Source organism: Larus michahellis, chromosome 7 (assembly GCF_964199755.1).
Source record: "Larus michahellis chromosome 7, bLarMic1.1, whole genome shotgun sequence".
NCBI lineage: Eukaryota > Metazoa > Chordata > Aves > Charadriiformes > Laridae > Larus > Larus michahellis.
Genome location: NC_133902.1, coordinates 57,363,920 through 57,436,008, shown reverse-complemented (window position 1 = coordinate 57,436,008; position 72,089 = coordinate 57,363,920). Strand labels below are relative to the sequence as shown.

The window sequence follows — 72,089 nt, the reverse complement described above, 5'->3', positions numbered from 1 at the left end:
ACCTCACTGCGAGATGAGCCCAGGGCACAAAGTTAAGAATCATCGAATCATAGAATGGTTTAGGTTGGAAGAGACCTTCAAGAGCACCCAGTGCCACCGCCTGCCCTGGGCAGGGACACCTCCCACCAGCCCAGGTTGCTCCAAGCCCCGGCCAACCTGGCCTTGAACCCCTCCAGGGATGGGGCAGCCACAGCTTCTCTGGGCAACCTGGGCCAGGGGCTCACCGCCCTCACAGCAAACAATTTCTGCCTCACATCTCATCTCAATCACCCTCTTGCAGTGTAAAACCCTTCCCCCTCGTCCCGTGGCTCCCCTCCCTGCTCCAGAGTCCCTCCCCAGCTTTCCTGGAGCCCCTTGAGGGCCTGGAAGGGGCTGGAAGGTCTCCGCGGAGCCTTCTCTTCTCCAGGCTGAAAGATTTGGGTGTTTGTAAAGGTCTTTGGCTTTAGAAGAAAACCCCACGGGCAAGGAGGGAGGAGGACAGGAAGGCAGGCATGGGAACACTGGCAGAAAGTCTGCTTTAACTTTTGGGAGGTAAAATTAGACAGGTTTTAGTGTCTTGGGAGAGAAATGTCTGCTGTCTAGCTGCTTTGCTAGTTGCCCGTGTCTCTGGACCACACTGACCCCAGGGTGCTCCCCGGGATGGTTGGGAAGTGAGTCCTGAGAGAAGCTTTGGAGCTGAGGTTCCCTTTTATCCCTTCTGCAAAGCCCGAGACAAGGGCTCCAGCAGTAACATGCATGTGCGGCCGAACAACGGAAATTAGTTTAAGGACAAGGATTTGGGAATAATTCACCTAGGCCGAATAAAAACTTTATTATGCGATTCTGGTGTTAAATGTGTGGGTGATGAAGGATGCTGACGTCGGTGTCACAAGTCTCCACTTGTGGGGTAAGTGATTCAGAGTAAGCTATAGGTATTTGCTGTGACCAAAGCACTTATACAAATGGAAAAGCTTCTATTTATCTTTGCTTTTGATGTTGCCTGTATTTGTTTTGAAACTGTTGTTTAGCAGCTTCAAATACATTTGGCTATATCTGTATGGGTAATTAAAATGGGCCAGATCCCTGGTCCTGCTTAGCTCCTGATAAAGACAGTGGTTTTGGCCCAGAGAGAGGATGTGTAGTCGGCTCTCTTATTTCTAAATCCACTGCAAAGACACACTTTGGCTTAGCCGAAGTGCCGGGGGCATGCACATGCAACCTGGCTTAATCTTTTTTATAGGAGGGATAATTTATGGAGCGGAGAAAATGCTTCCTGCAGGTTATCTATGGGCAGGACCTCATGACATGGAGCAGCGCTACAGAGATGCCACCTGGCAAGCGGGACCGCAGGGTGTTAAAGCCTGTTTGGCCGTCTGCTTTTTGGCTCCCCATTTGCTTCCGTGGCACCTTAGCACATGAGCTTAATTAGTTGTCAAGTTAAGGATAAGTTTAATGGTTTATATACATGCTCTAATCAAGTAAAGTCCTGATAAAGTAGGAGGAAACTTTTTTTTTTTGCTCGTCATTTATGATAGAGCCATAAAAGCAGATTTTTATTTCTTTTTCTTTCGAAGTTAAAAGCCCGTGGATAGTGAAGTAATGGTGGTTTTTGAAATTATCTGACTTCTGTAGCATCAGCACACTGGGCATTTGTGTCAGTCCCAGGTACTGGGGAATATGAGAGCACGCTTTTTTTTTTTGGACGACTTATCAGCTTTTCCCCTGTAAAACATACTTTGTTGTTGTTTAGCTCAGATAGATTGGCCTTTTACCGGGCAGCGCTCGCCTCCCGAAACCCCAACCCAGCTCTCAGCCCTTCTTCTGTCTCTCGGCTCGCGTGGGATGGAGACGCTGGTGCAGGATTTTATCATAGATAAAGTACTTTTCCCTTGTACCATTTCAGTCACCCTTATGGCCCTCAAATAACAGTCACAAATAAGTCCAGGTTTTAAATGTCTTGTTGGTTTTATACCCTTTGGTGCTCGACTGGAGCAATGTGAGATGGCCCTTGCTTAATACTGTGGTTTGTCACAGCATCCTGAATTAAGCACATGAGGTGATTTAGGCTTGAAGCTTCTAGGAAAGAGATAATTGTTCTTTTATTATTACAATAGATCAAAATAAAATCAGCTTGCGCTTCTGAAATGGAGAGTTTTTTAGCTGGAGAAGCGTACAGTAATTCTTTTACAGTGTTATCAAATGGCATAATAAAAAAGCAAAAAGCATCTCATTTTCTAGGCTGTTTATTTTACACATCCTCTTTGAATTGATAAATATTTATATTCAAATCCGGGATTCTGTTTGGAGCATCAGCCACAGAAATGATCCAGTAAGTATAGCTTGATCTTAAAAGAGCTAATTTTTGTGGGTGCAAAAGTGTACGAGTTATTTCATGCCTGTATTTACACAAACAGTTAACTTACAACTGTGGCTGCAAAACAAATATTAATGCACCCTAATGGCAGTTAAGCATCTGAAGTGCCATTTCTGTATGCAAATACCAGAATAATGACGTTAAGAGAGTTACTTGCATTTACTTAGTACCTGTGGTATCTGGCACACAGCTGAAATAATTGCATATAAGCCTAAGTAATTCCCTGCAGATTTTAATAAAAAGTGTTTCTTTGCCCTTCTGTATTGTTCTAAGAAAAACTTATACAACTTGATATTATCAGAAATCTTTCAGATTATGCTAAAATCCTGCGTTGCTGTTCTGTTTTCATCAGTTTAGCGTTCTGATTGAAAGCAGAGGTAAAATGTTTTCTTGGGATTCTCCAGCCTACGCAGGGCAGCGTTACAGACGCACAGAGTTTGTAGAGCGGATCCGGGAGAGCTGAGCATCACCCGGGGCCTGCCAGGCCCTGAGAAATTCCCCCTCGAGCAGCTGCCCGGCTCTGCCCGTGTGCGGTGAAATGCAGAATTTCGAACCCGGGCACCACGTGAAGCAGTTGAAGAAAACACCCCCAAACTTCTGCCTTCCTCTAGATACCTTTTAATAGTACTTTTTCCGCTCTCTGTTCAGGCGTTGGAAGAGCAGGGCAGATCAGTCCCCCTCCTGTGTCAGTGCCTGGGTGGTGGTTGACTTTGGGGGGGGGGAAAAAAAAAAAATTAACGCAGATTTTGTGCCCCAATTAGCAGTGCTAATTGGGGCACACAAGTAAATTGCACTCTACCCTGTGGAGATTGTCAGCCAGTCAACCAGATCACTGAGTCACCAAGAGCATGGCTCTAACCCTGAGTTACTATTTAATCAGGTGCAAAATCAGAGGTGCCTCCAGGAAGGACACAGTCCTGCTACTGGGTATCAATGAGAGAAGCTGCTTGGGGCTTTTTTCCCTTCCTTTTAAATATTTTTTCCTTTTATTTGATTTTTTTTTTTTTTAAAGGCCAGAGGTTAGAGTAAAACCCTCAGTAGCTGGGAAGGAGACTGCTGGTGATCCAGCATCGTGTGCTCGGGAAGGGTAGGGTTTGCCGGTACAGGTAGCTCCTTTACGGAGATATTTTGGTTAAAGAAACCTGGGCATCATGTCTGTGATGTTGCCTTCAAATATTATAAAGCAGTGAGATAAACGTAAGTTTGGGAAGAAATCTCCAGTATCTTGGCAAGTTGCATTAAATTTTATTTGTGCATCGGAGTGCTTCGTAAACCAGGTGGTCAGAGTTTCCCAGCCTGGGGGAAGGTAGGGAAAGCCACAGGTGGCTGCAGGACAGGGTGACACCTCTGCGCGCTGCTTAAAAACGTGCCGTTTGCAAGGAAGGAGGAGACAAGCAAACTTTAGTGACATGGAGCAATGCTAAAAATCCCATGGGGACACTGAAGAAGCTATGTATCCATCCAGTGACACCCGTGCGGTCATGTATATGGCAATATGCAGCAGTTGTGGTTTTCGATCGTTGACCACATCGCATGCACAGCGATTAATATATTATTTCTTACCAGGTGGGTGAGCAGAGGCTCGGTGAGCCTGTAACCCGGCCAGGGCTGAGGAAGGAATATGGCTGAGAGAGCTGGGGGGGTTCAGCCTGGAGAAGAGGAGGCTCCGCAGAGACCTTCCAGCCCCTTCCAGGCCCTCAAGGGGCTCCAGGAAAGCTGGGGAGGGACTCTGGAGCAGGGAGGGGAGCCATGGGACGAGGGGGAAGGGTTTTACACTGCAAGAGGGGAGATTGAGATGAGATGTGAGGCAGAAATTGTTTGCTGTGAGGGCGGTGAGCCCCTGGCCCAGGTTGCCCAGAGAAGCTGTGGCTGCCCCATCCCTGGAGGGGTTCAAGGCCAGGTTGGCCGGGGCTTGGAGCAACCTGGGCTGGTGGGAGGTGTCCCTGCCCAGGGCAGGGGGATGGAACGAGATGATCCTTAAGGTCCCTTCCAACCCAAACCATTCTATGATTCTATGGCGATGCAGAATTCAAAATAAGGGATTAGTTAAATGGATGATACGTTTATGTACTTGAGAGAAAACCACCACATCGGTAACTGACGGTAACGCCGCTCGATGTTATTTTGGAACCTTTTTTATAAAATCACATGCCCCTAAGAAGGGAAGCATCTGAGTAAGGTTTCAGGGAAACAAACAGTAGGAGTGGTGGGCAGCCTGTGGAGAAGCATGGCAGTGGTGAGAGTACAGATCCACCTCCTGACACCAAGAGAATAAATTTTGTTTGGAGCACTGATAAATCTTGCTCAGAAGAAAGCGTTTTGGAACAAGAAGCGTTTTTAGAAAAGTATCACTAGTCTCAGCCTTACCCGAGAGGCTTAGGGGAGAACAAACGTCCCCGGTAAAGCCCAGGTTGAAGAAGGCTGGAAGAAAATCTTAAATTAATTTGTTTTTGCAGGCTTTGATGCAGTTTTTGACCTGTCAGGTGTGTCGCAGAAGGCAATGGCTGGTGTTGTGAGAGGGGCGTGCAGGTGACTCGGGGGGAAGATGTCTGAGAAGTGCCTGGGCAAAATATCCCTCTATATCTTGTGGCGTCGCGGGGGCCACGGGAGTCGCTTCAGCTCCGTTCTGCTGGTTGGGGAGACAGAAAACTAGCCTTCCGTACCTGCCAAACAATTCTTGATTTTTTAAAATTTAATGAAGTTGGTCAAGCTTGTTCTACTTTTGTTATTTACACTTTCACTGTCCTCCTATAGCGCACGTGACCCCCGCGACGGTGAATGCCTTATAGCCTGATGCTTGTGAACGGTGGAGGTGTGTTCTGCAGTGTGCGGGTAAGGGGGCAGAACGTAAAAGCGCTGGCTCAAAGTCACATCAGGATCCTGCAGCAAAAGCAGAGGGCAGATCCTCCTCGCTTAACCCAGCATGGCAAAACCACTCCTCTTTCCCATTTTTAACGTATTGTTCTATTACAGGCTGCGATATATGGAAATAAACACAACGTGATAACTAATGCCGTATTTTCCGTAAGATGGGTAAATTCCATATATATGACAGGCTAAATATTTTTTTGTCTCTATTCTTTGATATTATTGTGGCTTGCTGTAAGTAATTAGATCCACTAGATGGTGGTAAAGACCATTAACTATATTCTCCTGTATCCAAAAAAAAAAAAAAAAAGAGAAAAAAGTTAGAGTACATTTTAAAAATACCAAACCAAACCCCTAACTAAATAAATATACCTACCTCTCTATTGTGTATACCGAAACCGATTGTAAGCATGAGGAAGCGGTGACGCTTTTGGGCAGCGTTACTACACTATGAAGATCTCTCCAAATTAAATAGTTTTGTCAGGATAAATATTGAGTAAAATGATTATGAATCATTGTGGCAAGTTTTAATACAGATCAGAAACGAAATTAATCTTGCTCTAACTCATGGATTGTGGCTCTCTTTTTCTTCAGATACAAATGAACAGTAAACAATATTTTGGCAATTTTTAGGTTAATCATGTAGAACTGATTACTCAAGAAGAATGCTATTAACATTTAGTCAATTTATACCCTACTATGTGACAAATGAAAATTAATGTTGCTGTTTTTAAGATATCAAACGGGTCATGATTTTAAGAAAAATGATTACCCCTAAAGATAACTGATAATGATGGCTAAAGGCACGGAGCACCAAGCAACTTAGCAACATCCATAATTCCCTAAACAAATTCTGGGGAAAAGCAAATACAGCTTAGTCTGTCTGGTGGCTAAATAGGCAGCACTTTGGTGATTATTTGTTGGGTCTTTTTATTGTTGTTTTAAGCGTAACATTCCGTGTTAATTATTTGTTAGTCATTGCTCAAGAAAAAGGCCTGATTAATGGTGTCCCGACACGGAAAAGCAGGTTTCTGGAGTTGAATATTGTGCGCTTTTGGTGAAAATGTAATAGTTTATCTTCCAGAATCAGTTATTCTTGTTGGTAAAGAGTTACCGAGCCTGTCTCTCTGCTGCATCAATGCTGTATTGATGAAGGAATGTTTTGCTATGACCAGTAGAGGTGATGGAATGAAAACCGCCGCAGGCATTAGCAACAAGTGGGGAGTGAGAAGTGCAAGAAAAAAGCAGACGACAAAGGTTCTAGAGGAAAAGACGATGTTCTGCACTCTAGAAAGATGTGTTTTCTATCACGGGACTGTTGAAATTAGACTAGACAAAGGATTTGTGAACAGCTATTAAACAGGTATGAATTTATCTGGTATCGTATCCTGTTACGTTACGGGGAGTGCTGGTACCCGCGCGCCTCCGCGCAGTACTGAGGTCACGCAAGGGCTCTGGCTTACTGCTCGCATCTCTCCGTGCGTGCATGGGAAGCCTTGCGGTACTTTCCCGTAAAATAATTTTAAAAGGTCTTGACCTTTCGCAGAACCAGAAAAAAGCCCTGCCCTGCCCTGCCCAGCCCAGCTTGGCTGTCTTCGGGAGCGATTAACGGGCGCTTCCGAGTGGGTGTGCACGAGCTTTCTAAGGGAGGCCGTGCATTGAGGGGAACGTTTCCATGTTTGTTCTAAATCACTTTTCACATGTTTAAAAATTACATTGCGTATTGTAGTGTTGTCATATACAATGATCAGAACAAAATCATATTGTTTATAACAACTTTTTAAACCGTAAAGATTTAAAGGAGAGGATCTTTTGGGGAATTTTATGGTGCTTATGGCTCTTTTAGGACGGAAGACAAACACTCAGCTCCTGACTTTCCTGTGTAACGAGATACCTGGTATTTGTGCGTCTGTAGAGTGATTGCTTTGCTTCTCCGGTGCTCCATCGGCAGCAGTCCAAACCCAATCCGTATGACATATAGAGCCCATTTCAGCCTTACAAGAGCGCAGCCATCACCAAGTGGGATATATCGGTAACCGTGCCGGAGCCGACCTTTGCAACCTAAGACATCGGTGATTTGTGGAGGCTTGTTAACATTGGTAATCTACATTTCTCATTGCTTACCGTGGCATTTTCACTTTTTTTTTTTTTCCCCTTGGAGTAGGCTGCGTGTTGACCAGCTCTGGTGTCTGAGTTGGCTGTTTAGAAAGATAAAGAGTTTTAGAAGGCTGTAAAGGAGCACTTGTGTTTGAGAGCAGTTTCTTTGGAGGATTTTTCCTGGCAGCGTTTCCTTTATGATTTACTCAGGGAATGGAGGGGCTGTAGGTACTTCTTGCCTCTCTCGCAGGGGGATGTTAACAATGACTCAAACTTCCCTGAAAATTCCTCACGTGAAATTTTGCTGTCAACCCAATTAAACAGAAAAACCCAAACCCTATAAACCTTTCTTTTTTGCCTTTTTTCCCCCCCGCAAACGTTTCCTGAACACATGGCCTACGTTGCACCAGGGCTGCCTGTCTTGGAAGAGAGTTTTTCTGTATTTGAGAAAAACTGCCCGGGTGTCGGTGGGCTGCATGAGTCTGAACCGAGAGGTGGATTCCCACCCAGCTCAGAGCAGAGAGTGAAGCTCACCATCGCTTTCTCTGCTTGTTTTGGCCAACGTTGCTTATGTCTGCCAGCAACGAGGGTTCATTTTATGTGAAAGCGTTCTCCTGAGGTGTTCAAGATCAATTGAATCACTTGAGGGGAGGGTCCATGAACCCAGATCGCTTAAAATCTGGTCCTTTACTTGTAAATGGGAGGAGGCTGGCAGACACCTTGATACAGAGGAGGCCATAAATAGTTTGTTGTTATAGGGTCAACAAAAAGTTAAATTAATCTCTAGATACATGGGCTGCAGGGAATGCATTCATCATGGCTGCTGAGATTTGCAGCTTTGGAGTTGGGTTGGAGATGAGAGTCTCCAGCGTGTGCCAGCAGCGAGTGGTTTTCACAGATTCGATATCACTTTTGAACCAGGTTGGGTCCCTGGTGCAGAAAAGTAAGTTTTCTTAAGTAAGTTTTCTCAGTTTTCTTAGGAATTTTTGCAAATCATCTTCTTGAAAGTGTATTATGCTACTTCTTGAATAACACAGTGTCCTTTTTCAGCATTTATCCCCATATGTTTTTACAGTTTCATTTACTGAAGGTGTGTTAATGGCAATGAAAAAAAACACCTTAGTGAATGAGGAAATAGTTGTAATGATGGTTACCAGGAAAATTTGGATGTTGTTTTGTTTGTTCCTACGTGGCCACAGGGAAAAAACCATAAGAGTAAAGGGATTTTTTTAAAAAAAAAGTCAAATTTCATTGTCAAATTCTTGCTTTGGAGAATTAAACTCGTGTGGATTCCCTACCGAGACTTGAGATCAGGGAGGAATGGCTTAGTAGCTTGAAAGAAAATCTAGATGTGTTATTTGTATTAAACTGTCACAAAAGTCCAGTGAAATCTCGGATTCAGTTATGGTAACCACACTTTGAAAAATTTTTTCCCAGCTTAATATTGGACTTTGGTCTGCAACATTGTTCAAAAATGAAAATTACTTCCCAGAAACCAAAGCCATCAGAGTGATGGGAAGACAGAGAGATGAAAGACAGGAGAGCAAGTGACCGAGTGTATTATTTACAAACAAGAGAGAAATAAGATGATAGGGTCGCAATTAAGAATTCTCAGAGGCAAAATAAAACCAGCAGACGTGTTGCTGTATGGGGAGGGCAGAGGGTGTCACTGCGAGCCGGAGGAGGGACAGGGGACTCCCAGCCCAGCGGCCACCCGCGCCTGACCAGGGTGAGATGAGACTCGGAGCTGCAGCAGAAGCAAGGCAGGAGGTCAGGTTTTGCCCAGCAAAAGGGTACGACACTGTGAAACAGTTGAGAAATGAGCAGAAAAATAGATAGAAATATATGAAGATGAAGGTGAGGTGACAGAGGTGGGAGAAAGCTGCCTTGCGCAGGCTGCTGGGCAATAAAATACTTCAAAGACCTCTCGTTCGTCCTGCATACGCTGTAAGACAAAAAGTTATCTATGGTCTTTTTAGCATAGGCATTTTAAAATATAGAGAATGTGCACTAAAAGCCACATCACATTTAATGGGGCAAATCCTGTGATTTTTTTCATAGAAAAACTATCAGATCAGAGTCAGCATTTGAAAAAACGGTGGTTTTGTGAGTGTGTTTTTGGTAGTGTTGCAATGCCACGTTTTTCTAGACATACGATCAAAATATAGTTTCTTGAAATATTTCCTCTGCTTAATACTGCATACAGGTTTCTGAAGCATGTTAGCTCCTAGAAAGCAGCGTCCGGTCTTCCGATCCCTATCATGCTTTGAGAAATGACTTACATTTTCTTTTTCCTCTTCCAAGAGATTTTTACAAGTTCCAGTTAATCTACCAAACTTAAGTTGATCACGGTTTCTAGGACATACCTTACTTCTGGGTTGCTGCTGAAAGTGGAAAGTGGCTCTCAAGTCCACAGATTGTCAAAAGGAGTTTTTGAAAACACACCCTGAGATTCCTTTACCAAGCCAGTCTGTCTGTACAGACTTACTCTGCTCTTAATTATGGCAATAGGAGCGTTGCTTGTATAACTTAACCAGCAAGTACAGATTTGAGTTAGCACTGAACCAGTTAAAAGAAAAACAAAGTATTTTTTTTAACCAACTCGAGCTCCACTCAGGCCTAAATTATTATTTTTTCTTCAGAAACGGGCATTTTAATGTGTCACTTTTCAGTTCCAGCTCAATAAACAACCATTTATTTACAATTTTAAAGCAATCTTCAGCCTAGTCAGGTAAGAATTATTTCAAAAGAATAAAAACATTTTCATTTCCCATCACTGCCAAAAATGAAAAGAACATGAGTTATGAGTCTTGCTATGTTGTCTTAAGTTGATTACTATGGAATGATTAAAAAACTAGCTGTGCTGTCATAGCAGAAGAGTACATTATAAGTGTAATAACAGCTTAGGGATACAATCCATCAATGCCGTACTTGGAAGAAGAAAAAAAGTTGATCTATTTCTTTGGTCATCATTTTCAGCATATTAGATGACAAATAATTGTACATTCATCAATAACAATAGATTAAAGTTGAAATGATTTATTGCTATTACACTGCTGGTATGATGGAGCACTAGGTCACTCGAGCATTGATGGGGTCTGTATTTAATTTTCACGGGTCTCTTAGCAGAAATAATAGACAGAGAGGAAACCACCTGAAACAAGGTAGATCAAAGTTGGTGACAAGTGATTTGTAGGTTTGTTCTTCGGGAGCGGTGGGCTGGAGGTGGCAACTCTCCTGCTTGGCGCTCTGAACCGCTAAATCAGGCGGCCCCTCACATCCTTGCTCAGCCAAGCAGCCTCAGAAGGAAACCTTGAATGCCATTCCCGAGGGTCAGGCCAGTTAATAAGGAGAAAATTATCATGAAACTTTTTTGATGTGAGAATTCTTCTATGAAGCATTTTTATTTACTTTTTAAAATGACACAGAAGGGAAAACAGCGCCGTTTTTCAAAGGCGTGAGCAGGACTTCTGTTAAAAACCAGAGAACATTAATTTGGAGCGTTCTCTCAGCTTTTAAACTCAACCTTAATTGTTTTTCTGAAGACTTTGTCCAAAGAAACTTTGTGTACAAATCTGGCAATAACTGTGTTGTGTCCCCTCCTGCACAGACTATCTACCAAAGTAGACCCAGTTAAAGGTTTCTGCTAAAACATTTTATTGAACTGAAGTTCACCATTTTATCAGCATCCGCGTAGGAATGGTTGGGGTTTGATGACTACGTGACTGTCCCTGATTTCCTCCTAGATACTGATGCAATTTTCACAAAACTGAAACTCTGCCTAGAAGAAGATGGTTTTAAAGTCAGCTTAAGTTTAAAATGATTTATGCTACTGGTTTTATGAGGAGGCAACTTTCATGGTTATGTTAAAGAGGTTTAGGAACTTTCTCTGCATTTATGGTATGGAAGCCACTGTTGAGCATAATGTTGAGAGAATGGACTGCTAAGAGTCAAGATCTCTCTTCCTCATTAGCCAATAATGGAAAAAAAACCTGTATTGATAACATTAATCATTGAGGAATTCCAAAATAATCATTGATATGCCATTTTAACATCTCAATGAGATGAGAGAGAAGACAGAGACAATCAGAGCTCAGGAGTCCTCTCTGTATACTGTGTTGCCCAAGGCTTTAGGATACGTATGAAAAATGCTGACCAAATTAAACTGCATATTAATTTCCTTAATTAGGGTGTATCTAAAAAGCTCTAGGATATTCTTTATTTATTTTTGACAACATTTATAAGCTCATCTTAGTACTATCGATATTTTTGTACATAACAGAGCTGAATTCAGCATTGGATGGCTCAGAAATAATTTACTATTACTACTTATCATCATCGTTACCCGATGCACTAAGATAGTTTCCTTAACTTTGGAAAAATCCGTTGACTGTCTAAATAATCTATTTTGTGCTGTTCGTAATTTGTAAAGCACCTTCAATACCTGGCCAGGTGCTAATGAGCTGGGGTAGTAAAAGTAACCGCTTAATTTTAAAGTAGCAATTGAATTCACATGATTTTTCCAGCTAAAACTGTATGGAGATGAATTTCTACTCTGTCCCTCTGGGAGGCATGGGCAGGATCTGCATAGGCTAATGCCATTAAAAGTTAAAGTTGTATGGGGTCTTTAAACTACAGAAATACCTGGCTTCATACTACTTTGAAAAGCCATACCTGCCAATAAGTTGCCCAAAGTAAGTGACACGAATAGCAAAACAGTTTTAATTTTCTGACCGGTCAAATCTTAGTATTTCTCACTCAATTTTCCTTCCTCAGTAATCTAAATAATTTCCCACCTTGCTCATGATGAATGTCTTGCCAGTTCCTACTCAGTCCTTCCACTTTACACAACCTAATTAAAGAAAACATTCCATGATTGCCTATTTTTCCTCATGCATGACAACCTATTATTTTTTCTACCACCTGATTAGGACTTTATTATCCTTGGATTTAGATTGATTTGCTGGGCACTTTAATAAAACACTACTTAGTTTGATTTAAAGGGCTACAGGTTTCAGTCATTCATAGAATTACTCTTACAAGTAACTCACATTTGGAGTACTGTACAGTCTCCATGAAAAGGGATTCGAGGGTGCCATGGTATTAGCTTCAAGAAATGAGAATCACAGGTGGTCTTCCAGTTGTGTGTGTTGTTAATATTTCTGTTGTAAGCAGTCAGGAGAGGACATTTTGCAATATAATTTGTCAAGGGTGATAAATCTGTTTCATCATTTCTGTCAAGAATGGACCCCGTGTATTAAAACTACTATAAATATTTTCTCAAGATAAACCAAAACTTTCATATGATTAAATAATAATACGTTTATGATGACAAATTACATTTACTATGTGTTATCTGAAATGCGAGACAAAATTAGGTAGTTAAAGTTCAAATGGATGGAGATCAGTTTTGATTTAAAATCAAAGGAATTTTATTAAGTAAATGAGATTTTCATCATTATTTTGTTATATCTAACATTCTCTTCTTTCAGAAATATTACTTAGGAACTTAGATGATGATTTCAAAAAAAACCAAGCAAACTTATATGATAGCAAAACGTAGTCCAGTGGAAAAGTTCAGGAGAAGTTAAATGCCATGGTTATTCCTGTCACCCTTGTCCATGGCGTTGAGCGTTGGCAAGATGAGGAGGGGTCTGGAGGCTGCTGTCCCTCCCCAGGGAAGCGATGCTTTGGGATCACTCTTGTCACACCTTATTCCAATATTCCTGACCGCTGGTGCTTTCTTCCAGAGCACTTTCTGATGATTGAAGATGCAGCTCTGTTTCCTACAGCTCTTCCTCTAGATATGGGTGTTGAGAAGCTCGGAGAGCACAGCAGGGCTTTGCTCCATCCCATCCACAGGCTTAGTTCCATAAACCAGAAGGTAGTAGATGAATATTGGCATATCAAAGTTTGCTTTCAGGAAACATAGTTGTTTCAGCTTTTGCTACTGTACGCTTTTGTCAGGAAAGTTTTCTTTATCCTTGAACGGAATGAAACTTTCTTACCCAAAAATGTCTGCAAGGTAGCTGGCACCAAATACTCACATCTTATGGCTTGCTTCAGCTTGCAGGAGATGTACGTTGTAGGACACTTCGGCTTATGACCCTGGTCTACTTGATGTATTTGAACTTAGGTCTTAGTTCTTTGCTCCATAGGAACTTAGTTCCTTGTTCCATAGGAACTTAAATGCTTGATGCGTTTGGTTTATTTATTATGAAATTAATCTTTTGCTGGCAAATTGGGTACCAAATGGCTGTATCTGTGTACCTGGGGCACGAGGCAGATCAGTATGGGTTGTAAAGCAAGCATGCACCTAGCTTGGATGTGTTACACCAACAGATGGACAACAACTCCTTAAGATACGGAAAATCTTGGACCCAGTGCAGCATTTAGAAACTTGCTTAAAGGGAATCATGTGAAAAAACTCATTTTGTACCCACATGCTGTGAAATCGTTTCATCCTTCTGGCGCGGGATTGCTCCAGCAGTGGAACAGCATCCATTTCTTACTGGCAAATGGGACAAAAGAAACTGTGGTCTTCTCTCTTTCCATGATACGTAAAATATGTCATCTGCTGTTTCTCATAATTTCTTCCCGAATGAAAGTGCTTTCTGTGCTGGAGGAGCCAGGGTATGTGTGGATGCACCTTATACTCTTGGTCGTCCCAGTAAATCTGTTAATATAATTACTCACGTGCTTAAATGTAATCACTTTTGCAACTGGAGAAGAGAAAGAGCTTCCATGAAGGGGACATAATTTTATTTTGTGGTTGGTTTACTAATTTCCCTGTTTTTTGGGCACTTTAAGAAGTGGAGAAGAAGGGGTTGCACGAAAGCAGGCTGCAGAGACAATTATAGTGAAAATAAACAAAAGGATCATATAAAAGCCAAGTTGTAGCGCTAAAGAGACTTAATAGCTATAAACTGGTAGCTATTAGCTTCTAATTACTCTCAAATAATTACTGAATAGAACAGTAAATGTTATTAGCTTACTTTAATATTCAGCATAAAACATTGCTTCCAACAATAATTTACTGTTTGTTCGGCTTTAATATATACACATGTAAAACCGGGCCACTTCGTAAACATCCTTAATAAACTGAATTATTTTCAGGGTTGTGTGGAGGAGACCTGTACACTGTATGGTTGTACTCACCTTGCATTGAAGTCTATTTACTCTGAAAACAGAGTTAAAGACTGAAAAAGAAGCAAACAAGGAGAATAGGAGTTATATGGGTAAGTTTGGTTCTGATTTCCAGAACTTGGGAGCACCATTAGAGCTCAAGTGTTGCACCTGCTGTCCGCAGAGCTGTGACTTCACTTGCTGGCCAGCATCTCTGTCAGTTTTGACTTAGTGTCAAGTATATCATAGAATCATGGAATGGTTTAGGTTGGAAGGGACCTTAAGGATCATCTCGTTCCAACCCCCTGCCCTGGGCAGGGACACCTCCCACCAGCCCAGGTTGCTCCAAGCCCCGTCCAACCTGGCCTTGAACCCCTCCAGGGATGGGGCAGCCACAGCTTCTCTGGGCAACCGGGGCCAGGGGCTCACCACCCTCACAGCAAACAATTTCTGCCTCACATCTCATCTCAATCTCCCCTCTTGCAGTGTAAAACCCTTCCCCCTCGTCCCATGGCTCCCCACCTGGCTCCAGAGTCCCTCCCCAGCTTTCCTGGAGCCCCTTGAGGGCCTGGAATGGGCTGGAAGGTCTCCCCAGAGCCTCCTCTTCTCCAGGCTGAACCCCCCCAGCTTTCTCAGCTTGTCTTCATAGGAGAAGTATATATAGAAAATAATATATATATTATCAGAAGGAGCTGATTACTTTGTCCTGACTTAGTGACCAAATTTATATTGCATCATCTTCTTTGGAGAGTTTGTACAAATCTCTGCCCCCTACAACTAACCTGAGACCTCATTTTTTCCTGAAGAAGAAGGGTTTGGGTTTTGATGTATCAAGAATAAAAGCCTACTATAGCTTTATGGCATTATCTAATATCCAGAAAAATTTGTAAACCTTCAAAGTCCCCGAAGGAGGACTTTATTTGTAACAAATATATGGTGTCCATCAAGTATCCAGTTGTATTATTCTTTTTCTTTATTTTTGCTTCAGAACCATGGAGCATTATGCCGTAGCATCAGATAAAAATATATATAGTTTTTTAAATGATACATCTCTTCTTAAGCAGCTCAGCTTTTTAGAGACCTTTAATTCACTCTATTTTGTGGATTAAGTTTTTAAATTTCTATTCGTTTACATTTCATTCAGTCTGTTTCTGGGCTTCTTGAAATTTCTCTTTAAACATTGAGTTTTTCACTAGAACAGTGTTTTCAACCATTTCTCGGTTTGCCAGCTGCCTCTAAAAGGTAAATTTCTAATATATTGCTGAATTCTCCGTGTGTATAACTTGATTACATCCCTCAGTCTTTGCAGTAACAGCCTCTTTTCTCTGAGTTTTCTATTTTCACTTTCAACTGAAAGCATTGAGTCTATTTTGATGTATCTGTTGTGCCAGCGTGGAGTGGTGGGGATGAAGGAGGATGGAGCACTGGAGCTTTATTGTATTAGTGGAACAGACAGGGGCAATTCAGAAATGATTTCTCTCTCCTCCTCCGCTGTCATCCAAGCCCTGGTCCTTCACCTCGTTGTCGTGTAGTGGAAGAATATGCCTTCAGCTTATGGCCTTCCTGGACGTTTTATTCCTTTGCCAAGGAGGATATTTTGCTGTAGATGAAAAGATACTTTTATAAATCCTGATTGACCAACCTTTGAGAGGTTGACCCAATTGACCAACCTTTGAGAGGTTGACACCTAATTTGTGCAGGGGAAAAGGGACCCATCAGGGCTTGCCTTCACAGGGCAATCTCAGGTGCATGTATATCTACTGCATGCTCAGTTACCCACCTCCAATCCCCAAATTCTGCTTTTTATTCACATAGGAGGATGCCCACGCCAGGGCTGAGGGAGAGAGAGAAAAAGGGGCACCGGAGCTCACTGCCAGCTCTTCTAAATGTAGCCCTTTATGCGTTTAGCATGCATTAATCTTGTTTTCTTTGATTTTGCCTGAGAGTGAGAATGGCTAACTTTTTGCTTTTCTGTCTGTAATAATGAAGCTTTCCTGATGTGGACAATTAACGACTTTTTGTTCTTTGGAAATTATCTAGGTGCGTCACTCATCAGTCCGCACAGCTGCGGCACCAGCCAGCTCTGTGCCAAAGGAGCCTCGGCTAATTCGTGAAAAGAATCCGCGAGGTCTGTACTTAGCGGGGCTTTATTTAATTTCACATTTCTTTCTATCTTTTTTTCTTTTTTCTTTTTTTCTTTTTTCCCCTCCCTGTAATTTCAGCTTGCTCACAAAAGTGTGCGCCGAGCAAGAGACAGATAGGCAGCGCGAGGGGGCAATCACGGCGCGAGACGACGAGATGGGGATCTTTGGTTCAGGCAGAGCCCAGGCTGCTCCGATTCCTTTTAACATCCTGAGATTTATCGCGGGATTCAGGGTTTTTACAAGTATTGTCATTGAAAGAACTCCAAAGAACGCTTTTTTGAAAGGTTCTTGGGGCAGACGGATTTTGGCCTCTAAAGCTATTTTAAAAGTGGGCAGAGAGACCAAAATCTACATTTAAAGTTCATATAGTTTTGTATATTCATAACCCAATCTTTCCTTCCCTCAGCACTGGATAAATACACCGTTTCAGCGCCCTACCATTTTTATACTTCATCGTCGGAGGATAATCACCCAAATACATAATAACAACATCATACAAGTACAAGAAAATATGTTTGAAATTTCCTTTTTATTGTAACATAAGATAGTGCTTCCAAAATCCCAAACTGAATTGCTTTTCAGTAGATAAGCATCAAAAAATACATTTCCTGCTTTCAGTGAAGGTGCAATAAGGTGCTATATCAGTGTAATAGTTCAGAATGATATGCTCTAGTAGTATTTTGATGAATTACATGATTATAGCTAAAATGAACACTTTCATCATGCCTGAATTAATAATGGTGGTATGATTTGGCAAGTACTCCTGCAGTGTTCTTTAACTCATCACTTCAGAAGACAGAGTTTTAGAGCCCATCCTTTGTCTCGGGGAAACACAGGGATCCTTTATGGTTTAAAAACACAAGAAGCAGGAGAAATGTGACAGCTTTAAAAGGAAAAAAGAGACTAATGCATGCATACCTTCTCAACCTCATCATGACTTAATTGGTTTATTTTTCACTGCCTTATTCCAATGTGTGAGGCACCTACGACTGTGTCGAAAAGAAAAAGATCAGTATTTTTTTCGTGTTTGCTGTGTTTTATTGCAAATGCTGTGTTTCCAAATAATTCTAAAGACCTTATAAGGACATAATTGTCTCTTAAACCATTGGTTTTACTTTAGAACTTGCGTAATCGGTATATTCATTTCTGTGTCTTTCAAGTTAGTTAATATATGACCAAACCCACACCAATACTTTAGCTATTTTGGCTGGAGCTGTGTATTGATGTCCCCGTTTCAGGGCTCCTCGGGGTGGTCTGACCATCTGCATTAAAATTTCCCACGCTGGGGTCTTCCAGAATATCGTGGGTAGGTGTGTTGGTACAGCATTGAGAAAAACCCGCGCTGCTGATGCAATTATAATATTATTTGGCTGGTAATAAATGAAGGCTCTCAGTCTTTACAGCTGTCATCTAGTACCTTTAATGAGAAATAATTTTACTTGAAATAATAATCAATTTACTGTAGATAAGAAATGTAAACTTTTGCAGGCTGTTGTGAAAAATGGTGATGCACAACGCATCAAAAACATCTGGAACAGCTGTTTCTGTAATTATGATGCACCTGATGATTATGCTGTGTTCACTGGCCTTTGCTGGTACCCTCGAAGCTGTTACGAGGTTGTGCTGGTGCACTGAACTGGAAGAGAGGACATACTGTCTGGGGCAAGACCCGTCCTCTCTGTTTTCCTAAGTGCTTTCTGTCCGTTGAATTTTGCCTCTTGGTTAATTATTATCTTTTATGTTTGTATCAAACAGTAATTTTCTGCCACGAAATATCTCAAGTGCGCTGATGCGGAAAGTCAAGTGAACGTAAGCACGTTATTTTCTGAACCCGAGCTATAGGAAAAGTAATATTTGGGGCAAGTGATATTATAAGGAACATCTTGTGGGGTTTAGTATTGGTGTATATATATTATGATCCATGATATGATCTGTACTGGAGTACATGACTTTGTATCTTTCTGCTTAAAGAATCTTACGATTGAAGGCAAAAACGTACGAAAGACTGAAGGCGTCTGAGTAAGTCACCTCAATGAGAGCAGAGGAAGATTAGCTCAAGAGCGCTTTATCTATCTTTTGTCTAGAGCTGTTAGAAATCTCAACATAACCCCTCTGCTGGGCTGTGGTTGGCAGTGACAAGCGCCAGGTTTCTAGTCGCTGCTAAATATCTGTCCAAACCTCAAGCAGAAACTTGGCAGAAGAAAATGAAGCCATGTGGATGCTTAGCGAGCTATAGTACCTTGCGCACAATTACGCGTTCAGAAGGTTTACCAAAACAGGACTAGTGTCTTAAAACGAGTGTCATAGCCAATAATCAAGTACCTCTTTCCCTCGCTACAGTAAAAGGCATTTAGCAACCTTTTTTTGATTTCTTGGTAGGACAACAGCTAAGCCAGGTCGATGTGTTTGCTCCCCACAATAACACCCTTTTGGAAGTTTGTGCTTGTCAAAAGTCTGGGCTTTTGCCCCTTGTCCTGGTGTGGGTAGAGAAACGTCATACAAACTGCATGATCACTTTCATGATCTGTAGAAGCTAAATGACTTAACTGTTTTAACCTTTTTTTTTTTTTTTTTAGGTTTTGGTGCAGGATATATTAATTTTTGGCACTCTAATAGTGTATAATCTGTTAATAGCTTGTGCGTAGAAGCATCGCCCCAGTATAGCTCCTGTTATAATGAGACAAATTGTAATTGTTAACTGACTTCTCCTATGGAAATACCAGCAATATAAATTACAGTGTCACTAGAATAAGAGAAAGGGGGGAAAGCCCTTTTTACAAGCCTCAGGATGATAATTTATAAATAAACTAAGCCTTAACAAAAAATCCCTATGGAATCTGACATTAATAGCCTTTACTTTTAATCTGATACAATAAATCTTGCAGCTATGTATCCACAACAGAAATAACAGAAACCAGGCCAAGCTGGAATAGGTATGGGGGAGTTGGAGAGAAACATGTCTTTTCTTTAATTAAAAGTATATGGTGATTTTCTGGTATTCCAAAGTCAACAAGTCATTCCTGCCAACTTGCTGCCAATCACTTTGCTCCAAAGAAGGGTTTTTTTGGTTGGACACATTGCCTAAAAGCAATATAGCATGGCCAGAGCTTCAAAATCCACACGTTCTTTGGAATTTTCAATATTCATTTTGAGAGCTGGTCTTCAGACCCCAGCGCTGTAGTTACACGAGGATCTCAGATTTCTGGCTGCCTTGTGGACTGCAGTGGTTTAAAAGGAAATCCGAAAGTCCGACATTTATTATTTTTATAATATTATGAATTTTTGAGAGGTTTTTTTTTTAATTGGGAGCAAGGATGTTGCCAAAAATTTGTCCAGAGGTTCTGCAGTGTCGCTGGTGACTGAGAGGAGCTGTGGCACTTGGTGGCTGTAGGGCAGGACAGGATGCAAACAGGTCCTTAATTGTGTGCATAGGTGCTAGCAGAATGAAGAAACTTAAATCTGCTAATATGTTGCACACCAATAATGGGAACTAGGGATTTCCGTAGCTTCACAGTATTGCCAACACCCTACATTCAAAGATCTTTAGCTAGAGATGAGAAAAATCATGGAATGGTCTTAAAATTGTGGTAAAACCCAGCACACATTGGCCTCTCTGTTTGTCTACTTGAAGGATACTCATAAGGGTATTGAGATTGAGACTGATTTTTCTCAATAGTGATCAGGGCCTGGATTTCAGATTTATTTTTTCAGACCTACTAGCATTTTGTATAACCTTGTCTTTTTTCAGTCTCAGTAATGTGAAAAAGAATGAATTTTATGGTTTTCCCTCCGTCATGATGAGGAGCACTGGTAAATCTACTGAAAGGTTTGTGTTTCTGTACTGGTCTTTCTCAACCTGGAAGAATTTGGATGGGAACATAGTTTTTTGATGAGGATCTAATTTTTATTTTTTTTTTACCCCTGCAGAGAAAAGCCTTGTGTATCTGCAAAATGGATGAGTTGAAAATGTCTGCTGCTCCTTCCAGAACCTGCAAACATGAAGGCCCAAATTTAAGCCAAACTCTTCACTTATTTAATGAGTGGTGACTTAGATTAAGCAAGCTGCCTTTCCCTTTTAAACACTTTTATGAGGTAAGAAACAATATCCTGCATATGCACTGGGTTTCCAGCAGTTAATGGATTAAATAGAAGATAATTTCCAATATTAAAGGCCAACACCAAAATGACGTCGGAGCATTAAGTTTATAGGACAAATGAACGTAGTTACTCCTCAAAGCAGAGGGAGGCATCATGACGTAGAATTGATAAATATTTTTATATTATTTTTTATATATATATATAAATTTGAATTTATTTGGCAAACTCTATGACTGGGCAGATTAACACACGTGTCTGATTCAGTCCCCTGACAGTAATTTAAGGATCATGACTTTGAACAAAGCTGTAGAGCAAAGACCACGAACTTCAGAGGGCGCGGAACATAGATATCTGAGGTAGGATTACTTGCATGTGAATTTTCTGTTCAGACAAACCACAGTACTATGTGTGTTTTTCTCAGTCCAGAGTGCTCTTTTCCCACCGATTGCTTGGGGTCGTGCGGCTGGTTTGTATTGCATCCGGTGACACATACTCCAAATTAACCCTGAAAAAGGAAAACTTCATAAAAGAGAAATTGTACCTTCCTTTGGGGTATTTTCTTCACTGTAAATTGTACGAACATGAATGGAGTATGTACAGATCCCCAGTGTTGGACATGGTGCTTCTCGGTTTTAAAGGAGGAGTTATGCCAAGGCATTTTTTGCGTATAATTTTTAGTAACAGAAAAGGGGCATAGTCTCAACTCCATTCCTAAACCAGAGCAAACCGAGAAACCCACAAAGTCAGCAGCTGGGTTGACTTGTGCTTTCTGGAATGTGAAAACATCTGACCAAAATTGTGTTAAGTGAAGATTAAGTGCAAAAAAATGAAATTTCACCCTTTTCCAGAGCGCGGCCCTGCCAGGAGCAAGCATTACTCCATTGTCATGCACTCAGCTGTAATTGCCCATCTGACGGCGAGCTGGAGATCAACATCACAGTTCTTAAACCATGGGCTACGTATGCCAGACTGCGGCGCGTTGTGTCAAGCCACTTAGGCATGAACCATCAGGGCAGAGAGTGTTACTAAATGCTCTTATTTTTAGGTCGCGCAGATGCAGATCATCCTGCGTATTTCTCTGGACAAATTGCTAATCGCTACCTTGTTCAAAAATCTGTTGGACATTTCCTATATGCTGCATCTGATTGTGATTTTTTTTTAAAAGCGATACAAGCAATAATATGAAGCTCACTTAGGAGGCCTGCATAAAATGGTGTGTAACAACCACGTACAGTAAATTAAACATGATACTCATTACATAAATACAATTATATTTATCAGCCTTTTATAACCACACAAAGCATTTACCAGTAAGTTATTTTGGAGTAGATAATTCCCAATTAACTTTTACTACTTTATTTTTGCTAATTTAGTTAGATTTAATTTTTCAAATAAAAAAAAAAAGCTGTATCAAATGGCATCTCTAACTATTACACTGGAGATGAGATATAATTAAAATGTTATGTATATGGAATTGCAACTGATGGGAACCTCAGCTTAAACTCTTATTTTTGTCTTTATTTGATTGTTGCCTGCACTGCACAGATAACATGATTGAATTGCAAGATGGCTGTGTGCCCACAGTGCCAGCACTCGGAGCTCAGAGAAGAGAGGGGAGGGAAGAGCTTGAAAGACAAATTACCTGGAAAATCAAACTGGTCAAGGTCTGGATTTAAACGTGCTGAGGAATCCTATGAGAAGTCCTTCTCTGCCCATACCGTTTTCTTCTGCAAAGCTGGTTATGTCTATGGAGTTGGGCATGAGGAACGCTGGGCTTCCGTGGGTCCAAGGTGAGAGCGGCAGTGATGTGTAGGTGCCTTTGTGCGCTATGGTTGCGAAGCAACTCATGCACAAATTGCTCACCAGCCTGTTGATAAAACTTGTGATTCCACTCTCTGGTTTGCTACCAAACCTGAGCACCGTGCAAAGCTTGGGACTGTTTCCTCTGCACCAGGAAACGTCCCCGTGTCTCAACCTGGATGGTGGTGCAGCGCCCTGGTCAAAGAAGACTCCGTCTAAAATTGCCACCAAAACTCAAAGTTCAAACCAAGCCGGTCGCTTGGCTGAAGTGTCCTTCCCAGTGATTTGAGTTTTTGAGGCTCATTTCAGCTCTTTGTTTTCTCAGCGGTGGTGGTGAGAGACAGAGTCTCTCTTGGGCTGAGGAATACACAGGGAATCCATTGGCAAAGTCTCATCATAGTTCTGTTGTACTTTTGAAAGAAATCCTTCAAAGTAAAAAGAAGGACAGTTCTGAAAAGGCTTCCTACCTAGTTTTGGCTTTTCTGTTTTTCATTTTGTCTTGAGATATAGGGCTTAAATTCTGTAGTCGAAATGTAGGGTATTGGATTTAGCCATCGAAATCCTACTATGGACATGCTGTGTCTAACCGGTCAGGAATAGTCCAACCAGTCTCCCAGAGAATCCCTCTCTCGGCAGGATTAAATATGCTGATGGCTGTTTAAGGCCACTGGTGTGGCTTTGCAGATTTTGGTTCAGGACTTGGCTCGGGGGCCGGGGGGTCTCCGCACCCCGGGACGTCGGGTAGATGTGCTCAGTGATCTGTCACAGGGCGAGGTGTGGTGGAAACGCGCGATATTATTAAACTGAACCTCTCTTAATTTCATCTGTCACTAATAATTAAAATGTAAATGCAGTGTTGCTAATTGTGTTTCAGACAGTATGATTTTAAAATAAAATAAATGTGAACTCCAAGAGTTCGACACTGCTCTAAGACAAGAATTAATGTGTTTCAGCAGGGAAGGGGGGCTTTGCTGATGGTAAATATCGGAGCTATCTTTCTAAAGGCGAGGACAGTTACAGATCCACTGTTCATTACTTTGGATGTGTCACATTTGCTAGTATGACAAGATGTATTATGGACGAGGAATTTTACAGATGGAGAGAAATATCCATGTAAGTTGTTTATTTGATTTTTTCAATATTTTTTCTTTTCTGTACTACCCTGTCCAACCTTGGGATAATGGAATTATTTTCTGCCTTCTGCACTATCATCAGGCTTTGGATGGCTGCACAAAGGCCACTGGCAACAGAATAAGATGGCTGTAAAAAAATGCAAAAAATTGGGATAGAAAAAAAAAGGTACAACCAATAACTTGCCCTTAAATTTAAAAGGAACTAAATGAGGAACTTCTGGACAATTTATCTTGCTGTTTACAGATAACAAGTCACTTTGTTTTTATGTGCTCAGTCTAGTATTCCATAATTTATTTGAAAGAAGATGAGAAATAATGTAGATAAATGATGAAGTGTCAGGGTCTGACGCTCTTAAATGAAGCTATTATGGTCAAAGAGAAAACGTAAAACCTGCGGCTCATTATGAGAGCGTTCTACTTGTCAGTTAAGTGAAAAGGCCTGGAATGATTTCCAGTTTATTTGTCATTGCAGTTATTAAAGCTGTCTTTTTGGTGCCATGAAAATGAATTGAAGACTTTATTCGAAGTAAATTTGTACTAAAGCTTTCAGATGTATCTTATGTGAGTTCAGTGAGGCAAGAAAACAGCTTAAAAGCTGAAATATTACAAGAAGGCAACTACTGAAGTCCTGAAACGCACAAGAATATAAAGTCTGAGGAAGTTACACAAATAAATGAAGTATTTCATCTCTTGGGAAATAAAGCTTAGTTTTACTATATTGTACACTTAGACAAAGAAATCGGCCCTTGTTAGTGGCAGCAAAATATTGTCTTTCACGGACTTGTGCCTGGTGCTTACTTTTATATCAAGCTATTAATTTTGGGACAAGTTTATCAGAGAAGTGGGGCTTCTCTGTTCCAGTCTGCACGGAGCATCTTTAGAAATACCATCTGCGAGTCGAAGAGTAGACGTTATATCAATGGCAAGATTAGGCTTTTTATGGTCGTCATGACTAATGCGGTTCAACAGCAGGACACAGCGATGCGTGGGAGATACGGGGCCGGGGAGACCGGCCCAGAAGGATCCATTTCCCTAATTGAATGACTGGGCTCCAAAGCAGCGCATCTGACTACAGGGAATGGGAGACATTATTGACGTTTTTATCCCTCTTGAAACAGTCTTAAAATACTTCATGAACCTCGCGTAGCTTGGAGGTTAGAGTAAAATTTCAGTTCGCCGCCAACTGAAATCAAGTTAGCCCTGCTACTGAGGTGGTCGTTGACACTCGCGTTATTGCAATCCCTTCTTAAGATTATTTCTACTGAACTGTAAATCTTGAATTTATGTAGAGGCGATTGATAGGTTTATTTTATTCTGTTTTGTCTATTGCTCTAGATTTCTTTTCCAGTAGTTGTGTTCCCCACTACCGCTTCGTATTTGCCAAGACAAATTAGTGCAGTTATACTAGGTTTGGACTGTCCAAAAGGAAATTAAGAGTCTTTTTTTATTTTAAATTGAAAGCTGTAGGAGCACTAAACTGAATGCTTAACTCCAAGCTCCAGCAGTCTTACAGCAGTATAGTTGACACTTTATTGCAGATATTACAAATGTTATGACATGTCTTCAGGGTCAAGTTAAAAACAAAAAGGGTTCCACATTCTCATCAGAAGTAATCTGTCAGTTTTGTCATCAGATATTATAGCAGCCCTCAGTAGCAGTGTCACAGTCAAGGGTTTATCAGGCTCTGTAGTATATGTATACATACTCTGATTTCCAGGGGTTTATATCTGCAATAAAAATTCCCTCTGGGCTAAAACTTGGCATTCATAGCCCAAAGGGATTTTTTTAATTAAAAAAAAAAGTATCAGCGAAGGTTTTCTTGAATGATAAGAGCACTAAAAAAAAAAATAAATCTATTCTGCATTTTAAAAATACTTTAAATCTTTTAAACTGGCAGACTTCAAATATTTAAGCGGCCAACTCTCTTTACATAAGAGACCATTAAAAAGGACAACCCAGGAAGGGGATAGGTGGCGGAGTAGACAAGTGCTTTGTGCTCGTCGTGAGTAGAAGTGTTGAGCGTTTGATGAGATGTATAATTAGCCACACATTTCTAAAGCTCTTGGTGTCTCTTTCTATTGAAACTGTGCATGAGGGAATTAGGATGTCTGATGCACAAATATAAATCATTTCTTCCTCGCCACCCTCTGGCATGGTCCTGCAGAACAGGGCTGATACGGTGTAAGCTGCTCGGATCAAGGCAGCCCTTCTGATATACACGTTACATCTGTTCTGCGTAGAAACAGAGGACTTCGTTTCCTACAGCTGCTGGCCTGGTACTTTTTTGCTCCTGTTTTCATGACAGTAGCAACCAAAATAGGCAAAGCGCAGCAGGGACGTTCAGGGGGAAATGCGGAAAAGAAAATAAAACAAAAAGAAATGCCCATGCAAATGGTGGTTATGGAAGGGATGCAAGTACTGATGGGCGTAGCGCTGGTTAACTGTGTTAACCCTGAACTCTCGTTTATTGCTAGGTGATGTTGTAGGGTTGGTTTTTGAATAATTGGTGAGGAAATCAGGAATAATGTATTAGATACAGAAATGTTTGCACTAAAAAGTGGTGAAAGACATACTATCCCTTATCACTCTGAAAATTCCATCCTTAAGCCTTCGCTTGGATGCCAAAACCAGACTTTATATGAATATTTGCAAATGCTTTATGTAACAGTGTGCTATAAGCTGCAGGTACCACCAGCTCCTATTTCTAGTCTGTGGCTCAGGAACAGTGATAACAAACAGGGCATGTTATAGAGTCACCGAGATTCCCCATAAAACCTTGGTAAACCAGCAGAAAACAGGCATTACTGCATGACAGGAATGGGGGGAAACATGGCTATGGTGTGTGTTTGCAGGTTAGTATATTTTAGTTCATTGGACTTCCAAAGGGGAAAATAAAAGAATGTGAGTAAAGAAAACAAGCCTTGGGAGGGTTCCCTGCCATGTCGGTGGGGAACTTGTCCTCAAACCAACCTGTATGCGCTCCATTAGTGCTCTCATGGAGGCCAACCTGTTCATTTGAGGGTAAAGCACAACTAAGGCCTTCCATCGGAAGAGTATCAATGGGCTCTTCCAAGGTGCTTCCTATTGTCCTTATCTGAATTCTCAGTATCTGAATTCAATCTTGAGTTAGCACCATCCCTTTGCCACCAGGAGCTGAAAGTTGTCAAGAGACTGCTATGAAATGAGATTGATGCCAAGGATATTCTAATTTTGACGTGCCTTATTCCTCTCCCTCTCCTCTCCCTCTCCTCTCCCTCTCCTCTCCCTCTCCTCTCCCTCTCCTCTCCCTCTCCTCTCCCTCTCCTCTCCCTCTCCTCTCCCTCTCCTCTCCCTCTCCTCTCCCTCTCCTCTCCCTCTCCTCTCCCTCTCCTCTCCCTCTCCTCTCCCTCTCCTCTCCCTCTCCTCTCCCTCTCCTCTCCCTCTCCTCTCCTTTTATAAAAAAACAGCCTATTCTTAGTGCTTGTGTTCTGGAAGTCAAGACAAGAAGAGACCAATCAGCCATCAACCTCTTCCACAAAATTGGTTCATCCACCTGCACAGAATCCCAGTAGCATTTGCGGGCCCTGGATGTGAACGAGCATAGTTTGGGATACTGTTTTCAGTGACCACCGTAACCTATTTCCTACCTGCCCTGTGGCACAAATTCCCCTAGTTTTGGGTGACAGCTGCCTACCGTCTGCCGTTAGATCTCTGGAAATGTCTAGTATTCCTTAAGTCTTCCTGAGAAGTTCAGAGTAAAGGATGCTATTGGAAGAAAATGGGGACTATCTGAGTCACGGAGAGTCTCATATGTAAGATCACAGAATCACAAGATCCACATTGCCTTTCTGTTTTGCTGTAGCAAATGTACAGATTGGTACCATTCTCTGACATTTCAACAAACTTCCAGTTTCTGCATCAAGCAGACTAAGACTGATAGTGACAATTTTGATGCCCTGTACTGGGACGTAAGACTGATGAGACGGAAAAGGAAAGGACTGTCTCAAGGGAAGAGAATGCTTTCAGTAAAGGCCCATAAATGCAAATCTAAGTACTCTTTTTAGTAATGCTGGTCTATTACTACAGCCTAAAGGAAGTTCATTTAATTAATAATTAAGCTCCTGATCTTCAAGTTGCTCTCGGTATGAACTTTAGCGTCAGAAATTGCCAGGAATTTATTTTATGACGCAGATGCAAGTCAGACGAAACAGCATCATGAAAAAAGCCAAAACTTTGGCCAAAGACAAATGCCTATTTTGTGAAGTTTCATCAGGTCCAGTATGTTGATTAAAGCCAGAGAGAAAGGGAGCAAAACCCACGTTAGAAGAACGGGTATCAAATGGTCACCACAATTACTCTTGGCTGTACCGAGGCAGCATAGAGGTGATAATTATATTTCAGACAAATCCCCTGGGCACCAAACTACTTATTGCCCAGGGTGATCTTGGGCGGTCTCTCCGATTGCACATGCTGTAATGTGAAGAAAAAACCCCTGTGCCCAGATCGTTCCTCACCCGGTGGGTGAGGGTTCTGGACCGGTGCTGAGACCAGCATCCCGGGCAGCATGGGAGCCCCCCCGGGACACTGCCTCCCTTTGTAGCCGGGTTTTCCTCTGCTCTGGGCAAGTTGTTTATCCCCTTTGTGCTTTTTTTTTCCAGTCTGGGATTTTAGAGATCGTAACCCACAGAAGCATCAATAAAGTGCTTTGGACTTTCTGGGTGGAAGCTGCTACAGAAATGCAAAATATTGTCGATTTTTTTTTTTTTTTTTTCCACGCGTTTTCTTTTATATTTAACAATTTATCTGGTTAGGAAGTGATTTTGTGTTGTGCTCTGTTTTAGCCACACTCCTGTTTTCTTCTGTTATCTGTTGTGTTGCGGTTCACGAGCTTATTCAGTTTTCTCTTTAATCACTGATATTACTTGACTCGAAACCCCTTTGAATAGTTGACTCCATGTGGCAGCTGTGTGCCGACAGAGACCTTTTGTCTCACATCTCTGTGTAGGGGTAAACACTTCCCTCTTCAGAGTGCAGAAAAATATTAATTTCTGAGGTTCGGTGGTTGCTACCCACACGGGTGAATACTTTGGACTGTAAATCAAACAGCATCGGTGAGGAAAAAAGTATTTACATACTCTATAATTCACAATAATTAATAAATTATAATATATTTTTATTATTATTACACAGCTAAGCTCTAAAACATGCATATACCCTGTGATTTTCAGGCTTTTCTGCGGGATGGGGCACTAAAAACTTGTGTTTGGGGAGCAAGAAAGGAGCGCTCAGCACCAGCCCTTGCTGCCGTGCTCTCCGTTTGATCCCGTGCCCGGAGATGGAAAGATTTGCGTCGACTTTGTGGGCTGTGAGATGGTGAGCAGTCTGACTGCACAATATTAACAACCCAGATGCTGAGGATCAGGGTCAAGAATAATTTTTTATTTTGCTCAATGATGTCATCAGAGATAGGACATAACATTTATTTATTTTATTTATTTTTTAAGCTCATGCAGATGAATAAAAACTGAGTAGAAGCAGACTTATCGTAGAAGAGGAAAATGATCCAATAGTTCAGAGTAAAGGAATAATAACATGGGTAGCCTGTGAAAATGGTATGCTAGAAAATGGGGAGAAAATTACGTTGCTGATCATCTACCTCTGCGGGCATTTTTTTTACAAACTTCACTAGAAAAAAAAAAAAAAGTTATTCTGCAAAATCTCTAGCGGAATGGCTTGAATTCAGCTGTGATTGTCCTGTAAAGGACAGAGGGTTTCATGGTCAGCCTCAGGAGGTAAATTCTGGGAGTCTGAGAAATTGTGAAAGCATAAATTTTGGGGTTTTTTTTCTACCAAACAACTCAGGGGGAATACGGTCTGGGTGGAGCCTGGCAGCCTACTCTCTAGCACATATATTTCTTAGTGCAGGCTTGTTTTTTTGGGGGGGTTTGCCTGCTTTGGCCAGCTTTGAACACCCTGGTGGGGCTTTTTGCATGAACAGGGTGAGGAAGCTGCCCCTTCCCGAGACAGCCTCCACTGCCTCCGCCACCTGGTCCTTCTTAGACCTGCCTTTTGCTTCAGCCTTTCACACCAATTACATTACACGTGTACACAGGTATCATGAAAAATAGAAATAACAGTGCTATTTAAGAATTTCTTACCTTTGACATCTTGGAAGTTCCTTTTCTAAGACTTTTCTCAGCAATGAAAAATCAATTTGTAAAATAGGTAGCATAGACTCGCCGCATCTGTGTCCCCGTCCAGTATTTGTATCATGTAAAAATGCAATGATTTTTCAAAAGTCTGGAAAGCTGTGAGACAAAATTTAAAGTTAATTTGACAGGCAAAGTTTCAAGATAGAACGCATCTAAAATTTCATTTTTCTCACGCCAGCATTTCCGTGTAGAAGGGGATCTGCGTCATGATAACGTGCAGATAAACTTGTGAAGTAGGTAAATGGCCTCATTAGTGACTTCATGTAGAAATTCATTGTTATTTCAACGCACTGAGTAGTGCTCCAGTGGTGCTCGCTGCCCTAAAATATGCAAAATTAATGGGGTGAACATCAGTAAAAGCAGTTCCAGAGACATCCAACCTACAAAGACAGAAATGAGTTAAAGATAAAAATCTGTGACATTTGACTGTTCTTTTTCCCTGCCTGATTTATCTATAATTCAGACTGCTTAACTTAACTTAAATACAGATACCACAGTCGGAGTATTTGTTAAAGCACTAAGCTGACAAGTACAGAGCACCGGCCATTATTTCTGTGTGAGAGTCAGAGGTTTGAGCTATTCATTTTGTAGCCCGACACTCAGCACCACAATTCCTTGAATTCCCAAAGCTTTTCATACGGCTTCCTCAAGGACAGCTATCATGTCTTAGCTGCTGCAGTGACAGATGGGATACAACGTGTCATGTGATGGATAACGCTGGAGCCACAGTACTTAATCCTTCTAATACTAATAGCGGCATTATCATAGAGATTTATGAGAATGTCAGTTCCAAGTTCCCAGTTCCATTCATGGGTTTTTAAAACTTCAGCTGCAAAAAACATGCATCCATCCCATTAATTCTAATTATCATGGTTCATCTTCTCAGCAGTTTTGTACTCCGGAACCTTTCAGTGCAAATTAACGTACCAAAAAAGTGTATTAATTAATATTTGTAGCTTTTAATTTCTGCAAGAGTGTTGTCTGGAAGCAGCTGGCAGTACAGGGCCGCTGCTATTGAATCTTTGCCAAACAAGTGCAGATGTAATTTTGTTATCTCTTGCTTAGTCATTTACGCAAATTAATTTGAACAATTAGCCTTTTACTGGTCCTTCATGAATCATGCAAAAGGGATCTGCCAAAAAATTGCTAGTTGACAGAAAAGAATTGGTTAACATTGTAAATCTTACAAAAAGGTATGACTATGTTTGGGATAAAGCACAACTTGAGGAAAAATCATAGTGAATTTTTTTTGTGTGTGTGTGCCTTATCTGTTCCACTTTACACTGTTGGTTATTGTTGGAGGTAAAAAAAAATCTAAAAGAAGAGTAAGCAGTAGAAATTTGGGAACTTTGTTTTGGTTGAATACCAGAGAAGTTAAGATTCTTGCCCAAATGTTGTCTTGTCTTCACTGCTTGCAAAGCCATGATGGGTTTCTGTTGAGAGGAGGTCCGTGGTGAGGTCAGGCACTCCAAAGGCGCGGATTTGCTCATCCTCTGAAAAAACACCAAAATCTTTAGTTTCTTTGGACATCGTTCTAAAGGAGGGCTGTTGTCTCACCCACACGTCTCTCCTCTTAGTAAAAAAGGCTTCCACGTGTACACTGCAGCCTTGGCCTACAGAGATACTGGGGTTTGTCTTCAGGTGCAACTTGCATATGAACTAAAACTTTTATTTAACTAAGGTTGAGAATGCCAACTGATACGTGAAGGCTAGGTTTGAATGACACTAAACTCAGATGTTTCAAAGCATTGTATCGTTGCCCTTTTCTTAAATATCAAACTAGTTTTTTTCAGTCAGATAAGCCACGTAATCAAGGAAACAGCACCATCCGGAGACTTTCAATAATGCTGTGAATGAAAATCGATCTCTGTTGTTGTTGTATGTACTCGTTTTTTTTCTCTGAAATTTTATGTATCCTTTTGGTTTAAATTGTATTGCATAAATCTGAGCTTTGTGATGGAAATTACGAAATGTTGCTCTCAGGTGGCTTTTATGATATGACCATGGCGTCGCAGACAAGTTAATTTTTACCAGTCCCTTTGATTTCACTGTTGAGATGGTTCTTGCAATTTTGCAATGTAACTGGAAGTGCTGTAACGTTCCCTGGTTAAAGAAAACAATTAAAATCGTTACCTAATGCCCTGTTGCATTCAGAACCAAATGCATTGGAATGATCTGAGTGATATATTTAAGTAAAACCCCACAATTCTGTGTAGCCACTTCTCCTCCTCACCGTCTCGACACGATGAGGGTGCGCTGTCGCTGCTGCCACGCAGCAGGTTGGTCCTGCAGAACAGGTGAAGCTCTGGGGGCTCGCTGGGGCACAAACGGGACCTCCAATCCTGGTTTGCCAGAGGCTTTCCTGAAGTTTTGGCTGGAGCTGGAGGAGTAACTTCAGAATTAAATCCTTGTTTTGTGGAAATCGCACTCAAGCTCAAACAAATGCTGACTTTGTTAGTTGAGCCAGACAGTCCTGTGCAAATTCCATCACTCTGGCAGGGTAAGGTATGGGTCCCTTTCCCTCTAATTGTTTTTTACAAGCTGCGATTTCACAGTCTGTATTGTTATTTCCATTTGTCCATTTGATTGCGGAGAGAAGAGACCAGATGTTGTGTGACAAATCATAGCTATTTGCAATCTGTTGGAATTCTTATAAATTGTACCGGGGATCATTTTCTGATAACTGATCCTGCAATCACTTATGCACGTGCATCACTTAGAGCCTGCGATGTCCTATTGAAGATTGTGGATCTATTCATATGCTTAAATTAAGCACGCATCATGCGCATTTGTGTAAATGTTTGTGTTGTGAAATATGCTGATATTTAGAACTTGCCCGTCAGATTCACCATTGCATTAATTTGCATTTAATCAAATCGCATATTATTATTACACTGTAAAACTGGAAATCAGTTAATGTTTTTTTATTATAATAGGGTACGTACGGCTAAAAATTTGGCTGGAGTATATCCCGCAGCAGAGAGATCCAATTCTGTTTACTGATTTGCAATTCGCAACAAATAGTTCCTTCAGCAAAGTGCATCGAACCCGGCCCTGTTATCCATCTGTTTTTAGGGTCTATGGCTAATCAAGGAAGTGGTCGCTCACTGACACACTGAGAAGAATGAAGTTAGTTCCTCTGTAATTGAAAGTATCAGTAGTAAACTTGGCTGGAGCTTGATTAATGGTATATTAAAATCAGAGTCTTCATGGTGAGTGCTAGATAAGGAGTTTTGGGCAAATTACTTGGTTACTGGGAAACCTTTAAATTTTAATCATGGAGACACTTCAGCATCATTAGGAACTGAAACAGACAATGGGCACGGGGAGGAAGTTATGTGAATTGATGCGCTTTTCAATCTCTTCTTCTGTGGTGATATTGAGTGATGCATGGGCTGCAATCGAGAATCCTCTCGCTCCCCATGCCTTTGATTGCTGTTGTTATAATTTAATATTATACAGTTCTTTATGATCACAGAAATCAGATGAGTTAGCTGCAAAAGATGGAAGGTTTTAGTATAAGAAATATTAGTTCAGCATCCTGGTTTCTCTGGCTGAGTAGCAAAATGGAGGGACGCTGCAACTTGTGTTTAGAACTAGTGGAAATAGAGAAACATCTTCTTTTGCACACATGTTTATGGTTTAATGTGTTAACTTTCTGAATCTCAAACATACATCATTTCAAAGTCCGTTCTTGTATAGTGAGCACGTGCATACCTATGTTGTATATAGGTGCACGTATGTAATAGATGTGATGTATCTATATTGATAGAGATGTGAAGTGCTATAGTGGCACTTTATGAGGGTACATATGGAATGTAGATGTCTCTCCTGGGTGACAGATCCAATTCAAACAAGTGCTAATAAAACCGATACACTTAACTCCTGCAGTCACCTCGTTTGTTTCTGCCTAGGATTTTCAGGTGACTCTAAGGATGTCAGGCTTTCGGCCCAGAGTTGTCGAATAAACTGGAAATACTCAACATCTTTGAAGTGACAGCATGGGCTATCAAATTCAGTCCTCAGCTTTTCCAAGCAAGCATATGATGAAACTGGGTTCATAAAGTGACCAAACTCTAATTTAAAGTCAGGTCATTTGTTTGCCTGCTATGGGAGAACCTCTCCCCTGTCTGAAGAGGACATTTAGACATATTCATCTAATAGTCAGAATTTATCTGTAGCCAGTGAATGCCTGTTCATATTAGCGCCAACATTGTCTTCTAGCGATTTAAAATAATTTTAACCCCAGCCTTTGTTCACTTTACAGGGCTAAATAAATGAATTTTTATCATGCTCATCACTTAAGAAAAGTTGGACTTTTGCCTGAATATCCCTTTTCCGTATTTTGCTGAATTTTCCTCCTGTCTGTGAACAATCTGAAGCCCTAGGTCATCCCAAGATGGTGTAGGATGGGCTCGTACAACAGCATGAATATTTTCCTGTTTCTACTGACATTACTCTTTCCCTGTCCTAAGATGTACATACCATTGGCTGCTGATGGGTGCATCGTATTGGTGGCTTTATAGTCAGCATATTGTGAAATCTTTGCCTTCCTCTTCCATTTCCAAGCGATAAGTTCAAGCTGTAAGCAAAAATACTGACTATTCACCCCGAAATTCCTGAACTTGCAGTTTTGTGTTACTAAATGTTATCTTACTTCTGTCGTTGCAGTTCCCAGATCATTTAATTTACCTATAGTCTGATATTCCTTTGGGTTGGCAATGCCTTCCAAATTCATGTCATGAAAAAAAAAGTAATTGGTATAGTAGTATTCTCTGTCAAATTAATTATCAAAACTGTTAAATAAGATCAGTTCTGACACCTAGGCAACGTGGGATTAAAAGCGATTTGTCCAAAGTCACATTGGAGTGCTGTGGAGAAGATGGTCTAAATCCCAGTGTGTTCTCTATATTAAAGAAACATTAATTTTCTTTCTGAAGGAAAATTTACTGGGAAACATGTACAAGAAAACTGTAAGCTAGGAAAAGGTTTCTTTCTAGTAAAGGTAGAGCTTGCTGCAACAAAACCGTTGGCAGAAAAAGAAACTTCTTTCTGCGATGTATGTGTCAGTTATTATAGGAGAAGCTTGTTGGGCTTATGCTGGGGTTTCTGCTCCTGCCAAAGGAAACTCTCAACCTGTTTCGCTGGACAAAAATTCAGTGCATAAGGCATTCATATAGGTTACAGGAGTCCAAGCTGTTGGCCTCAGGAAGGCATCATACCAGTCTACAAGGAGATCTTTCCTTGTGACTATCCCATTCATCCGTTCGCTTGGTTTCTTGCTGGTGCAGATTAGAAACATTTTTACAAAGAAGAAAGTTTTCCTGGAGCAGGGAACCATTTTCCATCCACAATAGCCACGGGTTGGAGGCTGAATTCTGGCCACAGAAGAGAAAATGCCAGACCAAAAAGTGAAAAGAAGAAACATATCCTGGCAGGGTGAGTTGTGCTTTTTTTTTTTTTTTCTTTTCTTTTAATGGATGATGTGTACTTAGGAATTGAGAATATTAGAACAAGTCCTAGGGGGATATGGATTTAATGGAAGGGGATGAAGTTGTTGTGGAAACATATCGTTTATTAAATTTTCTCATTCACATGTTTATTATATGATTTATGATGACTTAAGCTTATTATGTGCCCCTTTTTAATTTGTCATGTAATGATTGTGCATATGTATACAGCCAAGCTGTGAGTAAATTCATATATTCAGAACAGATAAAATGCTAGAAGAAGCCACTCTGATCGACTGATCTGCCTCTGTTTAGTGTGCAACCCTTTAATTTCAACCAGTATCGGGTCATTCTGTATAGGTATATTGGTATAGAATATAGGTATATTCTAGATGCTGCACATATTTCGGAAACATTCTTCATGTACAAGATTTTTTAAAGGAGCACTGTATAGTATTATATTGATTTTTGTGTGTACATATGGACAAATATAAACAGGGTCATATTCCCAGTGGCGCGTAATATCCTGTGATTTCAGACACCTCATTTTATGTTTACACAGGCTAATTATGAGCTTAAAACTGGAGAAAAATGTGAGGCCTATAAAAATGTAATGCTTATCTAATGTAGTTCAGATTTGCCTTATCAGCCCTGCTGAAGAGTAGTCTATGTGTGATAGGCATGGATTATTTATTAGGTTCAGACTGTTAATATAGAAAGATGTAGGAAAAGTTGAAATGGGAGTCTGCATTGCATTTCAAAAGTGCAGTAAAGGGCTGAAGTGTTTTTAATTGCCTTTGCAGACATTTTCAAGGGATGCTTGGCAGCTGTGGCTCTGAACTCCTGCCTGGTGGGAAGGGGCAGAGCTGGAAACAAGGGGCCAGTCCATGGCATTGCACCGATTCACTTCCAAAAACCACATCCTCTTTATAGTTATGGCAATTCATAGTGTGAAGCTCATTTTTTCTTTTTTTTTTCCTATGCTTTTCTATTCTTTTCTGTACTTTTAATGCGTTTGTTTACCTTCTCCTCTCCCTCTCCCTCTCCCTCTCCCTCTCCTCCTTTCTTATTTATATCTCTCTCAATTTCTTTCTCTCTCTTTCTTTGTCGCCACAACTCTGGGAGAGGAGAGATATCAGGAAAAGATTCTGATTAAAGATCCATCATAAATTAATGAACAAAAGTGCAATCTTAGCTCTTCATGCTTGAATGGAACATTTTAAAAAATCATGAAGTGAAACATAAGAACACTAGAAAAGTTTGGATTGGGGTATAAAAATTATTTGGAAGACTGTGTGCTAATCAACAGCAAATGTAAGAATCAGGTTGATAGGGCAGTGAATGACTTGTATTTTTTATATTGGAGTTTTTCAATCAGCATTTTCTGAACGTGGTTTCTCATTATGATAATGATGATGGGATTAATTATCACCATGAGAACAAGTGATAATGGTACTTTGAACTGTATTTGTCACCATACGACACAGACTATTGCATGTTTTTACGTTCTCCAGGACGTGCGTGCATTGGGAGGTGCTGACTGTCTCACTGAATGATGGGCTAGCCGGTGAGGAGATGTCGAAAGAGGACTAACACTGACCGGGCAGGACGGCTGCCCTTTCGCAGAGTCGTTAGCTGGTTGCACTAGGGTATCACCAGGAAAATCATTGAAATTAGTCCTTGGGATTAACATTCAGCTACAGCAGATACTTTAAACATGATGCCTCAGTGCAAATATGTGATTACCTTCTAAGAAATAATGTTTATGCATAAGTCAGTTTTCCAAGGGCCATTTGCAAAACTATTACCAAATTAAGAAAGTTAATTTTAGCCCATGCTGGAGAGGGAACATAAACCAGAGGGGCGGGCAAAGCCAGGCAAGCGCATGTGGTGACAGCGAGCAAGTGGACTTACCCCTGGGAATAAACCCATGAGTCTCAGGCTGCTTCCCTGCTGCAGGATCAGTGCGGGGTGGCCGGCTAGAGCAGAAGGCACATTAAATACTGATAATGTTGAGGTTTCCATCTGTCCTGCATCCAATGAATATTTTAGAGAAACGTTTAAACAGCAAGTGAAAATATATAGAGGCCACTACGAGTTATTGGGAATTAGAAATTCCTGATGTGATCCTGCTTTCACATGGGATATCCAGCTTTACAACCAAACTGTTCGTAAATCACAGCTAATAGCTAAATTAGCTATTTCTTAAAAGAGCTAATTTCCAACTCTCCTGTACATACCTGACAAAAAAACACAAAAACATCACTTGACGTTTGTTCTGTGTACAGTTTTATCATATATCTACTATTTGTGTGAATTCCAGAAATAATTTTTTGTCTAAGGACCTTATCAGGACAATTTGTTTTTCAGATGAATGGTTACCCATAAAGGAGAATGTGCTCCTGAACTTATTTCCTTGCAATTAAACTTTTTCAAGGGATGTGTAGGCAGCTTCTAGTGCTATTTAGTATCTCTTACTATACTAACTAATTAACGTATAACTGACATACACGTACTCAGCTTTCATAATGTTATCCTATTAATAGACAATAACTACTTCAGTAAATCAAAATTAAATGCCTTCTTACGACAGTAAGTTTAGAACCCTCCTGCCTAGAGACTTTACATTGATTGATTCATTAAATATTGCGTTGTCATATGAAGACCAGTGGAAAAAAGCCTTGTGAGCAGCTTTGCCTTGTTTTATAAGTAAAGTTGTGCACCAGTGTTTCACTGAAGAAGTTCAAACTCTACAAAAAATGTCTTGGGTATGTGGTGGGCATTGCCCACATCAGCCATCGGCCTGACCACCGTCTGTAGGCAAGGGTGGATCGTCCTCCAGGTAGGACTGGAGAGGGAAAGAGCAATATATCGCTTCCTGAATTTATGAGCCCATTTTGCAGATAATTTTTTGCAGATATTTTGAAGAATATTTTGCAGATAATTAATGCCCCTTCTGGAACTATCCAAAATCCTGCTGGTGATTTCATAAAAAGGTACTGGAAGCTTGATTAGGGGTGAAGAAATAAAATATCTCCAAAAGGTTGGAAGAAAAGAAAGGCAGCTTTCTTTTGCAAAGGTAAATGCCCCTGGAGGAGAAATTTAAGTGCTTAATTCTCAAGATGATTCACGAAGTCCTGCTTTTCCTGTGGACCTCCCAGTCAGCGATGTTGGAATGATAGGACAACCCTTAATTTTAGGTGACAGATAAAATTTCAATAGGAGAAGCAGTTTTCAAACTACTCCTTTTAGTGTGAAGCTTTCCATTCCAGCTATACTAGGCTATTTTGGCTTCCTTCTTGATGCTTAATAACAAATGTAGTTGTTATTTATGTTTAACAAATATGTAGTTTTCTAGTGCAATGTAATCACTCTCTAGAGAGATACGTACTCAGTACTACATTATTTCTTGGAATTACATTTCTCCCAAACTTCCAGATGTACAGTCAGCTTCACCACATAAGCATTACATTTGGTAACTATTCCAGTATTTCGTATATGTTCCAATTCACATTTTTGCCATTTTATACTCATTAAACTCTAGCAGACGTTGTACAGAGTGCTGATTACAAGATACCTTGAGCAATGAAGGCCAGATTTACAGGGCGATTAGTTCCTGGAGTTGTAGGTGGGTAAGTGAAGGAATCTGAGGGATTGGGAAGGCAGATGGTTAGTATAATATCTTAGTCCAGTAATATAAATGGTTTTATGCAGAAAATGAGGAAGAATTACAGTGATAGAGCTATAGTTCTTTACCTTTCAAATGTAACAAGTTAGAAAATCTTTAAATATTCTTATGGCTCTGGTTTCTAACGTTTCTTTGACTTGGCATTTTTTTACAGTCTGCTTTCTATCTTTATTGGTTTTGTCTGGTGTTGAAGGCTACTCATTGTGAAATAGAATAAAATCAGGGAAATACAATGTGTAAATTGCATTTCAGGTCACGGTGAGCTTCTGCTTATGGTAAACTGTTACACAATAAAATGTGTTGGCCCTGAGCTTACTTCTACATAAGGAGTTTTTGGCTGTAAAAAAAAGTGATACTAAGGACAAGAATCTAACACTATGATTACTTTTTTACTTTACTGTGAAACTCTATTTTTTTTGTCACTGCGTTAACCTGAAAAAGATAAAGATACATCTTAGTTTTCCTTTAAACTTTTTCCAATCATTCCTTTTTAACTCATTCCTATAATAGTCTGTTTTAAGCAACAACTCTGACAGCAAAACCTATGAGGGTTTTCAAATTCAATAACCAAGACTGGAAAGAAGGCATCCCTCATCTCAACTTTAGCTGAGTAACTGCAGATCCTTAACATTACCCTCTACACTGGAGGTCTTCAAAGTCATCAATCTGTTGGAAATTTGCTGACAGCTCAGAGTGGTTCTGTAGCGTCGAAAATGTGCTGCGCTGCTCAAAGAGGGTAGCGTTCTTAGATCACTTTGAAAGAGATGACTTAGGAGGCAAAAGGTTGAGCTTTCTGTTTCTGCAGCACCTTAGGCGTGCGCATTTGGTAGCGCTTGTGGGCACGGTCCCAAAGCACCGCGCACAGGAGACCCGCGCTCGGATGGAGACGGCGCGATTCTGGCCCATCTCGCCAAGGTCAAGAAATGGTAGATGAGAGGATGAAAGTGCAAGCGCACTGGTCAGCAGTAGAAAAATGGAAATCATTTTTAGGAATTTGCAGAATATAAACCTTGCTCCAAACCTGTCCGTCCTCTTTCTTATCCTGCTACATGCCCAGAAACACTTTCAGCGTTGTTATTTTCCTGGTGGGGGAAATATTTTGAGATGGTTTCAACAATTGCTACGTGGATTGTCTCACAGTGGCCAGAACTGAGCTGTGTCTCTTCAGCGTTACCATTTCCCTGCCAGATCTGCCTTTCCCTTCCTCCAGAGATGGTTTTTGCTAAACTCCCCGGGCATTCGTGGAGCTACAGGGATTTCTTTGGAATAAGAAGTTTCCGTATTTTTCAGTTGGAACGGTCTCTTTTTTGTTGTTTTGCTAAAATAGTTTTTAGCAATGCTAATAATTACAATAACTTCCTTGTATAATATCACTATTTTTAGCTATGCCAAAGGAAGTTGTGTACAGGTGCTCACAGCAGAGAGGTTATATGAATATATTGTGATTGTTGATCTTCATAAGCTGGTGAATTAAAAAAGTAGCAGGATGTTTCTATATCTCTTATTCCTTTGTTTCTCTAGCATATGGTGTTGGTCTTTTCAAGGTAATAGGAAAAGGTATTTCACTCAGAGCTTATTCCTTTTCATATAGCAAAGTATTTAATTTAAGTTCCCCTCCTAGAGGAATCTACTAATGATTCTTATTAGTGCACCCTGCTACAAAAAAATTAGTTATGTATACACAAAAGATTTTCCCGTTTGTTTGTTGCACGCTAATCACTGCTTTTTTCTGTGGTAGGTTTCAAAGCAAGGTGCCAGTTATTTTGCCATTAATAGTGAAAAACCTCTAGGTAGTTATTCCCAGTGTGAGATACTTTCTTTTTCTTATGTATGTGTTTGTGTGTATTTAGGTAAAGACAATATTGCCTCTTGTTCAAAGATTATTTGCTGTAACAGGGAATAGACTGATAGTTTTTTCATCATATAAAGTCTGTGACACTTGGTATTCCTTACATAGGAAAGGCCACACATCATCTAGGAGGAACATCCTTTGGTGGTCTCCTGGCAGAGGTGGAGCTCGTGGCAACAGAAAGAACCGACCTGCGTGAAATTCAGTCCATGATTCCTCCAGGTAAATGCGGTTGTCAGCTTTATAAATCAATCCCATGTCAAAACTGATTGCTTGGTTGAAATGGAGTTAGGTGAAACGGGGCTTCTATCCTGCAGTAATGTTTTGGCTGAAGGAGATCTGTTTCTGCCTAAAGTTCACCTCTTCTATGTGTCATGGTAGAGGGCCACACACTGAGGATTTTGCATGAGAAATGCTGGATGGTATTAGAGGGAAGCTGCTACAGAGCCGTTTTCCTAAGAAGAAAGCAGATGAGCTGTGTTAGCTGCTCCTGACCTCTAAATAAAGGCAAAATCCTCATGACCAAAGCAGGAACCAGAACCACAGTTCCAGCTCTCGGGAGACTAAGGACTGCTAAGAGCATCTCAGGGGCCCAGAGCTACCGTCCATTGACCTTGCCACCCGACTATGTAGAAACTGCCTGGTAAGGAGACATTCCCATGGAGAATTATACGGCTATGTTGGGAAAAGGGCTAAAGAGATGCTGATGCAACTACCACGAAGGGAGTTTTGCTTTCATTCACCGAGCTACACTTCTGATGGGTTCCTTTTCTCCTAACAGAGTTTTCTTTGCTGTGTTCGTAGTCTCAGTGCGTGTTTCCTTTTTTGCATGTTGCATATTCATGTTCTGCAAGTTCCCCGGGGAACGTGTTGATTCTGGATAAGACTTTAAGATTAGTTTCCAGAGGAACCTCTGGCTGTTTGAGACTGCTTCTCTCTCCCGTCAGCATTGCCCGACACAGGGTTTGTGCACAGTTGGCGGCTGTTCTTCCTTCATTTCACCTTCATTGCGTCTCTTCGGATTATTTGCCTGTGAATTTTTAGTTCTCAAAATGTCACCAGCTAATTGTCAGTTTGAAAGGAATGTTAAGATTCTTCATAAAAGTGGTGGTAAACAGGATGGCAATGTTCTTTTCATGAGAAAATTCAAAGATATATTAGGATTTGGCATAAAAATGCCTTTAGAAGGCAAGACAATGGTTCAACATGCAAATTTAAGGTTGTCCCCTTCTGAATATTACACTCGTTATATTGATCTTCACTGTAGTACACGATCACCTGCTCCTTTTCCATCAACACAGTATAATGGTATTCACACGTCATTGTAGCTTGAAAAAACAATGGTTTCTTCTGTACTTTAAAAAAAACACGGGGGGGAGAAAGTGATGCAGATTAATCATTATCAGTCTCAAAGTGTACCATTTAGTCCTGGAGCTGATTAATGTTTCCCTTGCAAATATTTGAAGGGGATGCATTCTGATGTTTCTCACATTAAAGAATAAAGCGTGGCGTCTAAAGCCGCGTGAGTCAGTCAGATACCCAAGCAGCATCAACACTTAGTGGAAATTGGGTCTTTAAACCCCTTCAACTACATTTGAGTCTTCTGCTTGATAAATTCCGTTACATACCAATAATTTCTGCTGAACAGGGATACTTTTTAGTTTCAATACTTAGACTTTCCTTTTCTTGCCTTTTTTTTTTTTTTTTTTCTCTTCATCTCCTTTGATGTCTGTGTCTTTAGTTTGTCTTTGGTCATCAAATGTCATTTTATTTCAAGTTGCCTTATACCATTGCCCTCCTCCAGCAAACCCACATATGCATTTTGGGCCAAATTCTGACTGCCTTAGGTTTAACGTCAGTTAGATTTCCTATGCGTAAGACAAGTCTGATTTTATGTCCTCTGTATAAGGTCATGTGGATGATGAGTGGTTCTGATATGTTAATACTATTCTCCAGATCAGTGGATCTTCTCCACCAGAAGCTACAATGTGTAAGTGACACACTTGCACCGCAGGAATGCTGGTTCTGACCCCAAGTCTCCAGTATATTAGTTGCTTTGCTGCAATACCTTTGGGCAAAGCCATTCAACCGTATCGCAAACAACTTGCTTTAAGACTGGAGCACATACTGTTTACTGTATAATCCTCCCTAATGCTCTATTTTTTTTTTTTCTTGAGAAAAGATTAAAGAACAGAATTACATTGGAACTGGTGGAGGCATGATCCATGCCCCCTTGATTATATGGAAACATTAAAATATCATCAGCATGTTAATTTTATCAACTGAACTGTATGAGATTTATTCATATCTCTTATCTATTACATTAGTCTGGAAATACAATTTATTCTGATGGTGGGAATGTCAGACAGAGAGACCAAAAACATCTGGACTTCTTAACATGAAACAAATTTTCTAGGATGCATATTGCCACTCTAAAATTAATTCTGCTAATAAAGAGGCAGAAATTTCATAGCCTATTGATCTTTCGGAATAGGGCCCCGGCCCTTTAGTGGGGTAAACCAGGTAGATCCTAGGAAGATTCCTTTAAGAATTTGTAGTTCACATATCTTCTGGTACATATTTGAATATCAAATACAATAGATTATTTTAGCATCCCAATATAAAACACAAAACAGCAGATAAAACCCAGCCATCGCAAACTACAGCATTAATAAAAATCAATGAAAATTCTCCCAGAAAAACAACATATCTTAGACATTTCTCAGGTCTGAATTGGTGGATTTTCTTTCTAAACATGTAAAATCAATATTAATTAAAACCAACCATAAAATGAAATCCTAGCCCATTGAAAGGCAGTTTTCATTTAAAAAATATATTGTATTACAGAGGCTAGATTATCACACAACCTTTTCAGTCATGGAGGAGCGTGAGTAACATTTCTCCTCTGATTACGTGATATTTGGGGGTACTCGTGCCAGGGGGCACATGGAAGCAAAAGACGTACCTGCAGCTCTGTGCCCGCCCGGCACGCTCCCATTCCCATTTTACTCGGAGGAAAAAGCAGGACTAGTGACTCTCTAATTCAAAATATCCCTTTCAGCCTGCTCCGGGATGGCTGCATTTATACGCGGCTTCCCCTGGAAGTTGCAGGCTCGCCCCTAGCGATAACTTGATAATTGTTCTGGGAAGAGGCTCAGCACAGCTATCTTATGCACAAGTAAACAGGCATCTATAAGATTAAGAATTATATGCCGGGGCTTTGACACAACCATCAGTTATGCTAGATGCAAATAATTTATTCTTTGTCAGTTCAAATATACAATCTTGTTTGGATGGCTTAAATTTATACTGGCACCAAAATACAGCGAGCGAGATTATTTAAGTGTGGTGTTGAAACCACAGATATGCATCTCAGATGACCCAAAAAGCGGAAGAAAAATGTTAGTTGTATTTTCTGGGAGTAACTCATCACTGTTACGCAGTAACAGGTGATGTAATAACTTATCCTTGTTGTGCGACAATATGACATCAGGTGTTGGGAGATGTCTCCTCCTTGACCTACAACATCGCCGGGCATTTTCAGGTGCCATTGCTATCACTGGGATAACTCCTGATAGCAAAGGGATTGCTTCTCCTCTGGCCTCGGTCAAAAGACAAAGCAAGCCAACAGACGGGCACGCCTTTCTTCTTCTGGTTTGACCTTACTAATTTCATTTGGGGGTTTTGGTAGCTCTTCCATCAGAGCTTTTGGATATCGAGGATCACAAATCAAAGCAGCATTTACTTTTGAAACGCAAAATATTCCGTTTAGGTTTTTCCAAAGAGAAGCAAAGCACGCAGAGAAAGAGCGGGAGAGAAATCATGGCAGCTGCTATTGCAGAACTGCAATTTTGACAAGATGAAGCTGGGTGGGATGCTCAGTTTGCTCGGGATGCAGAGAGGTTGCTCGGATGTTGCCTTGGCTTTGCAAAACAGGAGAACGTATAGATTCCGTTCAGCGAAGATGTATGGAACCACTTAACTTTGTGCACAGTGAGTCGTCCAGCATGTAAAGTTAAACGTATCTTCAAGATAAAGGCCTCCAGCTTTAAATAGTACCTTAAATATTTAGTTTATGTTTGGTGAGACTGTCAAATAATTTGTTCCCGTGCCATCAGCTGAAAATTCTGCTCGTTTTATAGGAGTTCAGCTTACACGGATTTACTGGACAACAAAATAAGTGAAATTTAAGACACACGTCTTAAGCCGAGTTCATAACGGCCCACATTTCCAATAACAAAACTAGCAGTGACAGTGATATATGGCTTTTTTTATGAGACCTGATAACTGATGGATATGTGATCTTATAAATGCTTAGACAAACTAATGCACATAATTATATTTTCCATTTGAAGTCTATTGCTAGGCATTCTAATACAATATCATTAGTCGAAATGGCCACAATGATACAGCTTGGGCAGTTTGTCACAGTAATTACGGGGTGATTATTTTTGACTGGAATAAAGATTTCAGTTTTAGTATGGTAGAAAGCATAATCACAAATTAGAAACAGTCTCAGAATAAAAAAAATATCAGGGAGAGGGACTTTAAATATGGATTATAGTGCAATTCTAAAACAATTTCTTTAAAAAAGTGCAGTCGTTTGGCTGAATGTGTGACTTTATACCAAGTTCCTGCCCAAAAGGATGACACTTACCTAATTAACAGTTCCAGTGTGTAAGGTTTTTATAAAAGGGAAAATCTGGGCATCGTAAGGAAGGCTTGTCTTATAATTTACATAACTGCTAAAATAGGCTTTCTTTTTTCAATCGACAAAAAAATAGATCATTTGTCTTCACCGTTTTCAGGATGGTTGATTAAAGTAGACAGTGTCCTAACATCTGTATTGAAAACTATATTAATCAATTGATTAATCACAAGGCATTAATCAAAATCTTCCTTAAGTGTTTTAGTTTTGGAGCAGCTCTTAGTATTTTCTATCAGATTCCTTTTAAGGTGTCCATTATAAAGATTAAATTTGGGTGGTAAATATTGAGGGGTTGAAGCACATGTGGCTTTCCGCTTGAAGGTCACAGCCATTGCTCATTAGTGTTACTTTTAATGGGATAAGAAGCAAAAGTTTTTAATATGTGACTACATCAATTAATCAAATACACATTTGATTTCCTTTCCAGTAAGCAGCCCATATTTTCAGCATGTGCAAAGAAATTTCTAGTGATCTAATACTCTTGGATACTTCAAGGTATGCTGAAAAATATTCCGTGTATTAAAGTAACTTAAATTCTACACGTGGATATAACGAACCGATGTACTGACTATAATACAGTAAATGATTCTCTGCCGGTTTTAAATATTCTGCTTTCCAAAACTCCGTTTAAAGGTATCCTGATAAGTTTTCATTGAGGCCATATTTAAAGAATCCCATTTTTCCCATACAACGAGTGTAAAACTTCAGACTGCTGGCACGAAGTGTTTTAGAAGGACAGAAGTTATTTTGAGTGTTTAGTTGATTCAAGTGAACCATAGAGGGACCTGTGCAACGAAGCCGATCATCTGAGAATTTCACTCGGTTTGGTTTTGCTCATACCTATTTGTTTTTCCAGTCTGAAACATTAAATACCGCTACTCGAGTAAACGCATTTTGTGAAGCATCTATTAGAGTACAAAAGAAAACCACTGATTACACATCTCGTCATGTACATAAGAATGCTTTTTCATCTTGCAACCCCTCTGTAAGTGATTCTTTAAGAAAGATTTACTGAATCCTCATTGTGGCTGCTCTTATGACAGACTAGAAATATCTACGTTTCTACTGAGTGCTTTTTCCACAGCGGGGGCTGGGGGGAGGAAACGCCAAACCCAAGCATACAGTATTTGTATTTATTTGGATTTTAAAGTATACCAAAAAATGTGCATCTGGCATTCCCATCACCTTTGGCAAAAGTTTAAAGAAACAAGAAATCAAAGCACAGCAAATTAAATCCTGCGGCCGCTTCCCCGTGCCTGAAGAAGCTGCCCTAAAAAAAATAAATTCAAACACTCTTCTGAGTAGTCCTGTTTTTCTTTCTGCCCGCAGATTACCAACGACTAATTTTATAGCGCTCCTAACCGTTCGTTTTCAAAGGTGATGGATTCACGTTGCACAAAGTACAGACAGAGGTCTATTAAATCAACAGCTCTTTATTTACATGAACGAGAGAGACTCCTGGGACCGGGCAGCCCCGGGAGCCCCTTTGTGTCGGTGACTCTGGCGGGAGACCCTGCCTGGCCTTGAATTTAGGTCTGCGGGGACGGTGGCAGGCGGAGGGTCCCCCCGGGAAGCCCGTCCCGACGCGGGGACGGGGCATCAGCAAGAGGAGCGGGACTGGGAACCGCCTTTCACCCCCTGACTGCGGGCAGGGCATTTAAAGCAGCACTTCTAATCAGATTAAGGAAGCCAATCGCTACTGATTTGCACTACCTACTGATTACGTTATAATTCTTAAAAGCCGCTTTGATGTGTGTTTACCGGTTTCTACACACGGCAGTAGAGTTTTTACGTATTTAAAGCCATTAAAATGCACGGGGAATTTTGTACGCCTTCAAAAATGATACCGGGCTGCTTGTCATATAATCACGTGAAAAAGAAACATGTGTCTTAAGGTCTTGAAATAATCAACAATACATATTTGGAAATAACATAAAACCTGCGTTGTTCTTCCACAGCTGAGTTCTGTTTTCATTTTGCTATTGATGGTGAAGGTTGGTTGCCTTCAGCAGGAAAGGAAATGCAATCTGCATAATTCCCATTAGTTCTTCATCGCACAAATATATACTGATAATCATTCTGTAGTGGGTTAGTTTGTGGCTAATCATCTTTATACTTAGCAGCAGGTGCTGTGGCAGCATTGGAAAAAGTATCATGCGTTTTAGAAATTACTGCTGTACAATTTATCTATAATGCACCTTTCTATTTAATAAAATTATGTTCAACAGTTCATCAGTTCGGCTCATGGAGAACACTACTGTGATACTGGCGTGTAGGCTTTATCACTATTTTATTACCAAATGCCACTGGATTTGTTTGGTTTTTGTTTTTTGGTTTTTTTTTTTTTTGCAAATGGAAACATGGTCCAGAGAAAGGAGCCCTTGAAATATGTGAATAGAGTCAGTAGCACCTACAGGCTGTTCTGCATTTTAGATTACAAAGAAAATATAAATGAAACATTTTCAGACCATTCTGAGTATATGCGTGGGAAATAAATTTGTCATTTAAAGCCGATATAGTTTGCTTAGGAAAAAATGAGGAGGTGAACATAGGCTTATAGAGAAACGAACCTGATCGCTCAACTGCTGTCGCTTGGAAGAATTTTGGAAATTTTCTCTTCAAAATAGAATATAACAGAATATTTTTTTCAGTTGGAAGGGACCTACAATGATCATCTATTCCAAAAGCTAGTGGAGAGGTTTAATGAAGCCACAGAGCCTATATGTGACTTTTTTTTTTCACATACTCCTATAGTGCCTGCAATAACCACGCTGGAAAAAACAATCTTGAACCACTGCCATACAACTGAAACTTCTGATGTTGCCTGAATTATGACTAACGCCTTTCCTCCTAACATCAATGCGGCCTTCACTTCAGCCCGGCTTTCTTCCCCAAGGAGATGGCAAGAGACAAATTGAACTTAACCTGAGCATCAGCATATATGACAAAAGGCAAAAATATGAAAGAAAAAAATAATAATTGAGAAGTGAATGGGAAGGCATGGATAAAAACCCTAAAGACATAAGCAAATGTAAATACACAAAAAAATTAAAATAATAAAAGAAAATCTTGAATGATTTTGAGTAGTGAATAACAAAGTGTAGGCTAGAGCTGAACAGGGATGAAGAGTATGAAAAAAGAAAAAATAAAAGAAGGTTAATAAAAAGTTTAAAAAAAAAGAAGGAAGACAAAAGTAATGGACATAGTATGAGTTTTAAATAATTTTAAAAAAAGCTATCAGCAAAATATTTTTGTAACTCTCATTATAAAAACTATTTAGCCCTGTTGCACCCATATGCAAGATGTTCAAAGTCTGCATAAAAGCACGTGGCCTTCAAAACTGAGTACCCAGAGTTAAACGGTTCCACTTTTATTGATGAAAGTTGGACAAATGCAGTTGTATTCAGAAGAATTTGCCAAAAAATCTGAACAGGTTAGAAAAATCACAGTGAAAATTGTTTGGTTTTAATCATTCTGAGTAGAAAATTTCAATTGTAATTAAAATATTGTTTACCAAAATTGAAAACCTCTAACGCAAAAGTAGATAAAAATGAATTATTTTTTTTTTTAGTTTTAAAGGATTTTTTTTGATAAGACAAAAATTTTACAGGAAAGCAATATTCTTTGATACGTTCTAGATATAGATCTGATCTATTCTATTTTCTATTCTATTCTATTTTAACACATCTTAAAAATTTCCAAATGATAACATTGCTTTTAAAATACATTGGCTGTGTAAGTACACAACTAATAAATGTGCTCCTCACTTCATTTTATATAATTTTGCATATAACATGATTAATGAGGGTATTTTCGTTAGTCCTTTGCAGAAAGTAAGCAATGTATTTTAGTGTTGAGGGACCATACCACACCTGTAACTTTTATTGTCTGTCTCTATATGAGTGTTTCAGATTCTTTTTTTGCTCTACAGATAATAAAGGTAAGTTCTTCAACTACAGTAATATTTATTTAAGCCTCTCTCTTTTTTTTTTTTTTAAGGAAAGGAAACAATATGGGATGCTTGTGGTCAAGCTGGAAAAAATTCAATGTAGACTATAGGTAGTTTAGGTGTCTCCCTGTTTAGGTCTCCTCGCATTGAAGAGGTAATAACAGAGGAGGTGGAGATGCTGTTGTACGGTGTTGGATAGAACTACTGACATTTTGTGGGATAGGTTGTGTGAGTGGAATATTAAAATCAATTGCTATTACCCGTTTCATTAAAAGGAATGGGAAAAGGGAAAGAAGAAAAAAAAAAAAAAAGAAGGATATGAATGAAATGTGAAAGTTTCCTGTCTATGAGACACCATCTGTTTAAACTGAATATATTGCCGTATTACCAGGTGACTTCTATTCAAGAGTCTTAAAGGAACCACGTGAGGAACTCTATGAGCTGCTGCGGTTATTTTGTAAGATACCTTGGACGCAGCGTTTCAAACATTTTTTCAGTAAAGCCAAGAACAACAAGCAAACATGTCTGAAAGCAGAGCAGGCAAGCTGGGGCATTGCCCTGGCTCGGTGACACCGGGACCTTCAGCCCTCCTGGGGACCTCTCCAGCCAGCTGGTTCACATGAGCCCTCACCAGAAGCTTAATGCAATCCCCGAATTACAAAAGGGGACTATCACCCGGAGACAGCGAGCTCGGGTGAGAGGGCTTCAGGGCTGCTCTTTTATTTCCAGTCTCCGCACTTCAAGGAGGAACATGAACTTGCTGACAAGAGTTCACAGGATGACTACAAATACGCACAGTTTTGTTTGAAAATGAGCCTTACGATGTGAGGTTTAAGGAGGTCAGCCTTCATGTCGGTGACGGTTCGGAGGTGACCTGAACGCCTTCTGAGCTGCTTTGGAATTGAAAGATACAGGCTGCTCTTTGGAGGTTTTGCTCGTTTTTTGACTTTGCAGACAGTAATATTTGGAAGTTGAAGTTAGGCCACCTCAGCCTGGAATTAAGGCTTGGCTTTCCTGCGGAAAGGGTGACTGAAGTCTGGATCAGACCTCCGGGAGGTGGTGGACTTTCCTTCACATGCTTTACAAGAGCTTAGTTCTTTCAAAAAAATAAAATACACTTAGTTCAATTTCTACAGAACACCCCAGGGCTGATGTTTGCAAGAAGCTAGTTGTCCTTTCATAAACAGTCACAAGTACTTTCACATGGGCTACTCTGCCCCAAAAAGCAGAGAAATGCAGCTGGAACAGCTTGGAAAAAGGTACAGGACAGTGTGGTAGGAGGTGCTGGGTGGGAAAGGTTTTAACTAGATGGTTTTCGCCAAAGATGACCATTTTGCTGGGATCTCAGTGTTGCTGAGCTGAGGCTGACCTTCCCACAGCTGCTGGCAGGGGTGGTGGGGACACCCAGGAGCCCATTTTTGTGCCTTTAATGCATTTCAGAGCCTCCCAAGGAAACTCAGCTCCCTGGATCGTTTATGTGGGCTATCACAGCTCTATCAGTTCTGCCATCGTTGCTGTAGTACATGGAGCAGGCGTTTAATAAGCAAATCCAAGGAGGGATTAAGAAAAATAGGAACTAAGAGAAATACCGTATTTATAATGGAAACCCTTTTCTTGCAGCGACGCCGCGTATGGTGACTCGCAGGCCTTGTAAAGAGCTGTTGGATTTATATTCTTTGTAACTCAGAAGAAAGAGATGAATTTTCTTGGAAATCACTTGCTTTTTAGATGATTCTGTACCGTAAATCAACTGCCTGACCCAGACTGATGTTTAATCTGGTGACTCTGAGCAACGGGGCACGGCGAACTTGTGCTGATGAAAGCTCAGCCCACCTCCGTCCTCAGTTTTATCTCATTATGTATTAAATGAGAACTTTTACTGTAGTATCCACATGTGTTTTCTGGTAGGCTATGACATCTCTTCCAAGTTAAGCATGGACTACTTTATAAACCCGTATTTGCAGAATGGCTGCTGTATTAAAACTCGAAGTAAAAATTATAATGTATGTTCTGCACACGTATTTATTTTGTCTTGAAGTGCGTTGGGTGGAGATAGCAAAGGAGAGAAATCTGGAAATGTAGCGTAGAACAACCATGCCACAGTTATAAGAAACACCCAAATATTTGTAGAAATAAGCTGTTTCATATGGCCGTGTTTGTGGTTATTTTAATTTACAGTGTAACTCCTAGGAGCCATACCAGTCATACAAGACAAGGACCCTTCCTGCCCCTGTGGTACCTCTTTCCTCCAACATCTGGGTGAGCACAAGCATTCCTCTGGACGTACTGCATGTCTGTGTGTTGTTATTACTGCTAGTGTCTATTATTATTAATTATTTTAGAGCATTTATATGGGGTTATTCCAAAGTTTGATCTAGCTCAGCATCTAAAGAAGATGCCAAGGGACGAATATAAGAACACGGCAACTGTATATGATACTCTTTGGTGCCCGTTTTTAAAACACAGAATAAAAATAGAGAGGTTTTTTACTGTTTAAGATTAAAAAAAAAAAAAAAAGAGTATATTTTTAGGTTTGTGTCCTACTTCAGCCTGGAGTATCTTTTGAAATTACTGAGCCTTAGAAATGAAGACTGCAAATGAAAAAAAAATAAAAATGAATGCAACTTTAATAATGGCATTGCAAATGTCAGAGGAATGATAGAGCTGCTGCATTTGCTATCACCGCTCCCCGACTGCTATTCTTTACTGGCACGTGTGCCTCGATTGTTCAAACTACACAATGTCTGAGCATTCATGTCATATTTTTGTTATTGCAAAAAGCCTACATTTGACCTTTCTTTGTAATTGTGACACTAGTTGAATTCTGCTTTAGTTCGTGGCAATTTACTAAATCCTTTGAGAGTTCACTAGTTAATTATTGCCAAGTGAATTTTTAATTTGCTCCTATGATTACATTGGTGAATACAGTCATTAGCGGGAAATTTATTTTAGAAATTGGCACTAGAGGGAGCTAAGTAATTGTATCATTTATGTATCTAGGAAGGAAAAAAAAGAACATTCATTAAAAACTTGCTTTTTTCTGAACCTGCTGATTTTACAAATATGGCAGCTATGCCTCAGCAAATTATAAGCGATAATGAATTAGTTAATTTTCTTTACTGAAAACTGCTATGCTAAGATTATTAAATTACTGTATTTCTATTTAGCAAAACTAGCTACTAGTCTAGTAAATTAGGATTTCTAGGACTCTTTTGGGAGGGGGAATTTTTTGTTACTATTATCCTTGTTTATCATTATTTCATCTTAACAGAATTAAAATGCTCACAGATACCCTCCTGAAGTATAAGTTTGTTCCCAAATGCATTGCAGGACAGATGGCCTTGTCGGATGCTGCAGCTCCGTACGGGGAGCCGGAGGAGGTGCCTGTGGTGCAGACCCTGAAGCCTTTCCGGACTCTGCCAAAACCGTGTCTGGACACAAAGCGCCATATTTTGCAGCCCAACGTCCACTGAAATCAGTGGAGTCCCACTTTTATTTAGTGGCATCTGACTCAGGACGTTTATCTTCATGGCTCACAGGCCAAACTCATGTGGGACCCCGTCTCTGATGCGCACACTCATACCCACCGACCTGCCAGGTCAGAAGGTCTCATCATTATCCCCAAATTGCCCTTCTGCTTGTGCTCCACAGCTCTGTCTATCTGAAGAAATCGTGACTTTTTAGCATGATATAAACTTCCTGGTTCCACATGAAAAGTTGTTTCAGTTGAAGGTGGTTTTAGGAGGGCTCTGCAGTTCGCCTGGAAGCCCCCTGTGCTCTCTGGGTCATTGCTGAAGGACTTCTCACTCCCAGTTTTCTATATCTTCTGAAGGAAAAAACCTGCCCTCTGTTTCCCTGTGGTGAGCTGAAGGCCATGGGAAGGGAATTACTCATCTCTGCCTTTGAGGAACACACAGCTACTCCTTCCTTTGCTTCCATCAAGCATGGGACCACTGTGAACAGCTGCAAAGGAATGGGTTGGTTGGTGGTTCCCAGCTTGCTGACCTTCGTGTTGACCATGAGTATGAAATCATTGCAGGAACTGTCCATCTCCAAGAGCTGATGCTTCCTTTCTTTAAAAAAAAAATAATTCAGCTCTCAATGTAGTATACCCAGTAAACAGAAAGTAATGCAAACAGTTAATTAAAACAGATAAAAATCCTGAATCCAAGATTTAGCCTGGATTGGATTCTTTGATGCAGGTGAACAATATCTGGCCTTATAGTGAAATACGATTAACAAAAAATTTCTGAAACACAGTGTTTTTCTGATCCCCCATCTCTTTATTGTTTACACCAGGTTTTTTTTACCTGTCATCGTTTATTCAGGCACTGGGAAGGCATCACCGCCACTACCACCACCTGGGAGTGGTATTGCTTTCACCTGCTGAGCTAACCCAGGCCTGCCAGGGAGGCATTTTGGCTATGGCTTTTTAGGTGGCCACTTCACCCTGACTGTGTTGTTTGCATTATGGCGTGGGCTTGGTATGCTGTCTGGTTTGGATTTAATATGTCCTCTTTTACGTACCCACGGAGGTAGGTATAATCTGGGTCATAAATGAAGATAATGTTGGGGGTTTTTTTTAATTTTTTTTTTTTTTTTTTCCTGGAAATGTAAGGTTGTTTTGCACCTGCGGTTCTGAACGGGTGTTTGTCATTCCCTTTGTCGCTTACAAACTCTGAGTTCTTCTTATGTACCGTGAATAATTTTGCCCAGATTTTTTACTAATGTGTGTTGCCGTCCATTTCGCTGTGCATAGGACTTTCTTGATGTAGTTATCTGAACTGAAGTTGTCTAAATGAAAACTCGCCATGTTTTGCAAGTAACTTTTCCAGTATAACCTCCTGTGAAATCCTGAGAGAAGTAAACACCGCATTTCATGCTTTTGACACTAGATGTGTTGTTCAATAGCTTAAATTAATATAAGTAATAATATCGCCAATCCAAGGCAATTTTTTTCTCCCCTTTTGTGTCGTGCGTGTGTGTATAGGCAATTGGGAAAATGATTTGACGTCCTGTTGGCTTGGGTATTTTTCCCCAGTGGCTTTATTCATGCTTGGCTAGAACAAGACATCTTGCCTTACGCTTCTCGGGTGTGAACTATGGATTAGATTTAGCAGTCTGATATTACTGTACAATAACTGGGGCCCAGAACCAATACAAATTCTTTATATTCCTAATAAACTGGTTTATGTTAGTAAATATCAAGCTGTTTCTGCCAGCTCTCTGGCTTTTCAAGCAAGCAGAAAAGTTGTGGATTTACAGTGGAGTAAAATCTGTTTCAGGAAGGGTAGTGCTCAAGGCATCGGTGCTGTCTCCAAGAGAGTTTATTTCTTAACTCCTTTGATTTAGCTTTATTCTGTACAAAAACTCTGTACTATGAAGGTCAGAGATTATAGGCAATCGGAGAAGGGGGACGAATGTCATCCTTTCCAGTTTCTTCGTAGTATCGATGGGTCTGGGAAAACTTTGTAGCTCTGTGTCCGCTCTGTGCCATTTTTTCCAAATTTAATTTGGAAATGGGGGAAATGGGTCATACCTTTTCTTGACTTTTTTTTTTTTTTTTTTTTTTAAAAAAAGACTATCTCCTGATATACACTAAACATGATGTGCGAGTATCTGCATCCCTAGAAAAATCATCTTTATTTCCTGCCATTACTTGGGAGCACCGGGAAGGGTTGTGGAGGTTTGTACACCCTTTACACAGCAAGGGCTAAGAATGTTCTTTTTATTCTGCACGACTGTTGTGAGCAACTCCGAAACATATAGGCCATCTTTCTGGCAACCTAGAGATGGGAAACCAGTGAATTATGGGTAGCCTGGGTTGGGTGGCCGGCCAGGTGGGTGTGAAACTGGCTGAAATGCTGAGCAAAAATCACAGCAGTCGACTGCTCCAAGGTGCAACCAGCAGCCGATGGTTTAGGAGTGCAGTTCTGCACGTGTCGCCACCGCTTGGATGGCGGCATCGGGCACATAGAGGCTCCTCTCAGAGGTTATCCATCCTTGCGGGCTTTCAAAAATCATCCAGTCCAGGTTCTGAGCACGGGGGATTTGGGAGATTTTTAGGGTTTTTTTGGTGTGAACTTGTTACAGAAGGCGGACAGCAAGAACGATGTGTGGGTGCCTGTTCTTTAAAGGGGGAATGTAAGTAGGAAAAAGGATTAAATTTCAGTAGTTCAACTGAAAAAAAAAAAAGGGTTCTTTCATAAGAGATACAGATTTTATATCATTTTTGCCAGGACAGGGAAAGAAAAGGGTAATATCATGGGAGACAGGTTGAAGGAGGAAGAGGCGATGATGCTGTGGAGGCATCTTCCCCTTTACTTGCACTACTACAACTAGTCAGACTGATCGTTTATGCGATGTTACGGAGCTCTGGTCACACTGTTGTTACTGTCCTCGGAACAGGACAGCTTGGTTTTTATTGCTCTAAAGCATGGGAACACAAAGCCTGCTGTTGTTTCTGTACCTAATAAATTAACTGCACTCCGCGCATCCTATCATGCTTGCGAGGAGCATCCCGTAACTTTCTCAGTGTTCTCTCAAGCGTTTTCCTTCAAATCCTTCCTTAAAACAGTCCTTTTCCTACCTTTCTGAAATGGCTAGGGAAACTTCATAAAGGTTAAGTGAGTGGCATGTGTTCTTCTGATGGCTCGGTATCGTTTCCTGGCTCGCATCCAGCCGTGCATAACCCTCTCTTTTGTATTTTGAAATGGGGACAGTATTTTACGTTGTATTTCTATAGCACCCAATGTGACAGAGCACTAGTCCTTGTGCAAAGCCCCGGGGGCCTTGCTCAGACAAATTATTATCCATGAAATAGGAAATGTATTCAAAGTAACTAAGTAGCTCTATCTATTAAATATTACTATATTTACACTATTTAAATGCATTAGGTGGATTCAGTGATGCAATTTTGTTGTCAGTAGTTCAAGCTGAATAGTTTCCTTTTGGAAAAATAAATAAGGCGGTAGCGAAATAGCTGATATAACTTATTAACACGTGATGGTGGGTGAAGCCCTGTATGATACCATAGGAATGTGGGTATAGTTAATAGGTTAGGACTTGGAAAGCCAAGGTAAGTGTCAAGGGAAAAACGTGATTGAAATAACTTTTGAATGTAGTTGGCTATGGATAAACAGTGAAATGGAAAGAAAAGCAGTTAAATAACAGCAAAGCTTTGCTGAACTTTGCTTGTGAACTGAACTCTGTTGACTTGAGAGGGGGCATCAGATGGGGACACCTCTCCTGCTGACTCCTCATAGTGCACTGCTCTCCTCTGTGGTTCTGTCTGAATTTTATTAGCAATAAAAGCATTTAAAAATGAAAATATTGCAAGATGACAACAAAAGTGTGATGCTATTTCAGATTAACCTCCCCCTTCCCGTAACATTGACTTGATTCATGAGTATCTGAACTGTTATTTCAGCCTATCTGTAGGCACTGGCAAACTTTCTTTTTCCCTACCCTTTATGCCCTGATTATATTTTGAAGGGTATTTTTAGAGCCGTGAAGGCCAGATATATATAAGGTGGGGGGTTTATTTTTCTTTTCTTTCTTTTTCTTTTTTTTTTTTTTTTTCTTTTCGAGTAAACAGATTCTGGGGCACAAGATGGCAGCATAAGAAAAATTTGCTAACATCAGAAACAGCTGACTTGTCTAAACTGCAGAAATGTGAGAGTCCTGGTTAAGTTTTCAGAACGATTTGAGCAGATTTAATAAGATTTAATGAAACTTCTTACTAAGACAATCTATCACTTGATCATCTTAAAAAATCCCCTCTCTCTTTCAAGGCGTCGCTGAACTTGTATCTTATAAAAAAACCTTGCTTTCTAAACTCAAACTCCTTTTTAATAATCTTTTTTTTGCTCATTCCTCTCCCTCCCCTCAGTTATTTATTTTCAGCTGGAGTGAGATCAACAGGAGACTTAAACTTTATAAGGCAATTTCCCAATAGCTTTTTTTGTCATAATGTGTCCCCCGTATGCCCCTTCAGTAGGTACTTGTCAGGGCACAGTGTGCTGCTCCAAACAGAAAGTTAAGTTATAGCAAATTAAGCGCTTCCGTGCTGAATTTGGAGAGGCTGGTCTGACTGTGTTTCACTAGAAACGGCACCTTTGGTAGAGCCTTTGACTTTGCTGGGTAAGAAATCGCAGCTCTTTAGAACCCCAAATAAATGTTCAACGTGTTTGGGTTTGGTTTGGTTTCTTTTGTTTGTTTGTTTGTTTTTTTTTTTAGCACTGGTGGTGCTACCATAGTAGGTATTAGAAAACCTTCAGTTGAGGCTTATACCTTCATCTCCCCAATGCACTCCATTGGTATATTTTTATGATTTGCATACTTTGTAAGACTGTTTCATGATATCTTTGATATTTGTTATTCCATGCTTTGGAGAAATGACGCTCTGTATAGTTGTTTAGCTTGAGAGTCGGTACTCAACGAGGTCTTTCTGGATATGTTAATGTGGCAGCAAAAATGCTCCCTGTAAGCGAAATTACAAGGTGTTCTGCTCTTCTGGAAATCACTTTGCATCAAATCTGCTTTCTAGAGCTAACCAACTAAGTCCCGTTGATCCTAGGGGAGTTTGGGGTCTTTGGGAAATGCGTGCTGTTTCTCTGAGGTTTGTGATGCCCGTCTGCGCAGTTGTGGCAACGAGCTACGTAAAAGCTGGACATAAAAGTTCTGTATTTCCTTTGGGTTTGCAACACAGCCAGCCCGTGACCATCTACAATGGCTCGAAAAATAAATTCTGCAATGGCCAAAGAGACAGCTCTGTGCGTGAATGTCGGCTGCTAAGGGCCATGGCTGTAAAAACTTTAATGCTGTTATAAGCCACTTGTGACACTGCAAGTGTTGCTATTAGTTTGTGCAGTTTATTAAAGTTTTATGGAACACATCGCAGGATAACAGAACTCTTTAGTATAAGCTCACATAAAGCTCTCGTTCTGCTTCTGTTCTCTTGGATTCCTAGCTAAGATATAAAACACACGGCTTTACTGTACCTTTTCATGCCTCCAGTATCTGTTTCCCTACTTTGTTAGGCTGCAGTTTGTTCCGTGTAGAATATGTTCTAGGAATAAAAAACAACCCCAAAAAACCCAAAGGAAAAGGTGATCCATATTCACATTTATTTATACAAGTATTTCTAATGCCATCTTGAAATGGAAGCTGTCTCGTTGATTAAACAGCCTTGGGTATTCCTAAGCATACTTTAATTCATGTTGCCTTCTAGTTTACCAACAAAAATACGTTAAAGAAATTGTCCATGTAGTAATGGAGAGCCTGATCCAGTTACCTGGATCCAGATCCAGTTATCCATATATTTTGCGATGAAATTCTGTATAGTTATATATATATTTTCCACTCTCTGCACAGATGCAGGAGGATTGCACTGGCGTTTTGATGCGCCACCGGGGCTTTCATCATCTTTTCCTTAACCCAAAGGATGCTGCCTTTTCTGTTTAGGAAATAAGTTTGGGAAAACATTGTTGGCCTCTCCTGATTATACCGCAAGTCTTCTGCTGTTTGGTGTCTCTAAATTTCAGAGCGATCCGATGAACATATATACTCATTATGACTAATGTAAAAGAGCAAGCTTCCAACCAAAATCTGGAAATACAACTTGAATGGATTGTAAAGGCTCAGAATGAAGAAAGAGGATCTGATTGATGGACACTGAGCTTTCTCCCCCTTGATCCCTGCGTACTGTCTCTATGTGTGTGGATTTTTTTTTGGGAGGGAAGCAAACAGCAACAAAAAAACCCTCAAAAGCCAACCTCACTGGGGAAATCCCTGTAACTTCTGGGCTCTACCCCAGTGCAGGCCAACGCAGACAGCTCAGCTGCAGGCAGGGATCCACACTCCCTTCAAAGACACAGAGCATATAGGCTTGGATGAACCCACTGAGTCCAAACAGACTTTGATTAAAATAATTGTTTAATTGGAATAGTCTCCATACATTATGATCTACACGCATAGACAGCGATAAAATGGTCCGGGTGCATCCACAGTTCGTGTAGAAATCTTATAGCTACCTAGCTAATGTCACGGACACAGTCACTGTGATCGGGTGGCTGTCTGCGTGCAGCAACATCTGTCTCCTTCTCTCTTTTTGAGTCACTTTTATGGACCCAGAGTTCTTATTTCCCCTTCGTAGCTGCAGAAGTAATCAGAAAAAACAATTTCCCCGCTGTCCTTTGCTTTGCTCTTTGCCGTGCAAGGTCAGGAGCACATCACAAACCCAGCTACAACTTCAGAGGTGGGCAGAGGGATCTTGTTCTTTACGCAGCAGGTCACTGTTGCCCCCTTCCTTCTCACCTGCCACTTAGACCTGTTAAACTGAGAACCTGACAATGTTCTTTAGATTTAATGTATAATACTGAGGGTATCTGCACGTGTTTATGGAAGATATATACAGCAAAACTTTTTTTTTAATTAAGCATATCTCACCCCACCTTTTTTCTTTTTTTATTTTCTCCCCAAATTTAAGACATAAACTGGGCGCTCCCTGTGCATTAATTGAGTATCAGCAGCACAGCCAGTGGAAGAGCTGTAGCAGTGATGGGAATGTACATGGATCAGAGATGAGACTTGGCAGTTATCCGTGTCGATTAGTATTTACACTTCACATACTACCAGTTTTCCTTTATCTACATACGTTTCCCAAAAATGTGTGTGTGTCTGTGTGTTTACACATATACAAATGGTACCCCCTCCACATCTAAAAGCTCTAAATTATTATTATTTTTTTTTTAAGCTCGGGGAAGGCTGAGCGCTTGGGAGTAGTTCACTAAAGCTTCAACCAAGCTGAGTACAGTGCAGAGCTTGGGGTGGTTCTGCTGATGCAAAGAATTAATTAACTTCCATGCAGATCTACATTTCCCATGTTGAGATACCCTGGCGTTCTGCTATGTTTGGTACAGCTAAACGTAGGCAGTACCTGAACCTCAGAGAGATCTCCTTTCATACGCGTGACTTTCCAGCGAACTTGACTGACCTGCTTATCTTTAGCAAAACTGCACTAGACGCGTTTTTTCAATATTTGTTGCTTTTAAGACCTGTACAGCAAGTGACTCTGGTCTACCAAACCGTATCTTCAGCATAATGCGAAACGCAGACACTGATTTCATAGGACAGAATGATGGAATTTTAAAATTTGTTTATGATGTAATTTTTACTTTTAACTTTTTTGAGATTCCTTGTGTCACTCCTCCCTTCTTTTCACACTAAATTATCGTATTTATTTTTGAGGTATGCAGCCACAGTTTATTAAATTCAAGTTGGAGGACCATTTAAAGTTTAGAGTCTTTTTCAATAACACACCTAACAAGAGAGGGTGGATTGGACACGGCACAAAAGGCTTGCGCAAGTTTCTCAGTAGTTTTTAAGAACAGTTACCCTCAAAATATTAGGAGACCTTGTTTTGAAATATTTTTAATTCATTATAACATTATTATTCCCAGTTTCATTGTTTCATGGAATACACCTTGACAGCACATCCTTTAAATATAAACACAAGAAAGGCATACAACTTAAATACTTTCTTAATCAAGCATTTTTTAAGATGTTCAATGGATTCTTGAATGCTTTGGTAGCTCTTTTAGCTGATGCAGAAAAAATTGTATCTTTGTGCAAATGAAAAGAGCTGCTGCCAGCAATGAATTACAGCTGAACTAATGGTAGGGGAAAAATCCATCCCTATGGCTTTGGTTTATTCCCGTCTGCTGCCGGAGGGGGTTGTGCCTCTCTGTACCTTGTCTGATTTTCAGGGTGAATGGAGCGCTCTGCAATAGGTGAACTTTCAGTTGGGGTTGGCAGTACATCCTTTTCTTTTTAATGAAGAACCGTACCCCACTACACTGCAGAAATTACAAATATTAACATGACGTACTGAATTATGTGCTGTGGTGACTTTGTCAAATGAACTAAACCCCAGCATGTTTGGTATCACTTTAATGGCCATTAGACCTGCTGGTACCTGAGGCCGTGGCTACATCTTTGGCATCTTCAGGTTCGTTTGGGTTTCTCTGGATCTTCAGGCGGGAGATGTGGTTGCTGCTGTTCAGGGGATGTGCTTCAACCACCTCCAAAGCCTGGTGCTTCAAAGTCCTGGGTGTGGGATGAAGTAGAAATGTGGCTGTTGAACGTGCTCAGCAGGGATGATGGGCAGAGAAAAGTTTACAGGTCTCAAGGAGGCAATTGCTGTTGTTTCTTTGGGGGCTCCCTGTTAGAAGAATTAATTAATAAAGGCATAAATACCTCCTTCTATTCACGGCTCTGTTGAATGGGAGCTTAGTAAACTCCTGCTTGGTCTCTAGAGATCAAACTCCCGAGTCTCAGTTAGTGTAAATAATGACTTCCATGCAGCTAGGCCGGTGCTTACCCATTTAATCAGACAGCTGTGTTGGTCCAGCTTTTTTTATTATTGTTTTAGTGTATACAAGTATATATGGGCACCATGACTGGAGAGTGATCTTAACCAGTAATTTCCACCTGTGCGTGTGAATGTGTGTTCATGGTGTGTGTTCAACCTCACCCATGTTCTCCAACAGAATACGTCGAAGATGCTCCTCGATACAATACTCTGGAAATGCACCATCATTAGGAGCACTGCTTTTTTGGAAAATGGTAGAAGAGCAATCTCATCGCATAATTGACACTACCTTTAAGAAGTTAGTTAATCATAACTTATCTTCAAGGTTCGGAGAGAAATGCATTGTTAAAGACATGCATGTTCTTAGCAGCATCTATTGTTTTAGCAGCCAATTACTGCAGAGATTAACTCCAGATTTCATGTTAAAATTTGTCTGTAATATAAATCTAAAATTCAAACATGAGCTAGGCGATGGATGTATTTCAGTTTAAAACTGAACATTGAAAGCACTTTCCTCACAGGGACTAAACGTACTGTCTGCTCACAAAATCTGCAAAGCAAGTTCCCTTGCCATACATTTCAGTGAAAAGCAGAGTGGGGTTTTTGTTATTTTTTTTTTTTTTTCCTAAGGAAAAAAAAAAAAGAAAAAAGAAAAGAGCTCTTCTAGACTCTTTCCAGTTGATGCTCCATGTTGTGACATGTCATGTAAAACTGCATCTGTTATGTTGAAATAAGAACATGAGAGAGACACTTTGACATGACGAATCACAACACAACTTAACAGCAGGAACATTTAAAACGCAACACGGTTTCGTTGTCAGTAACCTCAGCCCTGATAGAGATGAGGTATTTAGTTGAGCTTCCAGCTTCACTGAGTCTGTGTTTCTTCCCTAATGAATTTTCCTCGTAACGTCGGGCCCAATCCGGGCGTTCTCGTAGGCAGAAACTCCTGGTAACTTTTAAATGTCGAAGCCAAAGAAAGTTTTGCCCGAGTGAAGACCTCAGGATAGGGCCCAGGAGTTTTTACCGCCTGTGAAGTATAAAATAGACTCAGATTAAGCTAGCAGACTTGTTATTTGACAGTTTATAAAATATTTTAGTATCTTTTTGGCAGTAGCAGTTTGAATGTTGGCAAATGTACACATTGCTTGCAGTTACAAAACCTTGTAATGAGTATTTTCCACTGTAATAGCAGTGAGTTGAAATTTGGATAAACCACTTAGACTTGTGAACTCTGACATGCATGGTAACTATGTCTTTGCAAAAGAATTTTGTCAAGTATTGGAGCTCCTACTAATAGCACATCCATCTTTCTGCACACTATAAATCTTAAGAAAATTTCTATTACTCTGCAATTTGTCTGGCTTATGCTATTTATTAGCCATTTTATTCTGCTGCTTTAAGAAGTAATGTGATGTTCATTTTATTGCTGGTTCAATAAATTGTTAATTATAATGCAGTGATTGCTGCTGACGTGATTTAAAAGCCACATTAGCACTATAGCATTAAGTTTTAACTATTTTACCCTTCAATTCCCTGTTTATACAACAGTAAAAGGAAAATAGCCTTAGACTAATTTAAAAAATGAAGGTACTTGTATCTATTGATCACATGATGTACTAGAAACTTTTGTTGTTTTTTTTAAAAAGGTTACATTCAGGTCTAAAAAAAAAAAAAAAGGAAGAAAATGCATCAACTGAAGTGCGGTCTTACAGTTCAGCAAAAAGTGTTCTTAAAGCAAGATTAACCCCAAAGTTAAATTAACAGAATTACTTAGTTAAATCAGGACAATTGGCGCAATATATTAAAAGAACAAAATACCCAGATAAATCATAATCATTTTATAGTTAGGCGTAGCTTCTGGTGCCCATTTTGTATCATAATGGAGCATAAGAGAGGGTGAGATTGGAAATCATACCTATTTTCTCCAAGAATATGGCAAATGGGATTGGGAGGAATCTCCGTTTTGCTGATTTAAAGTCAAATCTAATTGCTACAAGTATAACGATATATCCCTGGCTGAGCGTGTAGAACTGACTCTGTACTACGAACCATGCAGAAATACTGTGCAGGATGGGCGGAACCACGGAAATACTGCACCTGGAGTCAACAGGGACACTTACTGCCTGTTGGAGACCCGTGTTAATGCAGCGCCCCCAGGCATACAGACTGTCAGTGAAAGTATCTAAATAATTTCTTAATTAAATACCTTAATTTTTTTTTTTTCCCTTAGTTGGGCAAACTACATTCATAGAAAAATAGGGAAAAAATAGAACAATGGTGGAAACTGTTATAGAAAACTGTTATATTTGCACATATACATACATACATACATACATTTAATATATATATATAAAAAAATTATTTTTTATATATATATTTAATGTATATAAGAATATGCATAAACTGAATTAATGGATCTCGGTGTTCCTGTGCTTTTGTAGCTCCACAAACACACCACCACCAAAACTAACGTGCAGCTCTCCAACACTGGATGCTAGGAGTCATTAATTCAAACAAAGCCATTTAAATACATAGAGAAATGTAAATTTTAACTGCTCACTCCCGTATAAATTTGTTGACCCTTCCACTGAGCCATTCCTTCCCGCAGGGGATGCTCGTCATCACATGCTGTCAGATGGTCAGACTTTCAGGCTACAGCATCTCTGATGGTGTTAAAGCATCACGTGATCCTTGGTACATGGATGAGTAACGAGAGGTTTAATATGTAATTAATAATACAAGGAAGGAAAAAAAGAGGAAGATGTGCTTATGAAAAGCTGCCTGCTCAGAGGTTCCCAGCACATTCCTACTCTGACTTCTATTGTGAGCTGCTACGATCTGGTGATAGACACACCAAAAAATCACAACAAAAAGGCTTTTCTTGCTAGTTAGATATTTGTTGAAAGAAACGAAGCTCCTAAGCCATTTGGAGAGTCATAGGAGAGTGAAATCTTATCTTCAGATGTCTAATTGCGTTCAAAAATCTGCCTGAAGAGACCTTCTTATTCCTTGACTAAGTTAGAAACAGTTATTAGCTTCATGACTCCTTGTTTTCAAAGGTGAACTCCTTTGGAAGTGGTTTTGTTGTAAGAAAAGAGTTTAAATTATCTTATTGAAGGAAGGATATTTTCCCAAGAAGGAGTAGTTTCTGCCAGGAGAGTGTATTTAGAAACAAATAAACGAAACAAAAGCAATGGAAAAGAAAAACCCCAAACCAACAGCCCACCCCGCACTTGAATTTTAATAAATCCTGATTTATTTTATTTAATCATCCCGCATTTGATTTTTATATAAGACACTGCTTAAACTGCTTTGAAATGAGGATGAATCTTGGCCCTGGTCATGGTAAAAAATTGCAGATATAAGGAAGAGTTTGACGTCCAGCTAGCTCCAAGATTTCAGGCTTTGGGAGCAAAGTTCTGAGCTAAAGGGACTGATAAAGCTTACTGAGCTGTCATAATATACTTAAACTCCTGTACTTGACTTAGTACTGCACGACATTTCCGTACAAGAAATTAGGACATAAAAAAATCAGTGTAGCCCATATTAAACAGATTTAAAACTGGTAAACTAATTGCAAAAAGTAATTGGGATGTTTTCAGCAACGTCTCATAGGGATGTAGTCATGGCCTACCGCATTTCCATGATATGAGTAATGATCTGGAAAAAACCCTTTCCTCTTAAAGACTGCAGATCACACAAGAATTAAAGGAGTGCTAAATAAAGAAAGGGAATAGCAATTTATATAATAATATCTAGATTATTTTGGAAAAAGAGCCTTGTTATCAGATAGAGCTTCAAAGCTGACTTTGTGCTCCACCAGGAAACACTAAGAAATCAGTGGAGAAGGTGGTAGGGCTGCAAAACCCAAGACAAAATCAGGCTCTGAAGCTTTTTTAGGGAGCAAGAATTTGTCTGCCTCAGTTTTGCAGGGTGTCGAGAGGCTCCGGCCCAGGGCAGCAGCGTGGCCGCAGCTCTGGAGCTTCTGACTGGGGATGCTCAGGGGATTCTGCGCTCTTGCCGAAGCTGGTCCAGGTCCTCAGCATCTCCTCATCTGGCCGAGCAGCCCAGGCGCCCTGGCAGCCTGCCGTGTGGGCTTTTACGCTTCAAGCTGGTTTGTGTTAAAGCCTTGTTTAAAACCCACACGTTTGCAAAGGCTGTTTTGAATTTGGTTTAAGAATTCAGATCAATTCTAGTTCTACCAGAGTCAAATGTGAGATGGCGGGGCAGGAGGCGGTGCGGAGAGCATGAGGCTTACAGTGAATGTGAACTCCCAGCCTGGAATTAACCCCCACCCCAATTAATTAATGCTGTGTTACACTGGTGAGTGGGTAACTGGGAGATAGGACGGCACTTGTGCGATTACGACTGAAAAACTATTGTGGTCTGCATTTGCAAGGTGGTGGTTGTGTTAGATAGTTAGTGCCAGAGAGGGAGCCGCTAACAGGGATTCGTAAAACTTGATTAACAGCTTTCTGCTAAAAGGATCAAGACTGGAGGAAATATAGTATACCTAAGAGCTAATGGATAAATCAGATCTAGCCCCAAGTTTAGGGATTCCCTGCATTATTTATCTCAAAATAAAGGAGAGAAGGCAGACCTGAACTCATGGAACTCCAGGAATGTGTAGCTCGGTCATCTGCATAAATAGCGTTGCCCGGCACAGAAAGCTGAACAGCCTGTAATGGAGGATATAAAAGAAATGGTTAAAAAGATATAGCGAAAAGCAACCACACAAGTTTACTGAAAACATCAGTTTCTCGTACGTAGGAAACTCTATCAGGAGAACAAGGAGAGCAGGGCATAAGTTGATAAAGCCAACACGACGTGTGTCTGCCGTAGCTTTTGAAAAGTGTTCAAACTGTGACTTTGGAAATGCCAATTTACTGTTGGCTCTAAATAGTATGTATAAAGTTATCCACAAAGCCATAAGAGAAAAAGAAACTTCTAATGAACTGTGAAACCAGATGCTTTATGCTGGAGAAGCACATTCTGCAGTCTGCATATTATTATTTTGTTTTGGGGAATGCTGCAATGTGCTAGGTAATTTCAGATATAGATGCAGGCACAGTTTGTACCCCGAAGAGTTTATGCTGGGAGGAATATTCCTATTCGTGGTTGGGGGGCGAGGTGGGTATACATTCAACAGAAACAGAATTATGGAAAACAAACTTCTTTTTCTCAGACTGGAACAGCAGTTTAGTTTAGAAACCTCATATTGGGTATTTTTGCATGCTAACAGTCAGCGCCCATCTACGAGAAAGGATGTGAGTCTCTACAGATGCTGAAAGGGGTTTGGGCGCAAACAGGGTTCTGGATGGGAGCTATAAGAAAATGTCTGGATGTTCAACCCAGATATCCTAAAAAACTGTCCAGGCTGGGCTGAACTCAGGATGTTTTACTTTCCAGAAATGCTCAGGACAAATAATATGCCTACAGGATCTGGCTGGAGAAGTCATTATTAAGAGAGGTTGAAGTAAAGCAATATTGGCAGCCAGTGATGGGCTAAATTCTGTCCGTACGCATGAAATACATTTTGCTCATGAGAAACACTTTGATCCTTAAAAATTTTGACCAAAAGGAGTATGAAAAAAAAAGAAAACAAAAAAAATTGTCTTCAACATATACAGTTGAAGTATCATTGCACTATAACTGAAATGTCTTGTGGGTTCTTGGAATTAATTATGACCCCATCACACATCTAAAATACTATATCAAATAAGGAAAACCAATTTTATGCTGAATTTGTTGATGAGCTGGTAGAATAGAGAAAACCTGAAGCTGAGATAAATCATGAATTGCAAAAGGGGCTACATGTATTGAGTTATCTACACCGAGGAGAAAAAGTGAGATACAGAAATCTGTTCTGATTAATAAGACAAAAGGAAATGGTGCAAAACAGATATATGGCATTCCATTTTGCCTTATGATTATGTATGATGTCATTACAAAACACTGGGATTTTTATATTAGGCGATTAGAGATGAAATTATCAGTTTAACTTTTTCTAAACTTCAGCTTAATCTATATAATTTTAAATACCATCGATACTAGGCTCCAGCAAGCAGTTCCTAAAGAAAATGCTGCAATCGGGAGTATCAATAGAAAGAGCAATTAAAAAAAAAACAAACCCAAAACACCCTGATATTTTTCTGATTTATTTATCAGATTCTGATTTTTTTTTTAATAGTCACTTTTGATATGTAACTTCTGTTGTGTTGTAAAAATAGGAGAAATACATTGCTTAAATTTATTGCTTATGTTCCAATACATCGGAGTGTTTGCAGTAGCGGGTTGGTTTGAGGAAGGATGGGGTAGGTACGGAGAAAGAGGCAGATTATATGATAAACAGAAATGACAGAGGAAATCTAAGTATAACGGCCTGTATAGACAAAAAAAAAAAATATATTATTTACGTAGGCGGAAAAAACTAGGAAGGAAACAATGTTCAGCACTGACTGCAAAGTGGAATGTGTTAGGCAAGCAGAAAAAATCTGAAAGTGAGAGAGGCTGTGAAAAGCCTGGAAAGGAAGGATGGAGGGCTTGATTTGAAGTAGTTCCAGCTGAAGGAGGTCTGGGTGGCTAGGGCTGCACCATTAAAGTGCCATTAATTTTGCTCGATGCCAACACTTCGGGTGGATTGGAGGAACGCAGCCTGAGAATTCGCACAAGCAAGAGGGACAAGGTTAAAGAAATGATGATGGGAGGTTTTGAAAGCTCCATGACTATTTTTGATTTTGCTGCAGCAGGAATATTTGCTTTCTTTGCTGTACTTGAGTACTGGGCACTTCTATTTCTGGAAATGCCCCGAGAAGGTCATTCAAACTATTTCAAAACTCAGGAAAATTTTCTGGGGAGTTTTTGGTTTGCATTGCAGTTTCACTTGTCTCTTACTTCCGAGACTGGTTTCGCCGTCTCTAATGAAAAGCAATAGATCTTGTAGATAAATTCATGTGTAATCTTTACAGAAATTGATTGTTTTTTCTCCTTTGACCACAACTACTTCATCTACATCTTTGCATCTTCATTTTAATCTTCGGTTTAAATTAGGATGGGGGAATGTTTCTTAGGAAGACTTTTTTTCTTTTTCTTTTTTTGTCCCAGCATCATCTGAAAAAAGTCTGCTCTTCAGGCATTGAGATGTCTGATGCCACTTTGCTTCTGTATTCCAGCGGTTTTAGCATGTATTATATACCGATTCCATTCAGGTTTTATCCAGGTTTAAATTTATGTGTTATATTGAAAGGTGCTTATTTTAATGTGGGTGTTATTAGCTAAATGAAACATACATAAAGAGAAAACACTGTTTTGCTCTACTGAAGACTTTATTTGTTTCAAAATACTTAGTGAATTCTTAAATGCCTAAAGCTTCGGAAAACAATACGAAAAATAGGAATATTGAATGTGTTTTGTTTATAGGTTAAGTAAGAATACAAGGTTAAGTAAGAATACAAAAATAGTCTCAGTTTAGTCACAGTAAAAAGAAGGTATGAATTGACAACGCGAGTAGAGAGGGAAGAACGTAGATATTATAGGAAATAATGCTGGGAGGCAGGATCAACTGTACCCAAATTGTTCATGACAGATACTTGTCTAGCTTGCTCTTTAAATCTTCGGTGATGGAGTTTCCACAATCTCTATAGGCTCTTTCTGCTAATGTCTAATCAAAATCTCTTTCTCAGCAGTTCAAGCCTGTTACTAGTTATTCTTTTTGAAGTGGACACACTGAGCAATTTCTTTGCAGCTACCAACCATCTATGTAAAAACTGATCGCTGCTTATTCGTTCCTTTAGGTTAAACCATCTCAACTATTATTGGTTTTATACAGAAAATATTTTTTTCCAGGCCAACCAGCCTTTTGCCTCTTATCTCAAGAGTTAAGGCAAGGGAAGAATTACTGGATGAAAAATTTGATAAAAATGAGCAGCACTTTGGCCTGGGAAATATTTGAGCATCAAGCAATCGAATGTAGTGATTAGAAATGAATGCTGATATTTGGGGTTTGTTTCTGTGGGTGCACTTATTTATTTTTTGTTAGCCTTTGCCCTGAATATAAAGGGCCCAACATCATTCCCCAGTCTGTCCTTTAGTTATGTGCGATGAGGATGGACTATTTTGAAACTGGGGCCAGTCTTTTATCCTTAACCCTGTTGATTCTGTCAACAAACTCAACGCTGGATCAGGCGGCATTTGAAACATCTTTCTGAAAGTATTTTGAAACAATTATTTTTAGCGTGAACTGGTTTTGCAGAAGGCAAAAGGGCCTCCACAGATCTGGAAGAGTAGTGTGCAGGACACTTGCCCTCTGTCTCTTGCTTCCCCCTCTCCTGCTATAATTTTTGGGATCTGACAACTTTGTTTAAAAGAGAAAGCAGAGAAGTTCAAGGCAGAAAATTTGTTTTGTGCCTTCAGATATATGACACAGACTATGAACTTCAAAAAAAAAAAACCAAAAACCAAAAAACCAAAAAAACCCACCAAAAAACCCAAACAAACTTGCCAAATATTTGCATGCTTAAGGAAAAATAATGGTTGAATATTATTTTACATATATTAATCCCAGGAAAATGAATTTGTGATGGAGAGAATAAAGTACCTCATGTATGTTTCCAGTGCTGGAAAGAAAATAAGGTCCATTCATTTTTGTGTTTAAATAACACACACATACACGTTTAAGTTACCAGACAAGCACTTAGATGTCGAGATGACATTTGAGGGATTTGCTAAATTACTGTTTTGTTTTTCTTTTCAAAGTTCCCTTTTCTGTTCACCATCTATTTTTGGCCATTGCTGTTCTATTTCTATTTGTATTTCTCTATTTATATTGAATCTAGTAGTCGTATCACTGCCTTTAGTACCAAAAGAGTGGGCATCTAAGACTGAGAGTGTCCCATTTTGGAAAATCAGCAGCAATTTGAGCAATTAGCAGCATTGTGTTTACCAAAAGTGCATGTGAGAAACGGGAAGGTTATTCTATTTTATTTTGCGAACTTTAGCCTTCTGTCTTTCAAGAAGTGTGCTACTTGTGTAAGGAAACCCAGCTTCTGGGATGCAAAGGCCCTGCAGCACGCTCCCGGGCTGGCAGGGAGCAGAGTTTGACTTCCCAACCATGGGCGAATTCATCTCCTGATGCAAGAGGATGGTCTCCCCCTCCACAGTCAACACAGCTTAAAATTGTGTCCTCAAAAATCTGTTTACTCATCACTTTAGTCTTCTTTCAGCATGCCTAAGTAAAAAAAAATAGATTATCCCCCGGGAGAGGATTTGCCTTATCTGACTTGTGGTGTTTGCAACGCAGACTTCTACAGTGGAGCTAATCACCCGACTGCCCTCGGAGTTGGGCAGAGAAATGGACGCTCCCCAAGCACAGCGCTTCCCATCGCCTTTCCTGAGACTTCCTCTCATACTCCCAGCTCTAGTTACAGTATGTGGAGATAAGTTTGGGTTCGCGTACTTGTTTTGAAGCAGATTTGCAGACGGGTGCTGCTCTGGTCTGGTTCGTCTGATTCTGCCAATGTATGAACCTGAGTGTTTCCGTTGAATGTACAGGCAGAACAAAAATTTAGAGCAATGTTGATCGAGGGGTCAATGGCTGCATGTTGGGGTTTTCCCAGAAAAAGGAAAGGGGTGCAATATTCCATTTCCCATGTCCTTGTACATAACAAGCAGCTTTTAACCACAAAAGCTTCAGTAAGTGAAGTTCAGCAAAGCACCTATTGTAGACATAAGGTACAAACGATTCTTCACCTTCAGAAGAGGAACCATAAGCCCAGGCTGAAGTTAAAGGAACTACTCTCTTGCAGTGCATAAACTTTTTGGACATGAAGTGGTCCCGTGTTCTGCTCTTCAGGACAGTATTGCAGGTAGTGAACGGGATGAATCCCTTTACCATTGCAGGCACATCACCCTCTTATTTCAGTGCCATCGCCTTCAGTAGTGTCAGGCGTATTTGCTTATTGCCAGTTAATAAACTATTTTGATATTGTTGTTAAAATGCAACCGCTTCAGTTGGGTGGTAAAGCTGGGAGCAAAAACATTACAGGCAAAAATGCCAACGTAAAGCTTGTCAAAGTGTCAGTGACCCTCAAAGGTTTGTCCATTTATCATAAATGGCTTTGTTAATACATATCATCACCAGCACTTAGACTGGCATTTGCTTTAATGCTTTGTTCAAAGCTGTAGCGCAACAATAACGACAATAAGACATAAATACTTTATAAGACATCTATTGTCATCTATTTATCATTTATAACGCACAGC

General features: G+C 40.2%; 1 long non-coding RNA gene across 1 annotated transcript; it reads left to right on the top strand.

Moving 5' to 3' along the window:
- Positions 1 to 19,926: 19,926 nt before the first annotated feature.
- LOC141746187 (uncharacterized) lies at positions 19,927 to 55,310 on the top strand. The gene is made up of 6 exons (XR_012588257.1): positions 19,927 to 20,679; positions 20,950 to 21,041; positions 22,231 to 22,475; positions 40,905 to 41,018; positions 51,632 to 51,712; positions 52,784 to 55,310. It is a non-coding gene; the product is annotated as an uncharacterized LOC141746187 (long non-coding RNA).
- The last annotated feature ends 16,779 nt before the right edge of the window (positions 55,311 to 72,089 follow it).